The sequence below is a fragment of the Oncorhynchus masou genome, chromosome 32, assembly GCF_036934945.1.
Source record: "Oncorhynchus masou masou isolate Uvic2021 chromosome 32, UVic_Omas_1.1, whole genome shotgun sequence".
In the NCBI taxonomy this organism is placed as follows: Eukaryota; Metazoa; Chordata; class Actinopteri; order Salmoniformes; family Salmonidae; genus Oncorhynchus; species Oncorhynchus masou.
Window position 1 is genome coordinate 32,912,749 of NC_088243.1, and position 71,788 is coordinate 32,984,536.

Here is a 71,788-nt window from a genome sequence, read left to right on the forward strand (position 1 = left end):
CACGCTGGTTGGAGAAGCTTCAGCCGTATGACTTCGCAGTGGTGCACAGGGCAGGGGCACTCCACTCCAACGCCATGTCCCGTCGGCCCTGTGCTGCAGATGGCTGCCGCCACTGAGCGGAGAGAGGGACGGGAGAGAGAGCTGTGTGCAGAGGGGGTCTGTGTCACAGTGTGTCGGGCAAGCGGGCCTGTCTGCTGTGAGCTGCAGACTGTCGACGTGGCTGAATGGGGGCAGCAGCAGGGACGGGACACAGACCTACAGCCAGTACTACAGTGGGTAGAGGTGACAGCGCACTCACTCGCGACTAAAGGGTTGTGGTCAAAGTTTGAGAGACTGCGGCTGGCTGATGGCGTGCTACAGCGGGCATGGAAGGAGTCAGCTACAGGAGAGGAGAGGTGGCAGGTGGTGGTCCCAAAAGCATTGCGGGAGGCTGTGCTCCAGACTACTCATGGGGGGGTGGGGACTGGACACTTTGGGGTCACAAAAAATCCTCCGCCGCCACCGTCAGGGCTTTTACTGGGGGCAGCCCAAGAGGGATGTGGAGGACTTTTGTCGCCGCTGTGACAACTGCACAACGAGAAAGGGCCCCCCAGGCCACTCTCATGCTCAGCTCCAACAGTTCCCAGTGGGGGCTCCCATAGAGAGGGTGGGAGTGGATGTAGTTGGGCCGTTCCCCACCACAGACAGTGGAAACCGCTGGGTGCTCACGGCCATGGACTATTTCACAAAATGGCCTGAGGCCTATGCTCTGCCTGACCAGGAGGCAGAGACCATCGTCGACACCCTGACAGCGGGGATGTTCAGCAGGTTTGGAGCTGCAGAGTCCATCCACAGCGACCAAGTCAGAAACTTTGAGTCCTGTGTGTTCGCCACCATGTGTGAGAGGCTGGGTATTCACAAGACCCGCACTACTCCTCTCCATCCTCAAAGTGATGGCCTTGTGGAGCGCTTCAACAAAGCGCTTGGACAGCAGCTGGCCGTCGTCTCGTCCAAACACCAGCGTGACTGGGACAAGCACCTGCCTATGGTCCTCATGGCATGCCGCTCCGCTGTCCAAGACTCCACCTCCTGCATGCCTGACCTCCTCATGCTGGGAAGAGAGATCCGCTCCCCTGCGAAGATGGCGTTTGGTCGGCCCCTGGATAGACCTCATGTTCCCCCGGGGCCGGAGACTCCAGGACCGCCCGGAGACAGCCGACTCCTTCGCCAGAGAGCAGCTGGTGAATGCAGGTGCGGCAGAAGAGGAACTATGACATGCACACCCGGGAAAGGCACTTTGTGGCTGGGGAGCTGGTCTGGGTCTACAGCCCCCTAAGGAAAAAAGGCAGATGCCACAAGTTGGACAGTCACTGGGTGGGAGCCTGCAGTGTCCTGGAGAGGGTAGGGGAGGTTGTTTACCGGGTGCAGCTTCCTCCCAGGGGGAGAAAGGTGACACTGCACCGGGACAGGTTAGCCCCATACAGAGGGGCATCTTCTCCCCAAACCCCAGGAACCGCCACAATTCCACTCTCTGGGGATAACATTCTCCAGGCACCCACCCCCAGGTGCCGCAGACAAGGCTACAGACAGCCCACTCCCCCTGTGTCACCTCGTGGTTCCCCAGAGCCACGGACTGTATTACCCGTTCCCGCTTCCTTGTCCCCCCATATCCCTGCCTTCATCCCCTGGTTCCCAGAGGGGCACTCTGCGACCATCACGGCCACGCAGGCAAAGGACACCTCCGGGTCGCTTCAGAGACCTAGTTTGTTCCCTCGGGGACGAGGGACTTTGTGGTGGGGGGGGATGTGTAGCGACCCGCACAGACAGCTGTGAGTTATGTGTTAGGCTAGTAGGTGGTTGTGTTGTACTTACCAGTACCCAGTGTTCGCAGGGTCCGACATGCCAATCAACCTGCTATCTGCCAATCACGGGAATGCCTGGAATGTTCTGATGCCAGGCATCCTGCTGCTTGGCAGAGTGGCGTGGAGGGGGGTTGGGTAGGGGGATGGAGCATTGGAAGTTAAGACCAGGTTTAGCCTTTGTTCTCTCTCTTACCTCTGGGCTTCACAAGAGAAGATCACGATTGGCTTGTGGGTTATCTTTCATTTATTTTGGCGTGGGCTACGGCCAAACAGTAGCCTGTGTAAAGTTGGTTTAATAAACCGACATTTCGTAAACTCATTACAATACGTATATGGCAGTGCAGTTATTTAATTTTTGCTCCATTTGACAGTTACATTATTTACTTGCCGTCACATCGTATTTCTTTCTGGCAGCTCCAACTTTATTACTGAGAACTCAACATGATCCAGCTATAAAATTATGTAAATATGACATATCCGAAGCTTGATAGCACCAGGGGCCTGTTGCACAAAACTAGGATAAGGGATTAAGCCAGGATATCTTGGTGATCCTGGCTCAATTGATCCGTAATCCGGTTGCACTAAAGATGGATAGGGGGCAGGAGGATATGTTATGGTATAAATTACCATGGAGATTTATTCTGTGGAGCTAGCCTGCTCCAGACCAGGCTAAATTCCAGGATCTATTTAATCTCATCCCTAATGTCAGTCAGCAGTCACCACAAATGGAAACCAATAGTTATTTCACTGCTCACTATACATTGTTATCACATATAACTAGACCCACTGTTATTATTTAAACGTTTGTGATCATTAATTTCAATGATTTTGGATAAAAAATGATTTTTAGATGATGTTGCTATCATTAGATAATTTACAGTTTCCCATAGACTATAAGGCTATATATAAAATGATAGAATATTAGGGCCACAGAGGGGAAAAAACACAAGTCATAATATTGTAACCAGTTGTTTTAAAGGAGGACAGTTGTTAAAATGACAGATGTGGGGCATTTCGTGAAATTGTACTTCAGTATGGTTTCATAAACAAAGACATGCTGATGTGCCAGAATATTAAGTATCACATTGTCATAAGTATCAAAACTGTAAAAACAATATGTAGCTTTTCTGCAGAAAGAACCAGCCTCATAAATGTATGACTTTATCCTTTTTCTTCAGTGTGGCCTTAGTACTCTGTCATATAAACAAATACACATTCCATATGAATATAAAAACACAATGTGTAACATTATGTTCCTTTATTGAATAAGGACAAAACAAAGCAGGTAAACCATCAGCTCCTTTCGAAACTGAAGTCACAGTGACTCTACAAGATGGAAAGCACAGAATCCAAGCATATTATACAAAATGATACATACACATTCAAAGGTCTGTATATAACACACCCTGCATGTCTGCACACTAAAATAAATGCAGGACAAATCCATACACATCAACTGAACAGACAAATGAATGGATGCAGTAGCCTCCCTGCAGCCTTGTATTACACACAGTATACCGCACAAACATCATAAGAGGCCAAATTCGTCAAAAAACGAACCCAAAAAAACCCAAATTCCTCTGCCACCGCAGGACATATTTAACCAAAATTGAAAGCACACATACTAACTAAAATAATTCAACACATATTGGTCCCTCAGCAGCCGACCACTGTCGTCATCAGGGAAGATTGCCGGATTGTCCCAGTCCATGGCTGGTGGCACTCTGGGGGCCCTCTCCTTCCTCAGGCAGGCCACATTGTGGAGGACAGCACAAGCCACAGTAATATCACATGCCCTAACAGGGCTGACCCTTAATTTGTGAAGGCAGTGAAAGCGTGCCTTCAGGAGGCCAAAGGTCATTTCAACTCTGGCCCTGGTCCTGGCATGGGCATGGTTGTAGGCCTGCTGTGCTTCCTGGGGTCTGTGAAAGGTGTCAGGAGAAAAGGCTGGCAGCCATACCCCTGTCTCCCAGCAACACACCAGAGAATTCACCTGTCAACACAAAATCTCATCATTACTACCTCATAAACACAGTGATATTCTTGACACAGCCATGATGGTTATAAATAGGGGTTGTGTGGCTTACCTTGTGATAGATTTCAGAGGCCCGAAAGATTCTGGAGTCATGGACTGAGCCAGGCCATTTTGCCACAACATTGCTGATCACACAGTCAGCATTGCAGACCATCTGAAATCATAAGATGAGGAATATTACACCAATCAATGCACATCACTGGCAATGCAGAGTGTTCGTCAATGGACAATAATGGACAATATGGACAAAAAGTTATGTTCACCTGAACATTAATGCTGTGAAAGGATTTCCTATTCACAAAATCGGCCTCATGGGCACCTGAGGGGCTTTTATCCTTATGTGTGTGCAGTCCACTGCACCAATGACATTGGGGAAACCTGTCACACAAAGTAATGAGTATCCTACTATGTGTTAACAGTTGTCCTGTAATTTGTAGATCCTCTTACCTGCAATCCTATAGAACTCCTCTTTGATGTCACAGAGTCTTCTGTGGCCAGGGAAGGAGATGAAGACATCTGCTAATGCTTTGATAGCCAGACACACTCCTTATTGTGCGGCAAATTGTGGCCTTGTTCAGCTGTTCTGCATCCCCCACTGAGTACAGGAAGGCTCCACTAGCAAAAAAGCGCAAGGCCACACAAACCATTTGCTCCACACTCAGTGCATGGCTCCGTGCAGTGCGGTGCTTAATCCTGGGACCCAGTAGTCTGCATAGATACCTGATGCCATCTGCAGAAAACCTGTATCTTTCATATAGATGGTCATCAGGGAAGGCCAGTGGGTCCAACCGGTCCCTGAAGACCCTTTCTCGCCTGAAGGCTCTCCTCAGCACAAGTGCTTCTTCATCCACCACATCTCGCACGAATGGGCATGCCATTGTCAGAGCAGAAAGGAACACACAATTTTGGGCCTTCATATAGGCTAGTGGCCACACCTGGTGCTGGGGGGTGGGCAAAAGAGGGCGATGCCTTATAACGATGACTTGGTTGTACTGATTGCTGGGAAGATAAAAAAAACCTTAGAAAGATGCCACCGTCCTGTGTGCTCACAATAAGAGCTCATATGTCATGGCTCACTTGACTTTACGAGAATATACCTAATTTTTATTTTGAGCTGTGTCATCTTCTTGGAGCTGGGGGAGGAAAGAAAAATAATGATTAATACATTTGTGTTACAGTTAGCATACAGTGTACATTGAAGGCATCTCACCTCCCTCTCAAGTTTTTTTATTTCAAGGTCCAGTTTCCTAATTGTCCTCTTTTTTATTTCGGACTCCAGTGCAAGATTTTCCATCTTTTTCTTCTTGTACTGAATGTCTATGTCTGCCAGTTCTATTTGGCACCGGAGGTGGTTGCCATACAACTTTCTGATAGCTTGTGAGCTCTGTGAACACAATACAATTAGCGCAGCTGGAATTTGGCAGGATGTGGTGTCCTTTTATTAATACGCACTATGTTGCCAGGCTGGTTTTCCCACTGTATAGCATCTGGGTCCTGTAAAATAAATTAGATTTTTTGATTTTGATGAGGACTCCTCACCATTGTAGAGTAAATAGTACTTTCACAGTCTTAACATGATACCTCATGCCTTCTGGAATCCAGAGAGATGGTCTCCTCCTCATCATCGTCTCCATCATGTGCTGTTGCTGCTGCACTGGGGCCTTCACCCTATCACATTTAATCGGATTCATATTGAAGCTAGTAGACAAGACATGCCAGGCCTACAGTGTGCCTTTGATGGAGTACTCACTGGATCAGCATCGTCTGGTGCTTGTGCTGGTGGCTCTAACAGGAACACAGTGCTGCCAGACACTGCAAGGCAATAGGTAAACCAAAGTCAGACAGTCCAAATTGATTCAATATGAATGTGGTTGTATCCCATGTAGAGATGGAAGGACATACCTTGAATGAAGCGGGTGGCATCTTGGGAGGAACCTATGCTCGTCTCTTTCCCCCAGGGATCCCCTCTTAGACGGGCCTGCCTTTATTTAGCTCCAAGGCCATGTCCTCTGCTGGGGTAAGGTCAGCCTTTGGTGACCCACCACCCGTGCCTTGTCTGTGGGTATTCTTTTTCACTGCTAAAACAGTACAGACAATGTGTGAGCAGGCACCTTCTGGGTACAATATATGCTTGTGCTTTGTTAAATATTAGTCAGGGACCATACCATTCTGCAGAATGTTCTTGTATTTGATTTTGACCTGCTGCCATGTCCGTTTTGGCCCGTTCATGTTTAATCCACACACACACACACACACACACACACACACACACACACATGGAGTCACACTGCAAAAAATTACTTGGTATTTTTGTCTTGTTTTCAGTAAAAATATATCATAGCTTTATACAGTGTGATGGAGTTACTTTACACAATTTCACTCATATCTGCAGTGCATTTCAATTAAAAATTTAACCGTTTCATAATTACAGTACAACTGCATTTTTGTAGATGTGAATTAAATATTTGAATTGTAATTGTGATGTTTCAGCGGAGCGGTGAGTGTGTAATTGTGCACTACTTACGCATTCAGGCGGTCTGCAATACTTTGCCACGCTTTTTCTCTTTGCTTTATCACTGTGGCGGTGTTGCCTTTCTTCTTAATTATATCTTTTACCTCCTCGTATGCCTCCATGAGGATTTGTGCTTCCGACGGGGAAAAGTACGCGGCTCTAGTTGCCATGGTAAATCAGTTAATCTGTGGCGGGGTCTATTTGAGTGAGCCGTGAGCGCGCACCTATCCAGGATTGGTTTCACCTGGCTTAATGAATCCGTGTCTGCTCATCCTGGCTTGGTCTTTGTGCAACCAATTAAGCCTGGACGCACATGTTTTGGCTTCATTGAGCTCAGCTGAGTCATTTATCCCGGATGTCTTAATTCTACTTTTGTGCAACAGGCCCCAGCTCTAGAATTTCCATTACAAAAGAATAAAGGAAAATCCCAACTAACCCTCCATGTGTAAACTGCGTTTGAGTGCTAGTCGGAACTACAGTACTCAAATGTCCGACTTGTTAACTGGTTTAACGCGACACGTGTATAACTACAACCGGACATTTAGCAAGTCGGACATTTCCGAATGTCCTAGTTCCGACTAGTATGTAAACACACATTTTTTATTTAACTAGGCAAATCCGTTAAGAACAAATTCTTATTTACAAAGACAACCCACTGTTCCTAGGCTAACTTCCTTGTTCAGATTTTTAACTTGTCATCTCGGGGATTTCATCTAGCAACCTTTCTAACCTCTAGGCTACCTGCTGCCCTGCTTATGCTGAGGCTAAATAAAGGTTGAATAAAAATAAATACATCAAAATGGTACATAGTATGCTGTTTTCTCGCGATACATTATTTTCTCGTTGTGTTTAGTATGCTCCATATGTTTTATACAGTCTACTGATCTATACTGCCATATGGTTTGCTTGCCAGTAAACATAGTCAAAATAATGTTTTACTGCAACTCCAGTGTATTGAAGGTTTACAAAATCACCTGTTCAGCTCACTTCGCCGTCCTGTGGAAAGAGCGTAGACTATGCGCAGTACCCGCAGTGCCTCGTGAACAAGCGGAACTTTTTAAACTGGGTGGAATTTTCCACAGCGACACTCGATGACGTAGAGATTTTGTGTGGCTAGTTGTTTGGTCAAGCAACAGACAGATTTATTTCAGCCGTTGATACTTAGCTAGCTCGTTTAAAACTCGACGTTTTCATCTTCATTTAATTCTATATTTAACCATTTGCTAGGTTTCTCTACGAAAATTGCATTGAAACATTTAAATGTTATGTCGAAATTGATTGAATTTCATTACATAATCTAGTTTAAGAGCAGAATAGGATTCCTAGCGCCGAGTGTACTGAATTCAACAGAAATTCGCATTACGGTAAGTCGCATGCGGGTAAGCTATAATTAGACTATGAAATACTGTAAAGACCATACAGGTAATTATTTGATAAAACGTTATATCCTGTCCAACCACATTCAGAAATTGACATAATAGGAAGTTTACAACAACGTATAGCTAACTACTAGCAAGACAACAGCTACAGTTGTAAATTACAGTATCTATAGCTAACGTTAGTTCTTCCAATATGGAATTTTCCAGTTGTTCTAACTAATCCTACTCCCAACAGTTGTCAGTATAGTTACTCAATTTTGTCGGAGGTATCAAATCATTGTTATGCAATTTCAGGCAGACCCTATTTAAAAACATTGATGAGAAGTTACACAAGACGCATGTTTATGGTAATTAACGTTAGATATCTAACAATTGTACACACTTGTTTAATAGGCTAACTTCTTCCAATAACATGAATTTGATAGTCATTTGCTTTTATTTTATGTTTTTATTATAGATGCACACCAAGAAGACCGACAGGAAGGATTCACATGTTCAAATGTCCCAGGCCCCTCTGAGTGAAGGGCTAAATTTGATCTTTGATCAGGATGCCCAATCCAGCTCTTCCTGTTCTCGTTACCCATCTAGAAGTAGTCATACCAGTAGCCAGTCCTCTGGCTCTAGACGACAACTTAGGCGAAATAATGCTCGTAGGGGACGTCACAGGTCCTCCACCAGTTCTTCGTCCTCCAGATCATCCCACTCCTCCAACAGCAGCCCTCGGACCCGTCCCAGGTCCCGGTCACACCCGCGCTGCCACAGAGCCTCCTCCAGCTCACGCTGCTGCCGTCAACATCAACAGGCCCGTGGACATAGGCGCCACCGCTCACCATCACGCAGTTACAGGGCTCACTCACGCTCCTACAGCCCTTCCTCTTCCCCAGACAGGCCAAACCGCCACAGTTCCCGCTCCAGGTCAGCCAGCTGGAGCAGGGTTCATAGGGGGTTTGTGGGCAGGTACAAGTGCAGGTTTTCTGGATCACCCAACAGAAGCCACAAGACCAACACGAGCCGCTCCACATCTTCAGGACGCTCATTTGTCAGCCTCCGTATAGAGAGTAAGGCTTATGTTTATACACTGCTCAAAAAAATAAAGGGAACACTAAAATAACACATCCTAGATCTGAATGAATGAAATATTCTTATTAAATACTTTTTTCTTTACATAGTTGAATGTGCTGACAACAAAATCACACACAAATTATCAATGGAAATCAAATTTATCAACCCATGGAGGTCTGGATTTGGAGTCGCACTCAAAATTAAAGTGGAAAACCACACTAGAGGCTGATCCAACTTTGATGTAATGTCCTTAAAACAAGTCAAAATGAGGTTCAGTAGTGTGTGTGGCCTCCACGTGCCTGTATGACCTCCCTACAACGCCTGGGCATGCTCCTGATGAGGTGGCGGATGGTCTCCTGAGGGATCTCCTCCCAGACCTGGACTAAAGCATCCGCCAACTCCTGGACAGTCTGTGGTGCAACGTGGTGGATGGAGCGAGACATGATGTCCCAGATGTGCTGAATTGGATTCAGGTCTGGGGAACGGGTGGGCCAGTCCATAGCATCAATGCCTTCCTCTTGCAGGAACTGCTGACACACTCCAGCCACATGAGGTCGAGCATTGTCTTGCATTAGGAGGAACCCAGGGCCAACCACACCAGCATATGGTCTCCCAAGGGGTCTGAGGATCTCATCTCGGTACCTAATGGCAGTCAGGCTACCTCTGGTGAGCACATGGAGGCCCCCCAAAGAAATGCCACCCCACACCATGACTGACCCACCACCAAACCGGTCATGCTGGAGGATGTTGCCGGCAGCAAAACGTTCTCCACGGCGTCTCCAGACTGTCACGTCTGTCACATGTGCTCAGTGTTTACCTGCTTTCATCTGTGAAAAGCACAGGGCACCAGTGACGAATTTGCCAATCTTGGTGTTCTCTGGCAAATGCCAAACGTCCTGCATGGTGTTGGGCTGTAAGGGCCCTCATACCACCCTCATGGAGTCTGTTTCTGACCATTTGAGCAGACACATTTGTGGCCTGCTGGAGGTCATTTTTGCAGGGCTCTGGCAGTGCTCCTCCTGCTCCTCCTTGCACAAAGGTGGAGGTAGCGGTCCTGCTGCTGGGTTGTTGCCCTCCTACGGCCTCCTCCACGTCTCCTGATGTACTGGCCTGTCTCCTGGTAGCGCCTCCATGCTCTGGACACTACGCTGACAGACACAGCAAACCTTCTTGTCACATCTCGCATTGATGTGCCATCCTGGATGAGCTGCACTACCTGAGCCAGTTGTGTGGGTTGTAGACTCTGGCTCATGCTACCACTAGAGTGAAAGCACCGCCAGCATTCAAAAGTGACCAAAACATCAGCCAGGAAGCATAGGAACTGAGAAGTGGTCTGTGGTCCCCACCTGCAGAACCACTCCTTTATTGGGGGTGTCTTGCTAAATGCCTATAATTTCCACCTGTTGTCTATTCCATTTGCACAACAGCATGTGAAATGTATTGTCAATCAGTGTTGCTTCCTAAGTGGACAGTTTGATTTCACAGAAGTGTGATTGACTTGGAGTTACATTGTGTTGTTTAAGTGTTCCCTTTATTTTTTTGAGCAGTGTGTTTTATATATATATATATATATATATTTTTTATTTGTATTTTTTTTTGCTAGAAGTTAATAGAATTATAATCAGCAGTAGACCTCTTTGTGTTGATGTAAATATGTCCTGTTTTCTTTCCTCAGAAAAGGGGGGACTCAGGACTACGAATGCCACCCAGGCACTGGGGATGGAGCAACTGGACCTTCCTGGGAGTGTGACTCCCATCCTGGAGGAGCAGCAACTGAAAACCGGACTAGCCACACCAGAACCAGAGGAACGGGTGAGACCAGAGCCACTCCCTCAAAAGAGTCTATCACAGGTGGGTGTTCAGGGAGATTTGATCATGTTGAACATACCGTCTATGAACATGACACACACAGAAGAAGCCTAGCAATTGAAATTGCTCAAAGTTCAGTTGTTGACGTCATAACCGCACCACCTAGGCCATTTTAAAACACAGTCTGGAGATCTTTCCCTACCATGTAGTCTGAACTTCAGGACTTCTGATTCTGTCTTCTGTGAAACTGCTTGTCTGTTAACCTTGCACCTGTCAGAGAACACACTTGCTCTGTTTGTATTTATTCCTGTTTTTGTAGATCTCATGAGTTGTCTTCTCTCCACGGCCCCTCGGATTAGGAGAATAAGAGGGCAGTCATGTGACTTGGGTGATGTCATTGCGTTTGCGTGAAAAGGTTATCTGATTAATCTTATCATGCTCACAGTGCCAATGCAAGTCCAGTAGCAGGAATGGATTGTTTTGTCCAGCAATGGTACACTTAAATTATCTCACTGACTTCATGGCTTACCAATTCAGTTTGTAATGTCCCAATTCCTCACCTATGCTATTTTCTCACACAGATGGATAGATGCAATTAAAACATACTGACAATACTCCACATTGATAGAAATACATTTTTAGAACTCTGAATATGTGTGTTTACTTACAGTTGAAATGGGAAAATTGTTATTTAGCAGAGTCTCCCTCCTACTCTCTGAAGAAGCGCAGGCGTTTGGACTGCGTTATTGTGACTATTCCTGACAAGAGAACTTTAAACAGATGGCCAACTCCCTCCGTCCGTATGCCAAAGATAAGTTGGTAATACACAAGTGGTGTTCTTGATGGGGTTTGGAAAACTGCACCATCATGCCACTCAAAGGATTTTTCTTTCTATAGTGTTTTGTTTGTTCTTAAAGCTACCCCTGTAAAAAAAAAAAAATCACATAATGAACAGATGCCTAGCTTTGACTTCAATGAAGCACGGGTGCATGGGAACTGCAGTTTGTTGAAACTATAGACAAGTGAGCTATTGCTCATCTAGGAGAATGTATTTGTGTTGATGGGGAGACCTGAAATCAGCTGATCTGATTTTTACTCAACTGTTTTCTCTTTGCAGCAGAACAGTGACATAGAGCCTGAGGATGCACCAAGCCCTAATATGTCTCCCAAGAAAAAGATGATCTCATTCAGTATTCATGTAAGTGATGCAAGTATTTAGTTTAGCAGAAAACATGTATTTGACCATGCCTAGAATTTTCCTTGAATTATTTGGGCGCCACACTTAAATTCTATTCGATTCTGTGTTTCTCTTTCATTTGTTCACACAGAATTCAGTGGCCAAGCCCACATCCATTGTTGCTTCCACCACATCAAAGGTAGCACACAGAGTGGAGAACTACACAGCGAGCAGGAACCCCTTTGGTCACTGGGTCCCAGTCAGAAAAACGGTCCAATCCTCCTTTTCTCGCATTTTGCTCAAACACTAACTTGCCACATCACGCTAATGTGTCAAGAGTACATGGACAATGTAAATACTGTATAATTTCTACAGGGGAGGTTTTGGTGATCTGATCTTATGGTAGATGTTTTCTTTCAGATTTGAGTTAAGTGGGAATAACAGAATATTTCAGATGGGGTTACTTTTTTGGTGTCTAATGCTGGTTAGTGATTCAATAAAGACACTTGAAATTAAATTCCTTGTTCATTGTCTTTACTGTGTCTTCTCAGTCATTACCAATACGGGAATTACTTAATGTTTGACATTGGTCCCACAGGTAAAACATTTTAGTGATCCCCTTGGCGGTGGAGAGAAATTTGCAGCTTTGAAGCACATTTTCTGCAATTCTACACATTTTCCCATGGGGCAGAGAACATTTTGCAGTTTAAATGCAATTTCATGCGATTCAACTAATTTTGCTGTGGGGTGGTGAGAACTTGGCAGTTTTAAAGATAATTCCCTGCAGTTCTACAGTCGTGGCCAAATGTTTTAAGAATGACACAAATATTAATTTTCAGTCTGCTGTCAGTTTGTATAATGGCAATTTGAATATACTCCAGAATGTTATGAAGAGTGATCAGATGAATTGCAATTAATTGCAAAGTCCCTCTATGCCATGCAAATGAACTGAATCCCCTAAAAACATTTCCACTGCATTTCAGCCCTGCCACAAAAGGACCAGCTGACATGTCAGTGACTCTCGTCAACAGGTGTGAGTGTTGACGAGGACAAGGCTGGAGATCACTCTGTCATGCTGATTGGGTTTGAATAACAGACTGGAACCTTCAAAAGGAGGGTGGTGCTTGGAATCGTTGTTCTTCCTCTGTCAACCATGGTTTCCTGCAAGGAAACACGTACCGTCATCATTGCTTTGCACAAAAGGCTTCACAGGCAAGGATATTGCTGCCATTAAGATTGCACCTAAGTCAACCATTTATCGGATCAAGAAGAACTTAAAGGAGAGCAGTTCCATTGTTGTGAAGAAGGCTTCAGGGCGCCCAAGAAAGTCCAGGAAGCGCCAGGACCGTCTCCTAAAGTTCATTCAGCTGCGGGATCGGTGCAGCACCAGTACAGAGCTTGCTCAGGAATGACAGCAGGCAGGTGTGAGTGCATCTGCATGCACAGTGAGGTGAAGACTTGGAGGATGGCCTGGTGTCAAGAAGGGAGACAAAGAAGCCACTTCTCTCCTGAAAAACATCAGGGACAGACTGATATTCTGCAAAAGGTACAGGGATTGGACTGCTGAGGCCTGGGGTAAAGTCATTTTCTCTGAATCCCCTTTCCGATTGTTTGGGGCATCTGGAAAAAAAGCTTGTCCGGAGAAGACAAGGTGAGCACTACCATCAGTCCTGTGTCATGCCAACAGTAAAGCAGCCTGGGACCGTTCATGTGTGGGGTTGCTTCACAGCCAAGGGAGTGGGCTCACAATTTTTCCTAAGAACACAGCCATGAATAAAGAATGGTTCCAACACATCCTCCGAGAGCAACTTCTCCCAACCATCCAGGAACAGTTTGGCGACAAACAATGCCTTTTCCAGCATGATGGAGCACCTTGCCATAAGGCAAAAGTGAAAGCTAAGTAGCTCGGAACAAAACATCGATATTTTGGGTCCATGGCCAGGATACTCACGACTTTAATCCCATTGAGAACTTGTGGACATTCCTCAAGAGGTGAGTGGACAGACCAAAAAAACAAATTCTGACAAACTCCAAGCATTGATTATGCAAGAATGGGCTGCCATCAGTTAGGATGTGGTCCAGAAGTTAATTGACATCATGCCAGGGTGGATTGCAGAGGTCTTGAAAAAGAAGGGTGAACACTGCAAATCAACTTCATGTAATTGTCAAAAGCCTTTGGCATTTAAATGCTTGTAATTATACTTCAGTATTCCATAGTAACATCTGACAAAAATATCTAGACACTGAAGCAGCAAACTTTGTGGAAATTAATATTTGTCATTCTCAAAACTTTTGGCCACGACTACACATTTTGCAATGGGATGGTGAACATTTTCCAGTAAAATTGCATGACTTCAGCAAAAACCTCAGCAAAAACGTCAACTAATTACAGATGTTGAGTTCTTCGATTCATTCGGACTTCTAAGGAAGTGATACTGGCTTTGTTCCTATGGTGTCTCATGGGAGACAAACATCGGTAACTGCAACCGAACCACACTCTCAAGACTGAATCTTGTTTTTCATAACGAGTAACATGGAAATAGATTTGGTGCGTTCAGTTTCTCTTGAAAATGAATTTCCTTCAATTCTACACATGCCGTGTTCATATATGGAGTAAATAACAAAAACAAAGGGTCCCCTGGATGTCAGGGCCCCTGGGCATGTGCCCAGTCTGTAATTCGGCCATGATTACCGCAGGATGAAGATAGCTGGCTATACTAACCTAGCAGTCAATAGAATGGGGCAATTGAGTCTGTCACTGACTGAAATAATCTGGATAAAGCACTAAATAAACTTCAGTTAGTGCTAAATACGGCTGCTAGAATCCTGACTAGAACCAAAAAATGTGATCATATTTCCCCGGTGCTAGCCTCCCTACATTGGCTTCCTGTCGAGGCAAGGGCTGATTTCAAGGTTTTACTGCTAACCTACAAAGCATTACATGGGCTTGCTCCTACCTATCTCTCTGATTTGGTCATGCGGTACATACCTACACGTACGCTACGGTCACAAGACGCAGGCCTCCTAATTGTCCCTAGAATTTCTAAGCAAATAGCTAGAGGCATGGCTTTCTCCTATAGAGCTCCATTTTTATGGAATGGTCTGCCTACCCATGTGAGAGACGCAAACTCGGTCTCAACATTTAAGTCTTTACTCAAGACTCATCTCTTCAGTGGGTCATGTGATTGAGTGTAGTCTGGCCCAGGAGTGTGAAGGTGAACGGAAAGGCTCTGGAGCAACGAACCGCCCTTGCTGTCTCTGCCTGGCCGGTTCCCCTCTTTCCACTGGGATTCTCTGCCTCTAACCCTATTACAGGGGCTGTGTCACTGGCTTACTGGTGCTCTTTCATGCCGTCCCTGGGAGGGGTGTGTCACTTGGGTGGGTTGAGTCACTGATGTGATCTTCCTGTCTGGGTTGGCGCCCCCCCTTGGGTTGTGCCGTGGCGGAAATCTTTGTGGGATATACTCGGCCTTGTCGCAGGATGGTAAGTTGGTGGTTGAAGATATCCCTCTAGTGGTGTGGGGGCTGTGCTTTGGCAAAGTGGGTGGGGTTATATACTTCCTGTTTGGCCCTGTCCTGGGGTATCATCGGATGGGGCCACAGTGTCTCCTGACCCCTCCTGTCTCAGCCTCCAGTATTTATGATGCAGTAGTTTATGTGTCGGGGGCTAGGGTCAGTTTGTTATATCTGGAGTACTTCTCCTGTCCTATCCAGTGTCCTGTGTGAATTTAAGTGTGCTCTCTCTAATTCTCTCTTTCGTTCTCTCTCTCGGAGGACCTGAGCCCTAGGACCATGCCTCAGGACTACCTGGCATGATGACTCCTTGCTGTCCCCAGTCCACCTGGCTGTGCTGCTGCTCCAGTTTCAACTGTTCGGTCTGTGATTATTATTATTTGACCATGCTGGTCATTTATGAACATTTGAACATCTTGGCCATGTTCTGTTATAATCTCCACCCGGCACAGCCAGAAGAGAACTGGCCACCCCACATAGCCTGGTTCCTCTCTAGGTTTCTTCCTAGGTTTTGGCCTTTCTAGGGAGTTTTTCCTAGCCACCGTGCTTCTACACCTGCATTGCTTGCTGTTTGGGGTTTTAGGCTGGGTTTCTGTACAGCACTTTGAGATATCAGCTGATGTACGAAGGGCTAGATAAATAAATTTGATTTGAAATAACGAGGACACTGCTGATGCACTACCAAATGTTTTAATTGCACATTGTGTATTCTACTGTCCTAACTGTAAGGTGAGACCAATGGTGTATTTTAACCATGGATTGCTGATGCTATGTATTGGCCAATGAGAGGCTTTGAAGCCACCGGTGTGCCATACTGGTACTCAGAAAAGCAGTCCTCCACACAGGAATCAATGGAATTCTACGGTATTTCATTTAATTGTTTCATGTAATTACTGTACATGTATTTTTGTTTCAGTAGAGATGGTAATATTAGTAAATTAAAACAATTATACTTGTATACATTTTTATATATTTTCATTTGTAAGTTTAGGTAACATAACATTCCATGGACTGCCTTGTTTTTGTTTTTTCCTTTCAATTAAGAACCAGGTGAGGGGAGTTCTTTACTAATTAGTGACCTTAATTAATCAAGTACAAGGGAGGAGCGAAAACCTGCAGAAACTCAGCGCTCCGTGGAATGAGTTTGACACATGTGCATTAAGGTGTCTAAGAGAATAAATGTGTCAAAAAGAAATATAGGCCTTAATAAATGCTTTTCTATAGCTTCCTAAATGGTTTTTACAATGGTGGGACAGTGCCAAGGAGGTGCTGTGGCTTCAAAACAGTGCCCCCTGTAAGTCATTTAGTGTTTATATAAATCATTGGTTGAGACCCTGTCTGACTTCCTTAGGGTTGGGGGCCCTAAGCGACTTATGCCTAGAAACGGCACTGGTTGTGTGCATACTGCAATATGACATAATTTTAAAGTATAGCAGAAACAAATCAAGGTTTCCTCCAGTATGAATAGTGTTGATGTGCTCCTGCTGTTATATTAGTCAGCGGTACTGCAAACATTGACCACATAGTGTCATAGTTTCACCACTGAAGAATGCTGCAGAACTTGTGAATCCCAAACACTAAGAAATGAGTGACACTGACAAAGCTAGTTTAGCAGTGGAATGGTTTTTCTAAAGATGAGTGACACTGACAACTAGTTTAGTGATGGAATTGCTTTTGGTGGTTAAAGCTGCAATCAGCAGTAGAAACAATAACTAAGTGTTTTCCCCGCCTCCGTTTCGGTAAAAAACAGGGATGGGGCTGGAGAAATCTATCACCCTCAAATGAATACACAGCTGTAAGGACTGACCATCCATGATATCAAAATTATAGTTTTAACCAAGCTTATATTTTGGGCTCTGATGGAGCATGACAGTTGAACTAAGCTCATGAGGCATTTATAAGTTATATCTGTCAAGAATCAATGGGGACATATTATTCATTTATAAGTTTTAAAAAATTAATGTAGCAACTGCCGATTGCCCCTTTAAAGCCAAGCTAGTTTAAGTAATTGATTGCGGGACAATTGTTATGTTAGTGATGTGAGGTCTGAATTAGACCCCCTGTACAAAAACAACTGCATAGCTTAGCTTGTCATATCACCTACCTGCATCCCCTCAGCAGTTGAGCAACATGGCCACCTCATGTTCAGTGGTTTTAATTAATGATTTACTCAGGCTCAGATTTCATAGTGTAAAAAACTTACATCATCCAGAAGTCACAGCCACACACATAGAGCAGTGTTTGTGAAGGTGGTTTTGGCAACGGAGCTGAAAACTCTTTGTTCAAGTAGAGAACTCAGACTTGCGCTAAATGTCTGCTTTTTTGAACATGTTCTCTCCTGAGTTACCTGAGCTAACCTAAAGTGTCATTATGGCTTGTGAAACTGTCTTGTAGTCAGATACTGATACTGATACTCAGTAAGCCTATTATTATGACAAGATCTTGGCGTATGTGTAAAATTAACTTATTAATTTACCATCAACTGTGATTTTCAAAGTTTATCAATAAATGGGGGAGTAATACATTAATCCACATTAATCCACAATCCCATGGCTTGAGGTTTAAATCTGATATTCCCATGTCATGCCACACAAAGATTCCACACTTGAATAGAGTACATCCTTAGCAACAGTCTTCCTGTCTCTATGAAATGCAAGTATGATCACATTCACCGCACCTTCGATGTCAATATCAATGGCACTGAGAATTGTCGCAAACAGATGGAGAGGAGGAAAGGCAGGTCTGCTTTGTCATCCTTGTGTGTCTAGAAGATTCATCACACAATGATTTTCTTATATCATTACTTTTATAAGCATTCATTTCTGCATCACTAGCAAGTACTCAGACAGGAGTAATGTAATCAGTCACACCTCAGGACAACTGTTCTCCCTCCTGTCTTCTTACATGACAGAGTATTTTTCTCTCTCCTCTGCTTGTATGATCTGGCCACAAGGGAGCTGCACTCTCTAAATCAGGAACATTCTGGCAATAACACAAGAGTCTTGACACATCTTTAGGAGAGAAAAAAACCTAGTGTTTACAGAGGGCATAAAGGATTCCATTGTGTGTGGAACACAGAATGCCTTTTCAGTTTGGCCTGAGAAAAATGCTACAAGTCATCCCTCGCAGGCAAACTTTATTTGATGTTTAATTTATCCTAATACCAGGGATACCAAGCATCTATTTGGGTGAATCACATGAATTAGATTGTCATTAACAATTGAGTTATCGCTGTGAAACAGGTTTCCAATTTATACACGCTCTCATCTAATTCATCTCCAAAGAGAATAATTTCCAACAACAGCCATTTGGCTAACCTGTCACACTCTCTTCTCATTGTACTGAGGGAAAAGTTATTTAATGTGGTCTCTCTGATGAAGACATGAAACGGTAGCACTGTTGGTCAACGCCTACCCATCAGGCACATGATTGTGGATACTCCCAACAGGGAGAGGAAATATCTATACATTAATGTTGTTGCCCATTTAGGAACACTAAAGATACCTGCCAAAGTTGTCCCTCCACGAAGCAAAATGTCAAAGCACCATCATCATCATATAATCTAAACTAATCGTTAATGTTTTGTAGTGTTTCTTTCCTTTACATCATCTTCAGCCAATATCATCAGGCTGATCAGCCAATCCAAAAGAAACAACCCTCACCTTAGAGCCAAACCAGACTGGGTCCCTACAACTCTACAAAGGAGAGAAATGTCAAAGATGTGATTTGTATACCCCCCCTCCCCACACACACACCATCCTCATCTACCAGGAAATCATAAACAACTTGTCACTATTTTCTTGCATGCTAGCCTTTGCAACCCCCATTCCCCATCTTATTTACATACCCCATGAGGCTCATTCAGAACACATTCATTAATGCAGATGAAACATTACTCAATGTCTGATTCAAATTAGGAGGATCAAATCCCTTTCAATATGTTTGTAGGACCCCCACATCGTGTTTTCTATTAACCCATAGAGGGCACATTGATTCAGAATATGGGAGAAAATTAAATCAGGGGATGGGTGAGGATAGCATGGGAATCTGTTTAAGGTCTTTGATCTCATCTTAGGTCACAAGCCTCTCCTAGCTCATATCATTCTGCTTGGGGGCAGTCGGCTTAACAGAGATGTGGTCGATAACGATTAAATTGAATTGCTTAATTGTTTATCTCCTCATGCACTTACTAACACATTCTTCTGCTGGCATAACAAACACTATAGCCTTAAGGAGAATAATAGTGTTCTATTCTCACGCTCATGACAAGCCCCCTCCAGCCAGCCCAGACCGCACGCAACAAACCAAGGCCAACACTTACACATCTGCTAGATAACAAAAAAACATTTAAGATGTTTTATTTAAAGAAAATGCATGGTCATACATCCGATACAAACACTGACAGAAAGGCAGGAATAGCATTATAAGATCATTCAGGTTGCACTTAACCATTCCCACTAAGCAACAGTATTATAGTAACAATACAGAAACACAGATTTAAACATAAAATGCCTCTAAAGAAATGTCAGCGTCAAAATACAAACTTGATCCTAGAGACGTAAGCATAGGGACAACAATTTGGGTTTCTACGTACATGACCAGTCCTGTAACCAGTGAGTAATTTTGGGCTTCTGTTACAACAAAGCAGAGGAAATGGAAGTGTCCATTACAATGACCAGTCCAGTTAGACTGCTGTGCCTCTCTCCAGATTCTGCTTGATCTCAGCTGTGTATTTGCCATAGAACCGCTCTGCCTTCTTGTTGAACTTGGCGTTCCTCTCGTTGATGTAGTCAATGTCTGCGTCATCGTTGTAGGCCCTACGCCGGCTGTATTTGGCCCGCTTCTCGATCCTGTGAAGAACAGCAAAGGATCCGTGTCAAGAGACGAAAAGGACAACAACTTACAAACCAAAAGGACAATCATAGTAGAAAAACCTCATTCAGTTACTTAAAATCCAATCTCTCCAGAATGACTCACCATCACACAAAAGCAACAATACCTAAACAAAGACGGTACACGTTCATATGCCAAAGCACCAATGAACAACCTTACTCGTCTACTCGAACACACAGGCACATACAGAGTCAATTCGCTAACTCACAGCCTTTAGTTAGTGTCTTCTAAGCAGAGATGTGAGTCATGCCCTGGCAGCCCAGTCTCATCTCTCACAGGAGCATCACTAACACAAGGCCACCCTAAATATAGCTGGGTGCTGAGAGAGGAGAGAATGAAGTCTAATGTAACCCAGGGACACTAGGGCAAGGAATATGCTGGTCAAGTGTGTGGGACTTGAGCCCAGAGGTTAAAGTAACAAAACCAAAAAAATAATAACTGAAACTTAAGTCAATTTCAGATTGACTGGGGCCTCTCATTTCATGTCAGAAAGTAATGACCATTATGCTTTTAGGGAAAGAGGATAATTTTGTACAGTACGACTTCGACCAGTTAAAACATATTGGAACAGGCATATAGCCAATAAGCATCATCACCTGTATCCCGACTGATGCAGTATAGTGGCTATAAAATGTACATAGGGGTTTGTCCATCTGAAGTTATCACATTGCAGTGGTGTGAAGTACTACTTAAGTAGTTTTTTGGGGTATCTGTACTATTTATATTTTTGACAACTTTTACTTCACTACATTCCAAAAGAAAACAATGTACTTTAACTTCATACATTTTCTGACACCCAAAAGTACATTTTGAATGCTTAGCAGGACAGGATAAAGGTCAAATTATTGCACTTATCAAGAGAACATCCCTGGTCATCCCTACTGCCTCTGGTCTAATGGACTCACTAAAACAGAACATCCCTGGTCATCCCTACTGCCTCTGGTCTAACGGACTCACTAAACAGAACATCCCTGGTCATCCCTACTGCCTCGGATCTGGCAGACTCACTAAACACACATGCTTTGTTTGTAAATTATGTCTGAGTGTTGGAGTGTGCGTAATATAGGGAGAATTATATTATTAGGGAATTTTTTATTATTTATACTTTTACTTTCAATACTTAAGTATATTTTAGTAATCACATTAACTTTTGATACTTAAGTATATTTCAAACCAAATACTTTTACTCAAGTAGTATTTTACTGGGTGACTTTCACTTGAGTCATTTTCTATACTGTCACTCAAGTATGAGAATTGGGTACCTTCTCCCACCGCTGCCACATTGGACATAACATTCTGATTATTATGAATAATTATTTTATTGACCTTATAAGATGCCATTGCCCCTGTAAGAGCTCTGCTGCACAGCTGCACCTAAACCATGCTTGAAACTCGGGTAGTAACTGCATTTGTAAAAAAAAAAAAAAAAAAAAAAAAAAAAAAAAAAAAAAAAAAAAGCTTCTCGCGCAATAGACGGAGTAGATGACAACGCACGCTTTCAATGGGGCAGAAGGCCGTGTGGCCAGATAGCTAGCAACAATGACAAGACACTGCCATCTGGGGAATCGTAGGTGGCTCGTTCCAGCTAGTTTTATATTTTTCTTGATACCATGTCTTGTTTTGAGGTGTTTTGACTGATGTCATGTCTGTGCTAAAATGGTTCAAATTCACAAGCTAAACAACAACTGTTACAATGTAGTTTGGAGACAAAAAGTGCTCATTGTGCAAATGTATTTATGTTTTCAATAAATATGTCAACAATTCAAGCCAACCCCATCTGTTTTTCCCCAGAGTTGCACACGCGTCAGTTTTGTTGCTAAACCAACCAGTCTATCGAAAGAGTAAAGAAATAAAACTGGGAACCCCCCTCTTTTAACAAAAGCCAAAACTGCTTTCAAAAGTGTTTTGCTGTAATTGCATTAAGAATAGTTGTACATTGACTGCTTGTCAGAAAACATTTTCCTCCCTATGGCTCTTCGCAACTTCAATGCGCCTCGAAAGGAATATTTATCTCATATAGAACACGCAACAAGCCGACTAGGTAAATAGGTCAACTATTCTACTATGGGGTTGTTTGATTTTGTTTTGATAACATTACAGGGCAAAAACAGTAGCACTGGAGAGTTCCATCCTGAGTGATAGAGGCTTTGAATGACTTTGCCAGCAGTTACAGTAGTAGACTAGACACCGCCGTTTAAGTTGGGCTCTGTGGTGGTGCATCTGAACATCGGAGTGTCTGCAACAATCATGCATGTCAGTTCAGCAGACATATTTTGTAGAACAGAAATGCTTCTGTATTAGGCTGGGTCATTTCTAATGCGATTACTGCTTTTTGAGGTCGGTTCGATTTTTTTTTTTTTAAAGGAATCACAGTTTTCGATAAAACAGAAGTCCCATGATGGTAGTGACTGCCCATTAATGCTCGTCACTTATTAACCATCATTTATTCACATGGCTTTATTATTTATCATCTCTATAGAGCTGCTGCCTATTCTGTCTGACAAAAATCACTATTTTAGTAGTTCTTCAAAGTAAACAACGCATACTTTTGACTGCTGAATAACAACTATCAATCGCTTAGATCATGTATTCTCTCATTCTCAGACTACTTGTCTAAGCCCCACAGACCCGGACAAGTTTAAGCGGGTGCGCAATGAATTATGGTCATTGTTGTTAACTACCACGTTTACTGCGCTAAACTATGTAGAATATTGGCCTTTTGGAAACTACAGCTCCCTACTCCATTTCAGTTGATTGCAATCAGTTGTACAACTGACTAGGTATCCCCCTTTCCCTTACATCGCACAGTTCAGGTTTGTTTCATCTCTACAGAAACTGCACATCGAGCACTCAGAAAAAAAAAAGCGAATTAAATGGTATTCCATTTTCTTTACCGACACCGGACAATTTGTTGTTTAAAAAATTGAAAATAACTACCATTTTGGTTCATCGCTCAGCACTAGTCATTTCCAAACTATGACAGAAATCCATTGCATTGACGGAGAACTTTAACCCCTGTGACCTTAGCTGGTATGGAAGGTCCAGTGTGCAGCTTGACCGGTCTATTCCATGGCCATTCTTTCAAAAGGCACGCCATGCATTATTGAATTGGGCCAATGCATTCTTCTGACAGCCTATCCAACTGAAAATCAGAGACGAGAGCTCATTAACTAGGACACACTCCCAGTCCCCCACTAAGATAGAAAGTGAGAGAGACAAGAGTTTTCCAGCACCTTTCCAGCAGGAGATACCGTAAGAGCCCTATCCGCCAGCCCCATCAGGATTAACACTGGGGCTCATTCAGTAGGTATTAGATATGCCGCAGGTTTCATGGTCTGCCTGCCCTATTCACGAAGGGCTCTCATTCTTGTTTTGGACTCCAGTGCGTTGAATGCAAGGTCAGAAGGGGATAGGATCTCAGTCTCTGTTACGCTTACTGTTTCTCCACATCCTCCACCATGCGGTCGATGCCCTCCTTGGAAGGGACGTGGGTCCCATGGATCAGACTGTTGGATGTGGGGTGGAAATCCTCGCCGCTGTGAGACAGAACAGGAGAGTCAGTTAACATAATAGGCATTATAATGATCCTCCTCACTCCAAACTGAATACCAGTCATCTCTATGACTGGGAACATTATGCTGTTGTGTACTTCACCCTTCACAGCTCCACATGTGGCAGCCATTAAGGGGAAAAACCTGTGGGTACTGAACTCATCTTTGGCTGATCAAGAAAGCCCACCATAACTATAACCATACCATTCCTCTCGAGTGTTTGCCTCACATTGACGCTTTCAAGACATGAAATGACTGAGTCTGTGGCTATGTCAAAACGAACCCAGGAGCAGGAGAGGGGCACGCTGATCTGTGAAGACTGTGATGGCAGCATCGATTATCTAAAATAACTGAAAACTTAAGGCTGGCGGGGGAAAAAAATGTCATGCTACTCATTTTATGGGGGAAATTCGGTCTTCTCTGAAACACTCAGTAATGGAAAAGGAAGAGAGGCGTTTTATGAGGAGGCTCCAACTCACCACTGCTCTCGCTGCCTCTCGTAGCCGTCCATGTCTGGTTTGATCTGCTTGGTGAGGCGCTGGTACTGTCGCAGCTGGGCCTCTGCGTAACCTGCGGGCCAATGGCAGCAAACAAGAGGGGTTATAATTACCGGAACTAACTTCAAGCAGGCGCAAATCCCTGCGACAAAACCTGCGTCTGGTTAAGGGAGATGAGGCCCTTTCAAGCCCCTCTGGTGATAATTCTCTCCCCAGAGGTTTAATTCAGAGATGTTTTGATGCAACAGATGGCAGCCATATTTGGGGAACGCAGCGATCCTTTTTGGCAAATTAAATTGGAGGCAGTTAAAAATTATTTATCCCAAGGGGTCTTTACACGCACCCAGAATTCCTCTTACAGGGCTGCACTGCGGTGGAGTGACTGTACCACGTCCAGTAGCCCTATCCCGCAATCTCATTTCTGCTGCCTTAACTTCTTTGATATAGGGGGCGCTCTTTTAATTTTTGGATTAAAAAAACGTTCCCGTTTTAATCAAGATATTTTGTCACGAAAAGATGCTCGACTATGCATATAATTGACAGCTTTGGAAAGAAAACACTGACGTTTCCAAAACTGCAAAGATATTATCTGTGAGTGCCACAGAACTGATGCTACAGGCGAAACCAAGATGAAATTTCAAACAGGAAATGGCCCAGATTCTGAAGGTGCTGTGTTCCAATGTCTCCTTATATGGCTGTGAATGCGCCAGGAATGAGCCTACACTTTCTTTCGTTTCCCCAAGGTGTCTGCAGCATTGTGACGTATTTGTAGGTATATCATTGGAAGATTGACCATAAGAGACTACATTTACCAGGTGCCCGCTTGGTGTCCGCCGTCGAAATTATTGCGTAATCTCCAGCTGCGTGCATTTCTCCATTTTCTTCAGAGGAGAAACACAACTGCCACGAATGATTTATCATCGAATAGATATGTGAAAAACACCTTGAGGATTGATTCTAAACAACGTTTGCCATGTTTCTGTCGATATTATGGAGTTAATTTGGAAAAAAGTTTGACGTTGTTATGACTGAATTCACATTTTTTTTTTCTTAGCCAAACGTGAACAAAACGGAGCGATTTCTCCTACACAAATAATCTTTTTGGAAAAACTGAACATTTGCTATCTAACAGAGTCTCCTCATTGAAAACATCCAAAGTTCTTCAAAGGTAAATTATTTTATTTGAATGCTATTCTTGTTTTTGTGAAAATGTTGCCTGCTGAATGCTAGGCTAATGCTATGCTAGCTATCAATACCTCTTACACAAATGCTTGTGTAGCGATGGTTGAAAAGCATATTTTGAAAATCTGAGATGAGAGTGTTGTTAACAAAAGGCTAAGCTTGTGAGTGAATATATTTCTTTCATTTCATTTGCAATTTTCATGGTTAACGTTGCGTTATGCTAATGAGCTTGAGGCTATGATTACGCTCCCGGATACGGGATTGCTCGACGCTAGAGGTTAAAGGCTGGTCTTTGTGGAGCTGAGGTCTTTACAAACAACAAGGCTCTACAGAACAACATTAAAAAGTCACTCTTTCCCACTTGCTTCCCCAGGAGTAACTCTTATTTTAGGTGATAGCTTGATTAAAAATAAAAAAAATAAAAAAAACAGATTGAGGATGTATAGCACAACATACTGGTAAGTGTTCTCCAAGCACGCGATTGAATGGCCCTCAAAACATCTGTGTCATTGTGTTGTGTGACAAAACTGCACATTTTAAAGTGGCCTGTTATTGTCCCCTTTTAAGGTGCAGCTGTGTAATGATCATGATGTTTAATCAGCATCTTGATATGCCACACCTGTCAGGTGGTTGGATTATCTTGGCAAAGGACAAAAACTCACTAACAGTGAAGTAAACAAATATGTGCTCAACATTTTTGAGAAATAAGCTTTTTATGCGTATGGAAAATGTCTGCAATTTTTTTTTTGCTCATGAAACCAACACTTGTTGTCAACACAGTTGACCTTACATTACGTTTATATTTTTGTTCAGTATTATATATATATATTTTTGTTCAGTATTATATATTTTTGTTCAGTATTATATATTTTTGTTCAGTATTATATATTTTTGTTCAGTATTATTTATATATATATATATATATATATATAATAGCCTATAACTAGGGACCAGAGTTTTTCTTGTTCAGGAAAAGTGACCAGCTGAGGGATGGAAGTCCTGTTCGCTCAGTAAAGGAGTCCCATCACTCACCTGAGAATCCTGGGTCAGGGTTCTTCTTCTTCTTCTTTCTCTCCCACCGCTCAGCATCCTCAGCACTGATCTCTAGCAGTTTCACCCTGTCATAGTCCTCCCCTTTGGCCGCACACTCCTGAAATCACACAGAAACACACCAAGTCACTAAACAGCAGAGTACATACAATTACTAGATAAACTTAGAACATGACTAATCTATTATCCTAAGGTACATCATTTGCAGCTGACTTGACATTTTTGACCAGCCAACAAAAAAACATCTTACACGTGACTGTTCATCCAACAAGCAGTGTCTGATAATTATTTCACCTTAGCTCTGCCACTGTATATAGTCATTACTACATTAACAATATTACATTGTGTCATAAAAATCAAAAATCTCCCCGCAAGATAAAACACGCATCTTCAATTCACAGGTAGAATCGGGAAGTTTCAACTTCCCGTGTATTTGTCTGCTCATAGTGAACCACATGGTCCAGCATTCATAGTGAATGCACAATGGGGCCAGAGCAGTCAGCTCCGCCTCACACCGAGCTGTAGTCTTTTAGAAGCTGGAAATAAATGTGTCACCTTGTATATCTAGTAATGAATCTGCCGATCAGAACGTCGCTGAAAGACATCCCATGGCTCTATCGAACAAGGACAACCATATCTACATGCAGACAAACGTATAGTATGATTGGTATAACAGAGGCTTCACGAAATGCCACAAAGCAGGACTACATTCATTCGGCGCGCAAATCCCAGACCTGCCTTCTTTGTGGCCAATTGTGTGTGAAACTTCACAGATCTCGAAATGCCTCAGACACGATCAAAACAAACCCAAAAATCAACCTCTGTGATATTTCCCTTTATGCATAGCAGTCAACTATCTATGTTGATAAAGAGCTACCTTTTTCTTTTCATCGGTCATGAGTTCCCACTCCAGACGGGCTTTCTTAGCCTCCCAGTTAGTTGGCAGCTTCAGCCTCTTGTCCTCCTCCACAACCTCCTTGTGATTGAGCTTGCGTGCTTCATTCTGAAACAGATACCACAAAATACATCAATTCCAGAACTTGAAAACAAAGAACACAGATCCAAGCTGTACCATATAAACTCAAGCTACTTGTGAGCTCAAATGAGGGTAGGCTACTAAGATGTTACTAACCCATTCATGAACGCTAACTACATTTAGTATCCATTGACAATAGTATGTTCTGGCCGGGGAAGTTGTGATGAGCACCGATGCCCGTTCTGAACATTCAAACTCATTGCTTGCGGTACGGTTTTGGAATGTTGACGAGCTCAGGGCGAGGATTTCCTTCCAAAGAGACATCAGGGATTGTAATTTACTCTATACTATATTTCACGGAAGCATGGCTCTATTGGGATATACTTTGGGTCCGTACAGCCAGTTGGGTTCTCAGTTCATTGCGCAGACAGGAATAAATATATCTCTGGGAAGAAGGGCGGGGGTGTATGTTTCATGATTAACTACTCATGATGTGATTGTGATAACATACAGAAACGCAAGTCTTTTTGTTCACCCGACCTAGAATACCTCAATCAAATGCCGACCGTATTACCTCCAAGGGTTAATTCTCTTCAGTTAGTCACAGCCGTGTATATCATCCCCCCCCCCCAAGTAAAGAGGTTGACCAATTATGATTTTTCAATGCCGATACCGATTAATATATAAAAAGTATTTAGTCAGCCACCAATTGTGCAAGTTCTCCCCCTTAAAAAGATGAGGCCTGTAATTTTCATCATAGGTACACTTAAACTATGTCAGACAAAATGCAAAACAAAATCCAGAAAATCACACTGTAGGATTTTTTTATGAATTTATTTGCAAATTATGGTGGAAAATAAGTATTTGGTCACCTACAAACAAGATTTCTGGCCCTCACAGACCTGTAACTTATTTAAGAGTCTCCTCTGTCCTCCACTCGTTACCTGTATTAATTGCACCTGTTTTAACTTGTTATCAGTATAAAAGACACCTGTCCACAACCTCAAATAGTCCACTCAAACTCATGCTTTGGGTCACACCACTATGGCCAAGACCAAAGAGCTGTCACTATGGCCAAGACCAAAGAGCTGTCAAAGGACACCAGAAACAAAATTGTAGACCTGCACCAGGCTGAGAAGACTGAATCTGCAATAGGTAAGCAGCTTGGTTTAAAGAAATCAACTGTGGGAGCAATTATTAGGAAATGGAAGACATACAAGACCACTGATAATCTCCCTTGATCTGGGGCTCCACGCAAGATCTCACCCCGAGAGGTCAAAATGATCACAAGAACGGTGAGCAAAAATCCCACAACCACACGGGGGGACCTAGTGAATGACCTGCAGAGAGCTGGGACCAAAGTAACAAAGCCTACCATCAGTAACACACTACGCCGCCAAGGACTCAAATCCTGCAGTGCCAGACGTGTCCCCCTGTCTAAGCCAGTACATGTCCAGGCCCGTCTGAAGTTTGCTAGAGAGCATTTGGATGATCCAGAAGAAGATTTCATCTGACCATATGACAACCAAAATATAACTTTTTGGTAAAAACTCAACTCGTTGTGTTTGGAGGACAAAGAATGCTGAGTTGCATCCAAAGAACACCATACCTACTGTGAAGCATGGGGGTGGAAACATCATGCTTTGGGGCTGTTTTTCTGCAAAGGGACCAGGACGACTGATCCGTGTAAAGGAAAGAATGGGGCCATGTATCATGAGATTTAGTGAAAACCTCCTTCCATCAGCAAGGGCATTGAAGATGAAACGTGGCTGGGTCTTTCAGCATGACAATGATCCCAAGCAAGGAAGGAGTGGCTTCGTAAGAAGCATTTCAAGGTCCTGGAGTGGCCTAGCCAGTCTCCAGATCTCAACCCATAGAAAATCTTCGGAGGGAGTTAAAAGTCCGTGTTGCCCAGCAACAGCCACAAAACCTTGACTATCTCTCTATACCATTTGTATTTCATATACCTTTGACTATTGGATGTTCTTATAGGCACTTTAGTATTGCCAGCCTAATCTCAGGAGTTGATAGGCTCGAAGTCATAAACACCGCTGTGCTTCAAGCATTGCTAAGATCTGCTGGCAAATGCAGTAAAGTGCGGTTTGAATAAATGCTTACGAGCCTGCTGCTGCCTACCACCGCTCAGTCAGACTGCTCTATCAAATCATAGACTTAATTATAATCTAATAAACACACAGAAATACAAGCCTTTGGTCATTAATATGGTCAAATCCAGAAACTAGAATTTTGAAATCAAAACGTTTATTCTTTCAGTGAAATACAGAACCTTTCCGTATTTTATCGAACGGGTGGCAACCCTAAGTCTACATATTGCACAACCTTCAATGTTATGTCATAATTATGTAAAATTCTGGCAAATTAATTACTGTCTTGATAGGAAGAAAAGGTCTCCACAGTTCACAATGAGCCAGGCAGCCCAAACTGCTGCATATACCCTGACTCTGAAAAAACAATCAATCTTCACAAGATAAGTTTAATGTTAGCTAGCAACTTACATTGGCTCCTTGCAGCCACAAGGTCCTTTTGATGCTGCACTCCATAACAGGTGCCACGCAGTCTCCTCATGGACTGCAATGTAATCAGCCATAGTCGGCATCCAAAAAGGCTGATAACCGATTGTTATGAAAACTTGAAATCGCCCCTAATTAAAATTTGCCATGCCGATTAAAATCGGTCGACCTCTACCCTCAAGCTGATACCACCACGGCCCTCAAAGAACTTCACTGGACTTGATGCAAATAGGCAGTGGCTGGGACTGAGATGTCACAGGAAGACCAAAAAAGATCATCAAGGACAACAACCACCTGAGCCACTGCCTGTTCACCCCGCTATCATCCAGAATGCGAGGACAGTACAGGTACATCAAAGCTGGGACTGAGAGACTGAAAAACAGCTTATCTCAAGGCCATCAGACTGTTCAATAGCACATCAGAGGCAGCTGCCCTATATACATACTTTAAATCACTGGCCACTAATAATAAAACACTAGTCACTTGAATAATGTTTACATATTTTGCATATACCATCTTCTATTCTACTGTATCTTAGTCTATGCTGCTGACCAAATATTTATATATTCTTAATTAATTCCTTTACTTTAGATGTATGTATTGTTGTGGAATTGTTAGATATTACCTGTTAGATATTACTGCACTGTTGGAGCTAGAAACACAAGTTATTCCAGGTGTAGCAAAATACATCTGCTAAACAAGTGTATGTGACCAATAACATTTGATTTGCATAGATCCCCTTTGGCTTTTGCGTTGGACGGTAAGATTAATTAAATCAATATAGCCAGCTGCTGGCTTTTTGGATAGATTTTTGGTCTATAAGGAGAAACGTTAGGCTCCTTTAGTCCATTAAATGGGCCAAGACGTTACTAGAAGGTGTCTGAAATAGGAGAATCTTTGAACAAACTCACCCTTTTGAAATGCAGTTCCCGGAATTTTCGGAGTCTCTCCTCTCTCTTCTGAGATGCAGTACTTTCGGTCGGCTCATAACTGACCGAAGCAGATCCCTAATAAATCGCATAAACATTAGCTAGCTAACATAAGTACTAACTCGAATGTTGGAACCATGCTGTACAATGGCAAGACACAGCAAGGTAACGTTAGCTAAGTTATCATGCTAATCCATACCACAAACACATCAGTGGTTTAAAGCAAATCGAAAAACATCTAGCTAAGAGGTATAAAGGGAAGGGTCTGAAAAGCTAGCAAGTTAGCTAGCTACGGCTGTTAGCGCTAGCCATGAGACTGTAAACAGACATTAGAAGTACTGATATGGGTTCTCCACTGGGTACACTAATATTTCAAATGTCAGTTTGATTTTCAGTAACTGTATATCTTAGTCAAAACTAATGAACCCACCCTTTTTATTATTTCAGGTTATAATTCGTCAAAACACCAACCTCAGCGCAGGACGCCATCGTTGAGCTGGCAGTCAGGAAGTCTTCGCCCTGAATGTCGGATGTTACGCAATGAACAAAACAGGACCGTGATCATAGATATATTGTAAAATCAATCAAAGATCTCATATTATTTTGCTTATTTAGATTTATTTAATGAGATTCAAGGGGGGTCAATGGGCTACTATATTGTCATGGTGTCAATAACATATTCAGGAATTCATTGATAGGTAGATACAAAAATGTCAACATGTTTTCAAGTGATCCTTTCCCTCAATTGAATAGCCCACAACTTCAACCACAGATGTGCACATATTTTTTGATAGGTTTACTAATGAATTATTTCCGGTAAGATACTACCACTAACCTAAGCTTTTTTTTAAATGTTCTGTAAGAACTGAGGATCAAAGAACATTGACTCATTGGATATGTCAAGGAGACATGAACCAGAATCCGTACTAACAGGAGACGTTTGATATTGCGAATATCCTTTAAACCCACGAAGCAGACATTCAACTTTGTATTCACCAGCTTGTCAAGTTTAATCATGTCAAAATAAGTTTGCTACTCACAAAATATGGAGTTTAGATTAGCACCTATCGTCCTTTCCTGTCGTCACGTTACGGTCAGTAAGTACTTCCAAAAAAGGTCTAAATTAAATAGTTACATACAACCGGGAAAAAAATCCTCTTCGGCCTTGTCAATGTATTCAGCTATTGTAGACTTAAGACCTGTGCATGGCAGTAAGGTTAGTGCTATGCTATCCGGGATCATTGGAATGTGAGCTATTGGAAGTGCCGAATAGTCTTCTTTTTTTTCAGTTGATTGTACATTTTTATTTAGACTTTTTTTGTAAGTACATACCGGCCGTGACGGCAGTAAATGACGACAGATGCTAATCGAAACTCCATACTTGGAGAGTAAGGAACATATTTTGACATTAATTAAGCTTGAAAAGTTGGTGAACGGCAAGTTGAATAGCTGCTTCCTGGGCTCAAATGAGATTCCCCATATCAAAGTCTCATTTAAGGCCAGATTCTGGTTCAAGGGAGACATAGCCATTATGACAAAAACCTGTAAAATTATGAACAGATAGACAGCTATCTGATTATTAATCTGAGCCTAGAGGAAAGTCTTTGTCTTCAGGCCTAGAGGAAATCCAAAGTCATTCTACTACCCAAGAGTGGTAAACTGTTGGAAAAAGTTATGTTTGGCCAAATACAATGCTATTTTTCTAGAAACACATGAACAACTTACTTTCAGCATGCGTATAGAGAAGGGCACTCAACATGTACTGCACTGAGACAAATGTCTGATTATTGTTTGAAATAAATTCATAATTAGAAGATTGTGGGAGCTGTACTGTTAGATTTCAATGAAGCCTTTGAAATTATTGACCATAACCTGTTGTTGAGAACTTATGTGTTATGACTTTTCAACGTCTGTCATATCGTGAATTTGGAACTATCTATCGAAGGGTTTTCTTTAATGGAAGCTTCTCTAATATCAAACATGTAAAGTGTGGTGTACCGCAAGGCAGTTCTGTAGGCCCTCTACTCTTTTCTATTTTTACCAATGACCTGCCACTGGCATTAAACAAAGCATGTGTGTCCATGTATGCTGGATCTGGTAATGAGTGCTGTGGCTGTTGAACAAGTTGCGGAGACTAAATTACTTGGTGTTACCTTTGATTGTAAACTGTCATGGTCAAAACATATAGATTCAATGGTTGTACAGATGGGGAGAGATCTGTCCGTAGTTAAGAGTTGCTCTGCTTTTATGACACCACACTCCAGAAAGCAAGTCCTGCAGCCTCTAATTTTGTCTTGTCTTGAGCATTGTCTAACCGTGTGGTCAAGTGCTGCAAGGAAAGAACAGAGTGGCAGGTCTTGCTCTTTACTGTAATCAGAGGTCTAATATAAATACTATGCATGCCAGTCTCGCTTGGCTAATAGCTGAGGAAAAACTGACTGCATCACTTCTTATTTTTATAAAAAATATGAATGTGTTGAAAATTCCAAATTGTTTGCATAGTTAACTTACACAGAGCTTTGACACTCACACTTACCCCAACAGTCATGCCACCAGGGATCTTTTCACAGTCCCCAAATGCAGAACAAATTCAAGAAAGCGTACAGTATTATATAGAGCCATTATTGCATGGAACTCCTTTACATCTCATATTTCTCAAATGAACAGCAAACCTGGTTTCAAAAAACAGATTAAGCAACACCTCACAGTACAGCTCCTCTCCCCTATTTGACCTAGATAGTTTGTGTGTGTATTGATATGTAGGCTATGTGTGCCTTTTTAAAATGAATGTAGTTCAGTCCTTGTCTATTAATGTTCTGTATTATGTAATGTTTCATGTTTTGTGTGGACCCTAGGAAGAGTAGCTGCTGCTTTCTCAACAGCTAATGGGGACCCTAATAAAATACCAAATACCACTATAGCAAATTGTGTCTTTCTGTGCGAGCCAAATCTTTTATTATGGCACCATGAAAAAAGCAATTGCTTTGCATCTTGCATTTCATATCATCTGTGTTGAAATTATAATCAGATGTTTACTTTTTTCTTTTAATGTTTAATCAAACAAAATATTGGAAATAACCGTGACGCATATTGTGATTACAGATATGACTGGAAGCAATAGAGTAGAAAGTATGAAAGGTCAGACATCAGTTTCATGTAGCGTCAGATGTCAGATTTCCACACTGACAGAGACCAGAGACCATGGCAGTGACTGTTGATTTGTTTGAAGTCTCAGTTGTTATGCTCTTTCACTAAACAGAAATGGAAACTCATGACAATTAACAATGCATCTATTTCTTTGCTAATTCAACACAGTATACATTAGGCTTAGGTCTGAATATATGTATTAAATATGATTTTAAGATCTGATCGTACGACAGAAGTAAAACCTTTTCAACTGCAACTTTAGCATGTTTGACTTGCCAGAATGGATGTATTCCCTATTTGATTGCATTATACTAATATAGCTCCACTTAATTAGGATGTAATTAAGTGTAGTTTATAGTCTTAGATTAAAGCATCCTAGATCACAGGCAATGTTAATGGAGTGATGCATTTTCACTGGGAACCAGATGGGAGCACATCACAGCAAAGCAAAACAACACTAATGTAATGGGCAGGGCCCTGCCATTGCAGGAAATAAAAAAGAGGGTAAAGTGCCTGAAAAAAGAAATAGCAATGGAACACAAAATGGTGGCTTAGAGAACATTTATTTTTGATATAGTGAAGGAGACAGTAACCTGACTCAGGCTAGTAGGATTTGCTCTTTTGACTCCATGTTTTCCTCATACTTTGGCAAATGATGATATGCATCTGAGCATCTGCGCATTTGAATGAGCGTGTAGCATGTCCTCTTTGTTGTTACTCAAAAGCAATACATCTCTCCAGCGCCATTAATCTTTCCAGATTTTGACATATACAGTACCGGTCAAAAGTTTGGATACATCAACTCATTCCAGGGTTTTTCTTTTTTTTAAACTATTTTCTACATTGCAGAATAATAGTGAATACATCAAAACTATGAAATAACCCATATGGAATCATGCAGTAACCAAAAAAGGGATAAACAAATCAGAATATATTTTATTTTTGAGATTCTTCAAAGTAGCAACCCTTTGCCTTGATGACAGCTTTGCACACTCTTGGCATTGTCTCAACCAGCTACATGAGGTAGTCACCTGGAATGCATTTTAATTAAAAGGTGTACCTTGTTAAAAGTTCATTTGTGAAATTTCATTCCTTCTTAATGTGTTACAGCCAATCAGTTGTGTTGTGACAAGGTAGGGGTGGTATACAGAAGATAGCCCTATTTGGTAAAAGACCAAGTCCATATTATGGCAAGAACAGCTCATATAAGCAAAGAGAAACAACAGTCCATCATTACTTTAAGACATGAAGGTCAGTCAATCTGAAAGTTTCTTGAAGTGCAGTCGCAAAAACCATCAAGCTCTCTCATGAGGAGCGCCACAGGAAATGAAGACCCAGAGTTACCTCTGCTGCAGAGGATAAGATCATTAGAGTTAACTGCACCTCAGATTGCAGCTCAAATAAATGCTTCACAGAGTTCAAGTAACAAACACATCTCAACATCAACTGTTCAAAGGAGACTGCTTGATTCAGGCCTTCATGTTTGAATTGCTTCAAAGAAACCACTATTAAAGGACACCAATAATAAGAAGAAACTTGCTTGGGCCAAGAAACACGAGCAATTGACATTAGACCGGTGGAAATCTGGTTACTACATGATTCCAAATGTGTTATTTCATAGTTTTGATGTCTTCACTATTATTCTACAATGTAGAAAAGAGTTAAAAAAATAAAGACAAACCCTTGAATGAGTAGGTGTGTCAAAACTTTTGACTGGTACTGGATATATTCTCAGTTGTACATCATCCACATACTCACACAGGCACACACACTCACACTCACGACAGTTTAACCAATAACTTCCTTCAAGAGTTCACCATTACAAATAACCTGAAGTAGTGAACTGTCACGTCTGCTCCTGCTCCTCCCCTCCGGCGTACGACGTCTCCAGAGTACTAACCTCAAATCCTGGGATTCCTCATTACGTACACCTGGCACTCATCATTACGTGGACCTGTGAATCATTATTATTCACACATGGACTCCATTACCCTCATCATTTTCTCCCATTTATATGTCACTCTCCCAGGTTCACTCACCAGTTGGTATTGTTCTTGTGTATTGGTGTCCTGCCTTATGTTAGTGCCGTGTTCTTGGTTTTGTTGTTTTATTGAAACGTTTCACCTGCACCTGCTTCCAACTCACCGCCCCATCATTACAGAATACCAAGTCAAAATATGGAAGCAGCAGGAAAACCGTACATCTCCGAGACGATCAATGAACAAGGTGACCTTCTTCGCCAACACCATGATCAGCTGGCTCAACTGGGGACGGCCATGGAAGAGGTTCTCCTCAGTCTACAATGTCTCAACATCGGAGGATATTCTGGAGCCTGTCTACCCAACGAGTCAGCATACCAGCCAATTCAGCAACCCACTCAGGTCAGCGATGCCCATCTATCTCTCCCGGAGAAATATGACGGGACACCATCCAAATGCCGTGGCTTCCTCCTTCAGTGCTCCCTCTATTTCGCACAGCAGATGGGAGCTCCCGCCACCGAGAGGTCTAAGGTTGTCATGGTAATTTCTCTGCTGACTGGACGAGGATTGGAATGGGCTACGGCCGTCTGGGAGAGAGGAGGAGATGAGTCTTATGGGGGTTCATGGCTCTGTTTAAATGTATTTTTGATTATCCCGGGGAGGTCAGAGAGGGAGATGAGCGTCTGCTTCAGCTCCAGCAGTGGAATCAGACGGCTGCTGAGTATGCACTTACCTTCCGGGAAAATAGCAGCTTCCAGTGGATGGAATGAGCCGGCACATTATTTAGAAGAGGTCTGCACAAGGAGATCCAGAGGGAACTGGCCTGCCAAGATGACAACCTCACCCTGGACGCACTCATTGCAATGGCCATCCATCTGGATAACCTCCTCCTGGAGTGTCGGCATCTACATCGCTTCTCTCCCTTCTTCGGCGAGTGTTTGGGATCAGAGCCTAAACCCTGGGTCACACGCTTTCCCGCGGCGGAAAAACGCAGATGGATGCAGCTGGGGCTCTGTCTATACTGTGGCCAGGGAGGGCACAAGCGCCAGTGGTGTCCGTTACTTCAGAATCCGGGATCCACTAGAGCAGATTGGATCCCGGATCATGCTACTTGATGAAATTGCTGTACAATATGATCTTGTTGCCATCTGGTGCACATTCAGATGTCATAAATCAGCACTGCAGAGCTCTCCTAAAATGGATCAATTGGAAGTGTGGTTTCAGAGCTCCAATCCAGATGTGTTGGTCATTACTGAGATGTGGTTAAGGAAGAGTGTTTTGAATACTGATGTTAACCTTTCTGGTTATAACCTTTTTATGACAAGACAGATCTTCCAAAGGTGGGGGAGTGGCAATCTCTACCAAGGATCACCTTCAGTGCTCGGTTGTCTCCACCAAGTCTGCCCCCAAACAATTTGATTTGCTGGTTTTAAACTTTAAAATAGCTCTTTGTTGACTGTTGCTGGGTGCTATCGTCCTCCATCAGCACCGGCCTATACCCTACCTGTCCTAAGCTCTCTACTGTCCCCTCACACCAAGTCTTAATTTGTCCTGCTAGGTGACCTAAACTGGGACATGCTTAAACCACCTGACCAAGTCCTAAAGCAATGGGACTCCCTAAATCTTTCTTAGCTTATTACCAATCCCACTATGTATGACTCCAAACACCCAGAAAAGGCTACTCTTCTTGATGTTATCCTCACAAATAATCCTGATAGGTATCAGTCTGGTGTTTTCTGTAATGACCTCAGTGATCACTGTTTTACAGCCTGTGTTCGTAATGGCTGCTCAGTGAAACGACCTTTCCTGATTTGTCATAGACGCTTGCTAAAAAACTTTAATGAGCAGGCCTTCCTTCATGAACTAGCCTCTCTAAAATGGTATAGAATCAGCTCGATCCCCTCTGTCGAAGACACTTGGACCTTCTTTTTTTCCATTTTTTTTCAGTGGTATTGTTAACAAACACTCCCCCATAAAGAAAATGAGAATTAAAAACAGGTTCAGCCCCATGGTTCGACAGTGATCTTGCAGAGTTACTCCACCTCAAGAATTGCATTTGGTGAAAGGCTCGGGACATGCATACTCAGGATGACTGGCTCTCGTTCAGGCAAATGGGAAACGAGTGCACTCAGGCTATCCAGAAGGCCTAAGGTAGCTCCCTTAAGGAGCAGTTCTCTCTCTGTGGGTCTAACCCAAAGAAGTTCTGGAAAACGATTAAAGACCTGGAGAATAAACCCTCCTCCTCACAGCTGCTCATGTCCCTTAAAGTTGATGATGTGGTTGTTACTGACAAGAAGCACATGGCTGAGCTCTTTAATCTCTACTTCGTTAAGTCAAGATTCCTATTTGACTCAGCCATGCCTCCTTGCCTGTCAAACATTTTCTCATCTACCACCAGTTTGAATGCGACTAACACTGATGCTTCTCCCCCTTTTTCACCTGCCCTGCTACAAAGTTTCTCCCTGTAGGCAGTCACTGAGTCCGAGGTGCTAGAGGAGCTCCTGAAACTTGACCCCAAAAAACCATCTGGGTCAGATGGTTTAGACCCCTTCTTCTTTAAGGTTGCTGCCCCTATTATCGCCAAGGCTATCTCTGACCTTTTTAACCTGTCTCTCCTTTCTGGGGAGGTTCCCAGTGCTTGCAAGGCAGCCACGGTTTGTCCTTTATTTAAAGGGGGAGATCAAGCTGATCCTAACTGTTATAGGCCTATTTCTATTTTGCCCTGTTTATCAAAAGTGTTGGAAAAACTTGTCAATAATCAACTGACTGGCAATCTTGAGGTCTATAGTATTCTCTCTGGTATGCAATCTGGTTTCCACTCAGGTTATGGATGTGTCACTGCAACCTTAAAGGTCCTCAATGATGTCACCACTGCCCTTGATTCTAAGCAGTGTTGTGCTGCTATTTTTATTGACTTGGCCAAAGATTTTGATACGGTAGACAATTCCATTCTTGTGGGCCGGCTGAGGAGTATTGGTGTCTCTGAGGGGTCTTTGGCCTGTTTTGCTAACTACCTCTCTCAAAGAGTGCAGTGTATAAAGTCAGAAAATCTGCTCTCAGCCACTGCCTGTCACCAAGGGAGTACCCCAAGACTCAATCCTAGGCCCCACGCTCTTCTCAATTTACATCAACAACATAGCTCAGGCAGTAGGAAGCTCTCTCATCCATTTATATGCAGATGATACAGTCTTGTACTCAGCTGCCCCCTCCCCGGATTTTGTGTTAAATGCTCTACAACAAAGCTTTCTTAGTGTCCAACAAGATTTCTCTACCCTTAACCTTGGTCTGAACACCTCCAAAACAAAGGTCATGTGGTTTGGTAAGAATAATTCCCCTCTCCCCACAGGTGTTATTATTACCTCTGAGGGTTTAGAGCTTGAGGTAGTCCCCACATGCAAGTACTTGGGAGTATGGCTAGACATTACACTGTCCGTCTCTCAGCACATATCAAAGCTGCAGGCTAAAGTTAAATTTAGACTTGATTCCCTCTATCGTAATCGCTCCTATTCCACCCCAACTGCCAAACTAACCCTGATTCAGATCACCATCCTACCCATGCTAGATTACCGAGACAGAATTTATAAATCAGTAGGTAAGGGTGCTCTCGAGCGGCGAGATGTTCTTTACAGTTCGCCCATCAGATTTGCCACCAATGCTCCTTATAGGACACATCACATCACATCACTGCACTCTATACTCTTCTGTAAACTGGTCATCTCTGTATACCCATTGCAAGACTCATTGGTTGATGCTTATTTATAAAACCCTCTTAGGCCTCACTCTCCCCTATCTGAGATATCTACTGCAGCCCTCATCCTCCACTTACAACACCCATTCTGCCAGACACATTCTGTTAAAGGTCCACAAAGCACACACATCCCTGGGTTGCCATCTTTTCAGTTTGCTGCAGCTAGCGACTGGAATGAGCTGCAACAAACACTCAAACTGGACAGTTTTATCTCCATCTCTTCATTCAAAGACTCAATCATGGACACTCTTACTGACAGTTGTGGCTGCTTTGCGTGATGTATTGTTGTCTCTACCTTATTGTCATTTGTGCTGTTGTCTGTGCCCAATAATGTTTGTACCTTGTTTTGTGCTGCTACCATGTTGTGTTGCTACCATGTTGTTGTTATGTTGTGTTGCTACCATGCTGTGTTGTCATGTGCTGTTTCCTTGCTATGTTGTTGTCTTAGGCCTCTCTTTATGTAGTGTTGTTTCTCTTGTCGTGATGTGTGTTTTGTCCTATATTTCTGTTATTTTTTTATTTTGTTTTTAATCCCAGCCCTCGAGGTCTTTTCCTTTTGGTAGGCCGTCATTGTAAATAAGAATTTGTTCTTAACTGACTTGCCTAGTTAAATAAAGGTTAAATAAATAATAAAAAATAAAAGGAGGGATGGTCACGTGATGTTACATCCCCTGGACCAGGAATGAGTTTTCAATCTCAATCTCTTCCTGTTAGACTCTTTTTAGTACTCATCACTCTGCCTCATGCTCTGCACATCTTTAGTGGATTCTGGCGCCGCGGGGAACTTTATGGATCAGATCCTTGCCTCCTCTCTCAATATTACTACCTACCCCCTCTCCTCTCCTTTTCCTGTTCAAGGTCTCGACTCTCGGCCTCTAGGATCCAGAACCATCACACACATCACCCAACCACTCACCCTCACCGTCGAGCACAATCACCAGGAAAACATCCCCTTCTTCATCACCAGTGCTCCAGTTCACAAGATCATTCTCGGCCTACCTTGGCTTCAGCGCCATAACCCTACCATCTCATTGTCGAGGATGAGAATCACCGACTGGTCACCTGAATGCCGGAAGACCTGCTTCCTGTCCCCTGTGGTTCCACGTCGGTTGAGAGTCCTGTGGTTGACCTCCAGCCCAACATCCAGGAGGAATATCAGGATCTAAGGGAGGTATTCTCCAAGACCCATGCTACCTGTCTCCCTTCACAGGCCGGTGGTTCCTGGTCCCCTAGCGGATGCTGTCCCCCACGACACACCTCCAGCCCCCCCTGGACATCGAGGGGAGCCCGGCGTACTCTGTCAGATCCCTACTGGACTCCTGACGTCGTGGGGGTTGGCTCCAGTATCTGGTAGACTGGGATGGTTATGGCCCAGAGGAGCGGTGTTGGGTTCCGGTGGAGGACATTCTGGACCCCAACATCATCTGTGATATCCACCTTCGCCACTCGGACCGACCCGCTCCACGTCCTCCTGGTAGGCGTCGTCCTGCAGCTGGAGCCGCACGTCGGGGGGGGGGGGTCCTGTCACGTCTGCTCCTGCTCCTCCCCTCCGACGTACTACGTCGACAGAGTACTAACCACCGGTCCTTGGATTCATCATTGCACACACCTGGCACTCATCATTACGCACACCTGTGAATCATTATGATTCGCACCTGGACTCCATTACCCTCATCATTTCCTCCCCTTTATGTCACTCTCCCAGGTTCACTCACCAGTTGGTATTGTTCTTGTGTCTCGGCGTTCTGCCTTATGTTAGTGTTGTGTTCTTGGTTTTGTTGTTTTATTAAAAAGTTTCACCTTCACCTGCTTCTGACTCACCACCCCATCATTACATGAACACATGAAAAAATCAATGGAAGAAAGGAATGGGAGTCCTTAGATGTTCCAATGTTTTGGACTGCTTCTCCTCCAGCCCTTCTTGAATAAATCACTGTCTCTTCCAGAGCTGTAAAGGCTGATTAAAGCAGCACATTCAGGACCATTACTCTAATCACACTGTTTGGAGATCAGCTTTAGAAAAAACATATCAGACACAATTACTCCAGGAGCCAGGAGGACACCCATATTGTGTTTACTCCAAGTATCCATCTGGACAAAAGGCATGTTGACGCATATTGGGTGTTGCAGTTACCAGGCACACCACCTCCAATAGGCCTGGGTTAGGGTGGACAAAGATGGCTTATTCTAGAACCAACAGTGTCAGTCATTTCTATGGCCTTATAGGAGAATAGGGCCCAGTAGGGTTCAAATTTGATGGGTTTTAAATTAGGAACCCTGACTGGCCCTGTACCCCACAGCCCACCAATAGTAAGTTCTGTCACTGCCTGTTATGGGATTTTGAGCACCCATAACTGTAGGAGATGGGACAACCATGGGTTTGGGCCACCCAAAAAAAGCTGAACCAACACTCTTCAATATGAACTTTTCCAGTGAGGCAAATCAGGCCTGAAATAGGGTAATGTGATATGTGCAAATACATTATGCTACCGGGGCACGTTTATGAATATGTCATATGGCTTCAGAGTACTTTAGAATCTTTCCTCATTCATCAAAATGCACTTGATATTGGTCCAATTTGCTATCCACCACTGTTATACAGTACATTTGGGAAATTATTAACACCCCTTCTTCCACATTTTGTTTCATTACAGTTAAATCCTCATTAATCTACACACAATACCCCATAACTGCAAAGTGAAAGCAGGTATTTAGAAATGGTTGCAAATGTACAAAAAAACAAAAACAGAACTACCTTATTCACATAAGTATTCGAAATTGAGCTCAGGTGCATACTGTTTCCATTGATCGTCCTTGAGCTGTTTCTACAACTCTATTGGTGTCCACCTGTGGTAAATTCAATTGATTGGACATGATTTGGAAAGGCACACACCTGTCTATATAAGGTCCCACAGTTAACAGTGCATGTCAGAGCAAAATCCAAAAGCTGTGAGGTTGATGGAATTGTCCGTAGAGTGCAGAGACAGGATTGTGTCGAGGCACATATCTGGGGAAGGGTACCAAGAAATATATCTGCAGTATTTAAGGTCCCCGAGAACACAGTGGCCTCCATCATTCTTAAATGTAAAAAGTTTGGAACGACCAAGACTCTTCCTAGAGCTGGCCACACAGCCAAACTGAGCAATCGGTGGTAGATGGGTCTTGGTCAGGGAGGTGACCAAGAATTCGATGGTCACTCTGACAGAGCTCCAGAATTTCTCTGTGGAGATGGGAGAACCTTCCAGATGGACAACCATTTTTGCAGCATTTCACCAATCAGGCCCTTATGGTAGAGTGGCCTGATGGAAGCCACTCCTCAGTAAAAGGTACATGACAGGCAGCTTGGAGTTTGCCAAAATGCAAGTAAAGAACTCTCAGACCATGAGAAGCAAGATTATCTGGTAAGATCTATCCAAGATTGAACTCTTTGGCCAGAATGCCAAGCGTCACGTCTGGAGGAAACCTGGCACAATCCCTACGGTGAAGCATGGTGGTGGCAGCATCATGCCGTGGGGATGTTTTTCTGCTGCAAGGACTGGGAGACTAGTTAGGGTCGAGGCAAAGATGAACAGAGCAAAGTACAGAGAGATCCTTGATGAAAACCTGCTCCAGAGTGCTCAGAACCTCAGACTGAGGCAAAGGTTCACCTTCCAACAGGACAGCGACCCTAAACACACAGCCAAGACAATGCAGGAGTGGCTTCGGGACAAGTCTCTGAACGTACTTGAGTGGCCCAGCCAGAGCCCGGACTTGAACCTGATTGAACATCTCTGGACAGACCTTAAAATAGCTGTGCAGCAACACTCCCCATCCAACCTGACAGATCTTGACGGGATCTGCAGAGAAGAATGGGAGAAACTACCCAAATACAGGTGTGTCAAGCTTGTAGCGTCATACCCAAGAAGACTCAAGGCTGTAATCACTGCCAAAGGTGCTTCAACAAAGTACTGAGTAAAGGGTCTGAAAACTCATGTAAACAAAGTTTTCTTTGTTTATGAACTGCAAAAATGTATAAAAACATGTTTTTGCTTTGTCATTATGGGGTATTGTGTGCAGATTGATCATGATTTTTTAAAATCCATTTTATAATAAGGCTGTAACGTAACAAAATGTGAAAAAAAGTCAAGGGGTCTGAATACTTTCCGAATGCACTGTATGTTTTTTACATGGGGAAATGCATTTGGCTTGTCTTATCTTTATTTAATAACCCACCCCCTGTTCCTCTACCCCAGTGATATCGCTCTGTGGGCAGGCCCTCTCTGTATGAGCAGCTGCCTCACATCTGGAATTTAATATAAACATCATGTCCAATAAAATCATTCCATTTCCTTAATTACTATTCCTGTCATTTCCGCACTAAATGAAAAGTTATTAATTCTGGGCCAACACAAACACACTCCTCCAATATGAGGAGCTACTCCTGAAGCTGCACCACCCCAACTACAGGGCGTTGTCACTGGGCTGGAAACCCCACATGTAGGGGTACACAAGGTTTCTGCCCGCCACCACGTGTGTATGTGTGTTTGTGTGTGTGTGTATGTCGGGGGGGGGGTGGGGGGCATAGTGCCTCATATTTTAATAGAACACGAAATGGCGTCTTGTTTTCCATCCCCTCCAAATCGACCACTGAAGCCAGTAAAACCATGACAGGCGCAACCGCTCGTTTTGTCTCTCTCTCTCTCTCTCTCTCTCTCTCTCTCTCTCTCTCGCTCTCTTTCTTTCACTGCTTCTCAGTACATTCAACACATGCCTTTAATGACTGTCCTGACGTTTTTCTCTCTCCAGCCCAGTACCTCTCTCTTTTCTTCAATACATTTTTTTCACTCATTTCTTTCACACACTCTGACTGTCTGTGTTTCTCCCATGCCTGAGATTCTATGTGTTGATGACAGCCAGGGCCCTGCTGGTGACCCACCTGTTGGCATCCTGCCTGGAGTCGTGACCTTTGGCCAGCCATGGTGGCATCCTGCCTGGAGTCCTGCCTGGTGGCCAGCCTGGTGGCCAAAGGAATCGTATGATAGTGTGAGGGTATGCAATGTTCTCACAGCACATACCCTCACACTATCATATAGTGCCTTCGGAAAGTATTCAGACCCCTTGACTTTCTCCACATGTTGTTAGGTGACAGCCTTATTCTAAAATGTATTCATCTACACACAATACCCCATAATCTACACACAACACCCCATAATGACAAAGCAAAAAAGGGTTAGAAGAAATTGATTAAAAATACAAAACTTAAATATTAAATATTTAGTGCTTTATCCGGGAAGCCGGAAATTGGGGCATTGCAGTAGTCTAACCTAGAAGTGACAAAAACATGGATGAATTTTTCTGCATCATTTCTGATCTTTGCAATGTTATGTAGATGGCAAAAAGCTGTCCTTGAAACAGTCTTGATATGTTCGTCAAAAGAGAGATCAGGGTCCAGAGTAACGCCAAGGTCCTTCACAGTTTTATTTGAGATGACTGTACAACCATCAAGATTAATGGTCAGATTCAACGGAAGATCTCATTGTTTCTTGGGACCTAGAACAGGCATCTCTGTTTTGTCTGAGTTTAAAAGTAGAACATTTATGTCTGAAACACAGGCTTCCAGCGAGGGCATTTTTGGGCTTCACCATGTTTCATCGAAATGTACAGCTGTGTGTCATCCGCATAACAGTGAAAGTTAACATTATGTTTTCGAATGACATCCCCAAGAGCTAAAATATATAGTGAAAACAATAGTGGTCCTAAAACAGAACCTTGAGGAACCCCGAAATTTACAGTTGATTTGTCAGAGAACAAACCATCCACAGAGACCAACTGATATCTTTCCAACAGATAAGATCTAAACCAGGCCAGAACTTGTCCATGTAGACCAATTTGGGTTTCCAATCTCTCCAAAAGAATGTGGTGATCGATGGTATCAAAAGCAGCACTAAGGTCTTGGAGCACGGGTATGAGGCTACAAGCTTGGCACACCTGTATTTAGGGAGTTTCTCCCATTTTCCCTGCAGATCCTCTCAAGCTCTGTCAGGTTGGATAGGGAGAGTTGCTGCAAAGCTGTTTTAAGGTCTCCCCAGAGATGTTCGATCGGGTTCAAGTCCGCGCTTTGGCTGGGCCACTCTAGGACATTCAGAGACTTGTCCCGAAGCCACTGCTGCATTGTCTTGTCGGTTGGAAGGTGAACCTTCGCTCCCAGTCTGAGGTTTAGAGCACTCTGGAGTAGGTTTTCATCAAGGATCTCTCAGTACTTTGCTCTGTTCATCTTTGCCTCAATCCTGACTAGTCTCCCAGTCCCTGCCACTGAAAAACATCCCCACATCCTGGTGCTGCCACCACAATGCTTCACCGTAGGGATGGAGCCAGGTTTCCTCCAGATGTGATGCTTGGCATTCCCAGCCAATCTTGGTTTCATCAAATCAAATCAAATTTAATTTGTCACATACACATGGTTAGCAGATGTTAATGCTTGTGTGTTGAGAAATGCTTGTGCTTCTAGTTCCGACAATGCAGTAATAACCAATGAGTAATCTAACCTAACAATTCCACAACTACTACCTTATACACTCAAGTGTAAAGGGATAAAGAATATGTACATAAAGATATATGAATGAGTGATGGTACGGAACGGCATAGGCAAGATGCAGTAGATGGTATAGAGTACAGTATATACATATACATATGAGATGAGTAATGTAGGATATGTAAACATTATATTAAGTGGCATTGTTTAAAGTGGCTAGTGATTCATTTTTACATCAAGACCAGAGAATCTTGTTTCTCATGTTTTGAGAGTCTTTAACTACCTTTTGGCAAACTCCAAGTAGGCTGTCATGCGTCTTTTACTGAGGAGTGGCTTCCGTCTGGCCACACTACCATAAAGGCCTAATTGTTGGAGTGCTGCAGAGATGGTTGTCCTTCTGGAAGGTTCTCCCATCTCCACAGAGGACCTCTGTAGCTCTTTTAGAGTGACCATCGGCTTCTCCCCCGATTTCTCTGTTTGGCTGGGCGGTCAGCTCTAGAAAGAACCTTGGTGGTTCCAAACAGGAGGCCACTGTATTCTTGGGGACATTTAATGCTGCAGACATTTTTTGGTACCCTTCCCCAGATCTGTGACTCGACACAATCCTGTCTTGGAGCGCTACGTACACTTCCTTCGACCTCATGGCTTTGGTTTTTGCTCTGATATGCACTGTCAACTGTGGGACCTTATATAGACAGGTGTGTGCCTTTCCAAATCATGTCCAATCAATTGAATTTACCACAGGTGGACTCCAATGAAGTTGTAGAAACATCTCAAGGATCAGTGGAAACAGGATGCTCCGGAGCTCAATTTCAAGTCTCATAGCTAATGGTCTGAATACTTATGGAAATAAGGTATTTCTGTATTTTGTTTTTAATAAATGTGCTAAAATAAAAACAATAAAAACTTTTTTTGCTTTGTCATTATGGGGTATTGTGTGTAGCTGAGGAAATTGTTTTATTTAATCCATTTTAGAATAAGGCTTTCACGTACCAAAATGTGGAAAAAGTCAAGGGGTCTGAATACTTACAGAAGGCACTGTACGTCACAAACAGAATTATCAACTGAAATGAGCTCTTACAGGACGTTATTATCAACTCTAGCAGTCCCATTGATTTCACGGCTCCCACTGCCTTCAGACATATTCAAAGGGCACCGATGAATGGAGGCTGCACATGAATACGTAGCTTACTCTCCTTGTAAAATGTGTCACAAGTTTGTATCTTTGTATCTGCATACGCACATGGTGATGAATGCTTGACACAACTTAATTTCAGCCAAACCTACACTAACCCTCACATTATGTATTGTATGATTTGACATGGAAATGACTGTTCTGATTCTTCTTGAAGCATTTTATTATCCACGAGTGGAAAAGGATTTAGTGTGCGATATAAGAGGATTTAGAGAGTAATACATACACAAAGATGAATGTATACTCTCAAATACCACTGGTTTTGTAATCAATGCTCTTTCTACACCACACACAATTAAACTACCAATTAAGGCCCATTATGGGCGTTCCACTAGAAACGACCACAAGCAGCACCACAGGCTCATCATTGTGTGTAAACAGATGTCTCCTGTGCTGTTATCCAAAGAAACTCAGACTAATCCACAAACTTTATGAACATAATTACTGATCAAAATTAAAGTAAGAGAGCAGCTTATATTGAGGACAGCAATAAAGTTAGAGTATTTCCAGTAAATGGACTTTAAGAGCTAAGTGTTCGGGAGATATATCCTTCCGAAGGATGGAATTATGGGTACTGTGCTCACTGTAATTGTTGTCCTCAGAGAATGGGGATTTGTTTTTTCTGTTGGGAAGTTGTCATATTGGCCTCGGTGGGTAGGGGGATGCCTATGACCACAAGAGGGTGACAAATAACACAATTTATGAGTAACAATTTGTAATGGGATAAAAACCTGTACAGAGTTGATATCACACAAGGTGAAAAACAATGCCTATCGAGACTCCCTTGTAAAGAGCAATTGTCAATAAATATAAGCATACCATAAATATGACATGTAGTGGGGCTCCATAGAAATAAGCCCCCCAAATCCACTTTTATGTTTCAAACTCATCAAAGCTTAATCACGGATAAATCTGAAGGCTCTGCATTGCTAAAAGGAATAAACAAAATCATAAACACACAAGTTCAATAAGGGTGTACACCGTTGGCGTGGCCAAAAGTGTCATGCGCTTCCACATCTCAGTTCCCATTCTACTTCCCCACAACTTTAATTAGATAGTAGAGTTCTCACCTGGCCACACAATACTCTGTTGTGGATGGCTGCATAGGGACCTGGCCTTGCCAACAGCCCCTGGATATACAGATTTGTGGGGAAAAGTCCTTCCTATCTGTCCCTTGGTCAATGCAGCAAATCAGGCCCAACATCAAACCAACAGACCGCAGCACATACACAAACCAGCTTTCTTCCATCAGATCTTTTGGAGCACTAACAAACCTCTCTACACGTAAAAAACATATGGGTCCTTTTATCTCCAGTTCACACCACCACCAATGATCTAATATCATTGCCAGGGTTACTGCCAGGGTGCTTCTTTGATGTTTAAGTGGCAAATTAGATCTTTCTTTGAGAAGAACGGTATCAATTATTGACTGAGTTTTTCACACGTTGAGGAGGCTCATGACCACTTGTTTAATGTGCAACAAGCAGCTGCCCCTCTGAACTCTTGTCTTTGATGACTACCAAATGTTACCATTCATGTGGCGCAGGACAGGGGGAACAATGACTGACATCCCAGAGTAACTGACCTGGTCTGTTGGACTGTCTCACCTCTCTGAGCACTCCCATGATGTAGGGGTTGTTGGTTCAGTGTGTGCATGTATGAGGTGTTTCCTCTACAGTGGGTTACAACCCAGCCCTTTAGGGAGAGCTCAAGGAGCGCTACGTAAAGCAGTCTGTGTGAATTCATTCTTAACCGCTGATACATGAGGGGAAAGCGCCATCAAAGAATGTGTGAGAGAGAGAGAGAGAGAGAAAGAGAATGAGAGAGAAGGAGAGAGAGAACTGTGTAAACAGGGCATAGAAACCAGATATCCCCCCAATCACAAGGTAATATAGGAAGAGAATGTGTTTAGCAGAGTCCTTTAAAGCCGAAGGCCTCAGAGGGAGAGGCTTGTGTTGGTCATGCGGGTATTCTATACTATGGAGGTGCGTGCTTCATGTTCTAACTAGCGGGGGGCTGGCTAGACTCTCTCCAGGCCAGACTGGGAGTGAATAATAGGCTGGGGTGTTTCCAGACTCACATCCCCTTGTGAGCCCAGTCCAGCTCTTATGATGAAGTTACAGGGAGAGTAAGTGAACTAAAGAGAGAGAGGTGCTCGTCTCCTCTTGCTGCTGGAGGTAATTTCAGATTATATTGCAGCGGAAGCTAAACTGACAGAGGAAGAATTTATAGGATTCAGCTCAGAGATCACAATATTATTGAGCCTTGTTTATAAACATACATTCAGGATGTTTGTGAGTGTAATCGATGTACACGTGTCAGCTTTCTGTGCAGAGCATCAGTGTTCTGAAAACAGGGCCTAAAGCGGGCCCATCTATCTTTTTAACAAGCAATATGTATAGTACATAGTGTGAGGTTGTACGCCACAGTGACCCCCAAAATCTCACTACATCCTGCACAGTGATGGTTGTATGGACTGAATCAGTCGGGTCTGTGTCCTTATCTGGACGAACAAACTGCAGAGTACTATAATGTTGCGGTAGGGGATTTTGCTATAGGACAGTTAAGGTTCCCCCGTCGAGAGTGATACAAGTCGTCTCACTCAAGTTCTTATGTCACCCGGCTAACAGGTGACTCACAGGCCCACCGGACTGACCTGGTTATGTATCCTGACCTTTTTTCGGAGATTAGCCTTGTGTGATGCCGTTAGTCTTGTTTCGGGATCTTGGATAATATTAATTAGACTTAGAGTACCTCTTGTTTTACTTTCACTTTCCCTTTGTATGTTGTTATCTAGACTCACGCAAGCTTTACCTTGGTTACGATTTACAGTCTATGTCCGTCGACTAATACTACTTGAGTATTAATATAGAGGATACCTGTTACAATACAATGATTATTCTGTCCAAACCGTTTTATTGTCTTTAGTGTAGAAACTAGACTTGTTTCCCTAGATTGGGAGTGTCAGAGGTGTTCTCTCACCTAGGGTTTTGGGTCTAGTTTCTACTTTTTATTCAATGTTTGCAATTCACACAGTTGTACACGTTATTACAGTTTATTTTTGGTCCTTAATCTATAACATCAAACATCATCAAAACACTTACTACTATTAATGCCTCATGTATGTATTACAACAAGCGGTTAATTACCTTAGCATAGGCTGACCTGGTTGGTCCCCAAAGAGTATGTTCTTCCACTCACAATTGCTTATCCAATCACTCAGTATCTGTTCCTCCTACTAGAAGTTTGTACTATGATTTACTGATTAGTGAAGAGAACGGTTTGAGATCAAGTCCATTTGTAACACCCCTGATGCTATTTATCTACTCCGTTAGGTGGTGGATATATTCAGCACGAGGAGTGTATTGGGTAGTTGTCTCAGTATGTCTCGTTCAGAGATCAGAAGTCAAGAGATACAATTGTTCTAGAGTATGAAAGTCAGATATGTATCTGTTTCACCTTCATTTGTAGGATCTTTCGTATCTCCACTAATGCTGTATATCTACTCCAGTTAGGGGGTGGATTATGTAGGCAATAGGAGTGTACAAGGTAGTTGTCTCTGTTCGTCTCTTTACAAGATCCAGAAATCAAAAGTTGCAATTGTTCTAGAGTATGAATGTCAGATAGTATCACGAGCTGCCTGTCAGTGATAAGTCAAGTAGCACTATCATGTTTTTCCATTGAAAGCATGCTTCTTATATACTCTTTCTTCAGGACCAAGTCAGCCTTCGCGCTGAGGCACATTCTAATCTTGCGGCTAACTACTCCTGTAAAGGGTCAGTTTGACATGTTGCACTGGCACATCACACCGACACATTTTTAGATGCGACCTCCTGTCACTGTGAAAATGTCACTGTGAAATGCCACTGTGAAACTATCACCAGTGACAGTGCCCAAATTTTGCATCAGGTTAACCCAGTCACATTCTACTGTTGGTTTAGCTTTTTCTTGTTTGGTCGATGACTCGCCCTCTTCCTCATCTGGGGGCGGTACTGGAACGTAAGGTACCTCATCGAACCAGGTTTTTGGCTCCCACTTAAGAGGCAGCGCTAGTGGTGAAGGTGTGGGCGGATCCAGTAAAGGAGGTGTCATCAGAGCCCTTTTTTGTGCTACCGCATCAATACTATTTATCCTGCTGGGGGTGGGGATGTGGAGATGGATACAAATTAGATTATCTCTCTGGCACACACCTCGACAGAAAAGAGCAATCTGCCCTTCCCTCTCTTGTCATGTAGTACACTCCCATGGCTTTCCCCCTGTGGTTAACCGGCTCTTGACTCTCTCCTCCTCTGCTACACCATCCCCATTATAAGACCATCACCACTGCTTACCAAGCCATGGTGCATGATGTCACTTCCTCCCGTTCATGGTGGTTTCGGCTTTGCCAGCGATGGCTGTGACAATTTGTGCCCTTCTGGCAAGCCTGGTTTCTGCCAACCTGGCATCCAGCCACAACAGCCCAGGCATCTATACCCCAACCCCACCCACCACCCTGCCCACTGCAGAAACTACTACAGTCCACAAAGGAACCCAAGTCCCAATGATTTCCGTTTCATAGGGCAGCTTTATACCGTATGTCCGGAATTATGTATGCCCAGGTTCAGTTAATTGCTGTTCCTCCTCCTCTCTCTCCTCCTACCTTTCATCCTACGTCTCCACCTCCTTCCCTATAATTTAGACCAGGACTTTATCGTTGTGTTGCGAGGCGGAGCGGGGCAGGGCAGGCGCTCCGTGGGCCTGTGGCGGGTGATGGATGGCTTCTGGAGAGGAAATGCATCGCTGGCGATGAGAGAATGTGGAAATGTACAGGTGGCACGCGGCCCACTTGGCCCAGCTCACTCTGGGTTCTGTTAAGACAGCCTTTCTTCCTGTGCCGGGGGTGGGTGGACACAGGGCTGGGATCAAACAGTGCAGAGGCAATGAGGGGTGCTGCTGGTGGTGGTGGTGGTGGTGGTGGGGGGGAGGGGGCTTTAAATTGAGTGGACAGTTTTAAATCAGATCAGATTAATCATGCCAGAAACCCCCTCCATTCCATTCCCCTGTGCTGTCCTCTCTTTTTATGGGTATTTCCACCCACTGCCACTGTGGGCTGCTCAGTGCTCAGTTCTCTGCCTGGCAGGGTTATTGAAGTCATTCATGTTTGATTTCTGAAGCTGTTAACTGCTGTGTTTCATTTCCTCCCATGATATGAATCTCATTAATGACATACGCTTTGATCGTCATTAAACACCACCCTACACAACATGCTCCTGTGAGCCTACAGATGATATAGTGAGTGCAGGTGGGATTCAGAAATAATGTTTTCAATATCTAAAGTTGGGGGTTTTCGCTTGCGGCCATTGTTGGTACACAATGCACATCTCTGGGATGGAGAGAGGATGCAGATGCCCCTGTTGTCTTCAGTAGTGTGTGATTATACAGGCTTTCCAGCCATGGCTGTGGCTTCTGGGTTGGAAACCAAACCCCAGAAAGGTGGTCAAACTGGGAGAAACTGCCAGCCTCTCAGTGGGTCAGATACCGGAAGCAGGAGAACAAAGGTGATGATTTGGAGTTTAGAGTCCGATCGTTTCCTTATGTGACGATCTCACTCTGAACACCGTCCCCTTCCACCCACGCCTGGAGAGAGAGTGAGGAATGTAGAGGGAGGGAGGAGTGAGGGAAGTGTGGGGGGGGGGGGGGGGGCAGAGGGAGGGACAGAGAGAAAGAGGGAGAGAATTGAGTCGAGAGGATAAGATGGGAGAGAGAATGCACATCTCACTTTTACAGAGGCCACTGTCCCAAAATGTTGGCATGGCAAAAAATTGAATGGCATGAAATACATTTTTATGAAATGGCTTTAACGTAATTTCAGTTATGAAGAGTTGAGTCACACGAGAATGGGTATCACTATATCTTTATAAGTATGACATACAGTTGGATAAGGGAGGAACTAGAAAGGAAAAGGAATAATTGTGTATTGAGTATTTATCCTCTCTTGTGTATAATCAAGGATCTTGAAAGTACATACAGTATTTTAGGAGTACACGGTGAATTTCAAATTGGATTGTAATATTATTCAATTGAGCTACAACATTTTCAGAACATTAATTCACAGTTTTTTGCCTCCCTCCTTCATTAAACATTCTAGGTTCTACATTTCTAAACATTTAGACAGAAAAAAAGAGACGTCAAAGTACAGTTCTGCAGTAAATAACATTCTTGCATGACAGAAATGTCAGTGTCTGTCAATGATCTAAACCAGACATTGTTTAGGAGATTTTTGACTTTACCGCTGAAATTCAACCATGTTTAAAAACCTACCGTATTTCCAAGATAAATACATAGATATATAATCAATGTAATTTTTGTCTTATTCTACTATGCTGCTCTTTTCCTCCTCTTTTTTTCATTCTTCTTTACAGTTGAATGCAGTTGTTTTATTGGCTCAGCCTTCACTGTTCTGTGGCAGTGGGGCCTTGCCAGTAGTCGTGGTTACTATAAAAACTAATCATTTTAATTTCCTTGTATCTTATTTCATTCATTTACTTTAATCACAGTCTATGGGAGGCACCAATGTTTCCCCATGAGTGGCGTCTGTTAAAGAGAGCAGAAATGGAGAGAGGTCCTTTTGAGTTTGCACCAGGGTGAGACACGCATACTATACTGCATTTAATGACTGCACTGGAGCTCAGGCGATTAGGGCTCATCTCAAAAGATCTCAATACCCTTTTGATGTTCAGATCCTACAAATGAAATAAGGAGGAAGAAAAATAAATCACATCTGGTTTAGAATTTATTTTTATAACGACTGGCTTTCAAAACTGATAGGGGGTGAAAATGGCTTGATCTAAGATGTACCCTCCCTGCGAACTGAGTGAGTGAGAGAGATGAGAGAGGGCATTAAGAAGTGGTGGAGTGGCAAACCAAAGTCATGACTAGTAGTCTTGTAGGATGGCTGAGTGGAGGCAGCAGCAGGCCAGTGAATGATTATGAGCTCTGTCTGGGAAATGAATTATCAACGATTCAGACAGGAAACTAGAACCAGAGCTCAGGACTGCTTTCATGTCTCATTTCATTTTCCAAGAGAAACCTCATTTTTCTTTATTTACTATCTTCATAAAAGCTAACTAACTTCATCAATATTGTGTCCATCGTAGAAGAGTAAAAGCCCATCCATCATCAGATATTTTGGAATGATCTTTAAAGATGTGACAATATTTTGTTGAAATTTTGTTTATATATATTATGTATTGTTGGTGATTGAGGTGAGTGAAAACAACCTTTTCCCCTGTCATGCAGAATGACAGAGAAGCATGTCCTGTTGCTCACACTAATCACCTGAGGGACTAGGAGAGAGGGGGAGAAGTGGACACAAGTGTTTTATGATCTGGTACCACAGTGAACAAAGCAAGTAATCGGCAGACACAGAGGAGCAGGTAGTTTCACTTAACCCCCGTTCAGGATCGACTGCTGCCTTAACTGGTAGCACATGGCCCAGTGTACATTAGAGAGGCCGCTTCGCCTGCTGCCGCCGACTCCACCCTCAGCAGATCCATCTCTCTCAGAGCCGACAGGGGGCCTCCGGCCACACCACCACAGAGACAGAGAAGGGGGGTGGGGGCCGGGCAAATTTTCATACAGCCTAATGGAAGATGACAGGTTGGCCAACCCTAAAACTCACTCTGTTGCCCCAATGCATCATGGTAGAGAGGTGTTACAGAGAAGCCAGGTTAATGTCACTGTGTTATCATCCTACAGTAGCTAATGCTCTCCTCCTGAATGCTCTGTAGACACTCAAGTTACAGCAGCCAGCCAGCCAGCCACACAGCCAGTAACACACAAAGACTTGAGAAAGTCACAACCCTGGTTTGTGTGAGGGGTACCTGTCCTATCAAATGGAGCAGGAAGCATTTACTGAATATCTGTGGGTTGTGGCTTTCGCTTTTTCCCATTAGTGTTTGGTGTTGTTAGCATGCCGATTGGCCTACGGTAAATGCTTGTCGTTGGTCGGCCACTCTGGAAGGCACTGTGGCCACAGAAACCCCTGAGATGTGTGTGTGTGTGTGTGTGTGTGTGTGTGTGTGTGTGTGTGTGTATGCGTAGGGTTAGGATCAGTGGCGGTAATCACCATCCATATAAGGCCAATAGCTGGCCGGCCAGGTTAACTCCTTCTCTGGTCCAGTGTCACCAGTATCGGTTTCCTCCATGTGGTTCCACTTATACCGCCAGGGCTTCAGCTACAATCTGTCTACTGTTGGCTGGGCCACAGACGGGCAGACAGGCCACAGCTGGGATGAGTAGGACCTAGACCAGGGTTGATGGGGCTGCAATAGTCTCACTAAGCGCAAACCAGATGGGATGTCATATCGCTGCAGAATGCTGTGGTAGCCATGCTAGTTAAGTGTGCCTTGAATTCCAAATCAAATAAAAAATAAATTGTATTTTTCACATGCGTCGAATACAACAGGTGTAGACCTTACAGTGAAATGCTTACTTACACGTCCTTAACCAACAATGCAGATTTAAGATAAAATAAGTGTTAAGTAAAAAAATAGATAAGAAAAAAAATGAAGTAATAAATCATTAAAGAGCATCAGTAAAATAACAATAGTGAGCCTGTATACAGGGGGTATTGGTACAAAGTCAATGTGTGGGGGTACCGGTTAGTCGAGGTACTACAGTCCCTGGTTCAAATCTAGGTTGTATCACATCGGGACGGGATTTGGAGTCCCATAGGGCGGTGCACAATTGGTCCAGCATCGTCCTGGTTTGGTCGGGGTAGGCTGTCATTGTAAAAAATAATTTGTTGACTTGCCTAGTTAAATAAAGGATATGTATATATTATTTTTTTAAATACCTTGTCACAACACAACTGATTGGCTCAAACGTATTAAGAAAGACATTCCACAAATGAACTTTTAACAAGGCACACCTGTTAATTGAAATTCATTCCAAGTGACTATCTCATGAAGCTGGTTGAGAGAATGCCAAGTGTGCAAAGCTGTCATTAAGGCAAAGGGTGGCTACTTTGAAGAATATATTTTGATTTGTTTAACACTTTTTTGGTTACTACATGATTCCATATGTGTTATTTCATAGTTTTTATGTATTCACTATTATTAGAAAATGTAGAAAATATTACAAATAAATACAAAAAAACTTGTATTCAAACTTATGACTGGTACTGTAGTAAAACAAAAAAATGCTCCTTTATTATTTTTACCCAAACTCTACCACCACTTCCCTAATTGGAAAAAATTAATTGAAAACAACACTTAATATGTACAATCTCATTGTTAACGACAAGGCAAAATAAAATTCAAATGGGCTCAGGAGAAACAACTCTGAATGAGAGCAAGTCAACATAGCAGCAAATTATATTAAAAAGTTCATAGCTTTCGTAGAGTCACAAATATGCACAGCACATGACTTCTGTTTTCGTCCGTTTGAAACGGAAGGCCCACTCCCTCTGGCCTCCAGGTCCCTCCTGCACCACTTACTGTGGGCCTGTATCACTGTATTCTTATTGATGAGTCCTGAGAGCTATTCTCCAATATAGCAGGAGAAATCTGATCCCTGCACGTCACCCTTCACAGAAATGAAAATACAACAACTAAAAGAATATTGTTTATATCCTGGATCGTTTTCTTTAATGCACAGATTGTTCTTGGCTATAAAGTTATTTTTTAAACATAAAATAAGTGAAATCATATGTATCCATCTCTGTTCACTCTGTGATTGTGTGTCATCCTGTTACCATTCTGTAAACCCCTTAAACCACAAAATTACTACCGATCAATTCCTTGCCTCAGTGGTGTGTATTCATGGATGCCAAGGGAAGCCAGGCTTCCCCAAAAATGGACAACCCCCCCCCCCCCAAAATACATAAATGATTTTATCTGTCCTCTCTCTGTTTTCATAATTTTCCTTCAATTCGCAAGAGGCTGAATGTATCTCACCAGAGAAGGCATCCGAGCGAGTGAAACAGCGCCCCTCTGTCTCTGTATGGTCTCTGAATGTGTAGTCCATCTATCTGATGCTTTCTGGTCCAAAAGAGCTTGACATTGTTGCCACCCGTAGCATTGAATGCAAGGGAAGCCAGCAAAAAAATAACTAAATAATATCCAATCAGCGTTGAGCTAACCTGAGTGAGCTCAACTACGAATGGTCCTGAGGCACCAAAAAAAAGCGTCAATGGAAAGCAGTGTCAAGCAGCGCCAAGGGAAAGCACCAACATTGTTAGGATGAAACAGTCAGAGGTCACCAAGCGCAACATAGCTTCAGCATGTGTAAATCAGCTAGAAAGATGTGTCGGCATCGAGTAATTGTCTCTGGCCCCCTCCCAGCTAGGGGGAGTGATGAGCTCTACAGCAGTCTCACAACTCAATAGCTGGTTGAAAACTGTTTGGCCCTCTTTCTGGGACTCACCCACAAACAGGACCAAGCCTGGACTGCTGAGGAGTGACGGACTCCATCCTAGCTGGAGGGCTCTAAATCCCCTAGATCCACAATGAGATAGGGTGCATGCCAGGCAGCAGGCTGTTAGCCAGACTGCCAGCATAGTGGAGTCTGCCACAAGCAGTCAGTATAGTCAGCTCAGCTATCCCCATTGAGACCGTGTCTGTGTCTCGATCTAGGTTGGGCAAAACTAAACACGGCGGTGTTCGCCTTAGCAATCTCACTGGAATAAAGACCTCCTCCATTCCTGTCATTATTGAAAGAGATTGTGATATCTCACATCTCAAAATAGGGCTACTTAATGTTAGATCCATCACTTCCAATGCAGTTATAGTCAATGAACTAATCACTGATCACAATCTTGATATGATTGGCCTTGATATGATCGGACCTTGTAGTCATGGCAGATAATATTCACATTTTTGATGACTTTAATATTCTCATGGAAAAGTCCACAGACCCACTCCAAAAGGCTTTTCGGAGCCATCATCATTGTCCAACATGTCTCCGGACCAACTCACTGCCACAGTCATACTCTGGACCTAGTTTTGTCCCTTGGAATAAATATTGTGGATCTTAATGTTTTTCCTCATAATCCTGGACTATCAGACCACCATTTTATTACGTTTGCAATCGCAACAAATAATCTGCTCAGAATCCAACCAAGGATCATCAAAAGCTGTTCTATAAATTCTTGGACAACACAAAGATTCCTAGATGCCCTTCCAGACTCCCTCCACCTACCCAAGGACGTCAGAGTACAGTTAACCACCTAACTGAGGAACTCAATATCACCTTGAGCAATACCCTAGATGCAGTCGCACCCCTAAAACCGAAAACATTTGTCACAAGAAACTAGCTACCTGGTATACAGAAAATACTAGAGCTCTGAAGCAGGCTACCAGAAAATTGGAACGGAAATGGCGCTACACCTAACTGGATGTCTTCCGACTAGTTTGGAAAGACAGTACCGTCCAGTATCGAAGAGCCCTCACTGCTGCTCGATCATCCTATTTTTCCAACTTAATTGAGGAAAAGAAGAATGATCCAAAATGTATTTTTGATACTGTCGCAAGACTGACTAAAAAGCAGCATTCCCCAAGAGAGGATGGCTTTCACTTCAGCAGCAATAAATTCATCAACTTCTTTGACGAAAGATCATGATTATTAGAAAGCAAATTACAGACTCCTCTTTAAATCTGCTTAATACTATAGCCCTTGACACATTGCTGACAATAATCATGGCCTCAAAACCTTCAAGCTGCATACTGGACCCAATTCCAACTAAACTATTGAAAGAGCTGCTTCTTGTGCTTGGCCCTCCAATGTATAACATAATAAACTCTGTCCACCAGATGTGTACGAAACTCGCTAAAAGTGGCAGTAATAAAGCCTCTCTTGAAAAAGCCAAAACTTGACCCAGAAAATATAAAAAACTATCGGCCTAATCGAATCTCCCATTCCTCTCAACAATTTTAGAACAAGCTGTTGCACAGCAACTCACTGCCTTCCTGAAGACAAACAATGTACAGTTGAAGTTCGGAAGTTTACATACACCTTAGCCAAATACATTTAAACTCAGTTTTTCGCAATTCCTGACATTTAATCCTAGTAAAAATTCCCTCTTAGGTCAGTTAGGATCACCACTTTGTTTTAAGAATGTTAAATGTCAGAATAATATTTCTTTCATCACATTCCCAGTGGGTCAGAAGTCCCCCTGCAGCAAAGAACCCCCACAGCATGATGCTGCCACCCTCATGCTTCACGGTTGGGATGGTGTTCTTCGTCTTGCAAGCCTCCCCCTTTTTCCTCCAAACATAACGATGGTCTTTGGGGCCATTTTTGTTTCATCAGACCAGAGGACATTATTCCAAAAAGTACGATCTTTGTCCCCATATGCAGTTGGAAAGTGTAGTCTGGCATTTCTATCGCGAATTTGGAGCAATGGCTTCTTCCTTGCTGAGCTGCCTTTCAGGTTATGTTGATATAGGACTTGATTTATTGTGGATATAGATACCTTTGTACCTGTTTCCTCAGGTATCTTCACAAGGTCCTTTGCTGTTGTTCTGGGATAGATTTGCACTTTTCACACCAAGTATGTTCATCTCCAGGAGACAGAACGCATCTCCTTTCTGAGCGGTATGACGGCTGCGTGGTCCCATGATGTTTATACTTGTGTACTATTGTTTGTACAGATGAACGTGGTACCTTCAGGTGTTTGGAAATTGCTTCCAAGGATGAACCAGACCTGTGGAGGTCTACAATTTTTTACGGTCTTAGCTGATTTCTCTGATTTCCCCATGATGTCAAGCAAAGAGGCACTGAGTTTGAAGGTAGGCCTTGAAATACATCCACAGGTACACCTCCAATTGACTCAAATTATGTCAATTAGCCTATCAGAAGCTTCTAAAGCCATGACATCATTTTCTGGAATTTTCTGAGCTGATTAAATGCACAGCCAACTTAGTGTATGTAAACTTCTGAACCACTGGAATTGTGATACCGTGAATTATAAGTGAAATAATCTGTCTGTAAACAATTGTTGGAAAAATTACTTGTGTCATGCACAAAGTAGATGTCCTAACCAACTTGCAACAACTACAGTTTGTTAACAGGAAATTTGTGGAGTGGTTGAAAAAGCAAGTTTTATTGACTCCATCCAAAGCGTTTGTAAACTTCCGACTTAAACTGTACATGAAACGCTTCAGTCTGGTTTTAGACCCCATCAAAACACTGAGACTGCCCTTGTGAAGGTGGTAAATTACCTTTTAATGGTGTCAGACCGAGGCTCTGCATCTGTGCTCGTGCTCCTAGACCTTAGTGCTGCTTTTGATATCATCGATCACCACATTCTTTTGGAGAGATTAGAATCCCAAATTGGTCTACACGGACAAGTTCTGGCCTGGTTTCGATCTTATCAGTCGGAAAGATATCAGTTAGTCTCTGTAGATGGTTTGTCCTCTGACAAATCAACCGTAACTTTCGGTGTTCCTTAAGGCTCCGTTTTAGGACCACTATTTTCACTATATATTTTACCTCTTGGTGATGTCATTCGGAAACATAATGTTAACTTTCACTGCTATGTGGATGACACACAGCTGTACATTTCGATGAAACATGTTGAAGCCCTAAAATTGCCCTCCCTGGAAGCCTGTGTTTCAGACATAAGGAAGTGGATGGCGGCAAATGTTCTACTTTTAAACTTGGACAAAACAGAGATGCAAGTTCTAGGTCCCAAGAAACAATGAGATCTTCTGTTGAATCTGACAATTAATATTGATAGTTGTGCAGTAGTCTCAAAAAAAACTGTGAAGGACCTCAGCATTACTCTGGTCCCTGATCTCTCTTTTGATGAACATATCAAGACTGTTTCAAGGACAGCTTTTTTCTATCTACGTAGCATTGCAAAAAGGCAGGGCTTTCTCCTACAGCGCTCCATTTTTACGCAACGGTCTGCCTATCCATGTGAGAGACGCAGACTCGGTCTCAACCTTTAAGTCTTTATTGAAGACTCATCTCTTCAGTAGGTCCTAGGATTTACTGTAGTCTGGCCCAGGAGTGTGAAGGTGAACGGAAAGGCACTCGAGCAACGAACACCCTTGCTGTCTCTACCTGGCCGGTTCCCTTCTCTCCACTGGGATTCTCTACCTCAAACCCTATTACAGGGGTTGAGTCACTGGCTTACTTGTGCTCTTCCATGCCGTCCTTAGGAGGGGTGCGTCGCTTGAGTGGGTTGGGTCACTGACGTGTTCTTCCTGTCCGGGTTCGGCGCCCCCCCGCTGGTTTTGTGCTGTGGGGGAGATCTTCGTGGGCTATACTCGGCCTTGTCTCTGGATGGTAAGTCGGTGGTTGAAGATGTACCTCTAGTGGTGTGGGGGCTGTGCTTTGGCGAAGTGGGTGGGGTTATATCCTGCCTGTTTGGCCCTGTCTGGGGGTATCGTCGGACAGGGCCACAGTGTCTCTTGACCCCTCCTGTCTCAGCCTCCAGTATTTATGTTGCAATAGTTTATGTGTCGGGGGGGGCTAGGTCAGACTGTTATATCTGGAGTATTTATCCTGTCTTATCCTTATCCTGTGTGAATTTAAGTATGCTCTGTCTTTGTCTCTCTCTCTTTGTCTCTCTCTCTCTCTTTGTCTCTCTCTCTCTCTTTGTCTCTCTCTCTCTCTCTCTCTCTCTTTGTCTCTCTCTCTCTCTCTCTCTCTCTCTCTCTCTCTCTCTCTCTCTCTCTCTCTCTCTCTCTCTCTCTCTCTCTCTCATAGGACCTGAGCCCTAGGACCATAACTCAGGACTACCTGGCCTGATGACTCCTTGCTGTCCCCAGTCCACCTCATCGTGCTGCTGCTCCAGTTTCAACTGTTCTGCCTGCGGATATGGAACTCTGACCTGTTCACCGGACGTGCTACCTGTCCCAGAACTGCTGTTTTCAACTTTCTAGAAACAGCGGGAGCGGTAAAGATACTCTGAGTGATCGGCTATGAAAAGCCAACTGACATTTACTCCTGAGGTGCTGACCTGTTGCACCCTCTACAACCACTGTGATTATTATTATTTGACCCTGCTGATCTTCTATGAATATTTGAACATCTTGGCCATGTTCTGTTATAATCTCCCCCTGGCACAGCCAGAAGAGGACTGGCCACCCCTCCTAGCCTGGTTCCTTTCTAAGTTTCTTCCTAGGTTCCGGCCTTTCCAGGGTGTTTTTCCTAGCCACCGTGCTTCTACACCTGCATTGCTTGTTTTAGGCTGGTTTTCTGTACAACACTTTGTGACATCAGCTGATGTAATAAGGGCTTTATATAGACATTTGATTGATTTTGCATTACTCCAATCATATCACATCGAGAGCCAAACGTCACTGACATAAATTGGTTGTGTTGTTGTCCTCTGGTGGCTAGCTAGCTAAAATGATCCCTTTCCTAAATTGGCCCTGGTGGAGATAGGGATTTGGACGAGTGGTTTTAATTAATCCTCCATGCTAGCCAATGATTATAATGGCAATTCTGATCCAACCACAAATTCATACAATGTGCCCCTGGCCTGATAGAACGGGATTTCAATACATAGCTAGATGTAGAGATTTAATGTTAACTTGCTATAGTTGCCCATGAAAGGAAGTTAGGCTAGCGCGCAAGATTTTTTGTCAAGTAGCCTAGGACAGCAAAACATGAACGTGTGTACTGTATGTCAGAGTGATAGATCGTTTCTTCTACATGAAAGAGAGGACGATGGCATTGGAGTTTCTCTACAGGTAGGGTGAGTCAACATGGTTTTTCTACTTGCACAAACGCCACACACCCACAGAAATCCGAATCAAGCATTAACAGACACATCATATTTGGCTTACGTTGATTGTAATAAATAGTTTTTGGTATCTTTTAGTTGTCACTGTATTAAACTAAGCATAGATGATTTGATGTTGTTGAAGTTGAAATGGTGCTGGAACAGTGGAGGCAGCTCCTGTTTTCTTTGCTACTTGTAGTAACTCTCCGTGGTTCTAAATCAATAGTTGTTTAGTGAAAATGTTGTAAACATTAACTTGCTTGACCATTCTGTAGGTCATGTAAGCATTTGTTACATGCAATATGCATTGTGGACTTCCCCAGACAGAGGTTGCTCTCCGGTTTTGTGATGAAACAAAGGTGTGGTTGAATTTACTATGCCACTGTGTATTCTCATTGTCTGGGATTTAGGCCTATATAGCATGGTCAGAAGGCATATGAACTAACAGGTTATAGAGCAAACACAATTATCACAACACATAGGTTGTAATATGAATATTTTTTAACCCACGCACCGCTACTGGCTTTCAGCCAAAACACTACAATCCTGCTAGACTTTGTACATACAAAGAGGCAAAGAATATTCCAGGATTCACTCAAGGAGATCTGGAGATCTGAGAACACCTTTTATTTGGAGTACATCATTTGTTTACTCACTATTCAATGAATTATCTTTATTGATTTCTTCCATTATCCATCCTCGGTACTTGCAAACATCCATGAAGGTGATTGGAACTTTACACTCTGTTTTACTAGCCCGTGAGGTCACACCATACAGGAGGCCATCTTTGTTCATCAGACTTCCTCCAGAGTCCCCCTGTGTGAGGTACAGAAGAATAAACACAAATATTATCTATTTAATGCGATGGGCCTACATTAAGAAGTACAACAAATCGTTTGTATGCCAACAGCCCTAATCACATTATTCAGTAGTCAACTCTTCATTTGATAAAGTAATGATAAAAGATTATGAAGGTTGTTCGATTGACTTTTACTGTAAATAAAATTTGATAAGTTAGCCACCCACCACTGTTATTTTCGGGGCAGAAATGATATGTAACTAGGCAGGGAATTGTAAGCATGTGAATTGAAATCATTCTTACATGGCAGGCGTCCATCTTCCCTGGAGCTGCTGCGCAGAATCGCATTTGAATTTTGTATTGAGCATCTTCTGTGGGGTAACACTCAGTGACTTGGAGGTCTCCTGATTTTGAACACTGTAGTTTCTCTGGCTTTCTACCACCTGTGGAGTTAGATTAGAGAAAATGATATAAATCCTGCAAGTAGGTTCTTGTGCATCACTCAACTCTGTGTGTTATTCACCTTCTGTGTAACTCCAGCCTGCAATTCTCACATTCTCCTTCAACTCAGGTGTCTGGCATGTAGAGGGAGGAAGCTGAATAGTAGTGAACTGAGGGTATGCCTTAGGCAGCTTCAGCAGCATGATGTCATGACTGACTTGTCTTTCTATATAACGGCGTATGTTTTCTTCAGGAATCTGGACCTCTTCTGGTTTAGGTGTTCCACCTGGATGTGCACCCAGTATCGCTGTTATTGTACTAAAGGGAAGACGTATAAAGAGACAGTTTGTGTATCACTGCTACCTTGGGTTATAAAAGATCAGTTAGAGTTTCTCAATCATGTACAAGCATTTTTTGGAACAATGTTGCCCATTTTCAAAACAGTCACAGAACTCTGTAGCCTTTTGCAAAACAGTAAATGCATATGTAGTTGCCTTCTCAAAAAGCAAATACATCATCAAAACTATACTGCCAAAATGGCAAATACATTCTTCCAAAGAACATGACTGCGTGCAAAAAGATTATCACAACCATATATACCTTTTGCCTCAAGTTGCCTCACATTTAATCAATAGATTTTATTTGCAGTCACGAAATCATGATGGTCAAAATACTATTAAATGATGCATAATTATGGGCAAATACTCACCTTTTATGCATTTTTTACCAAACAATTTCATACAAATCAAATTATATATCCTTCCTGAATCAAAATAACATGTAAAATAAGTACATTTTTTTGCAGCATTCATTCATTGGTATGATCACAATCCAATGTATTCAATACGTAGGCTGTTCTGCTGACAGGTTTGTAGACTTTCCACCACCAAGCAGAAAGCCAATCCCCAGTAGAAAGAAGGACAGGTGAGTACAGTGGAGAACTGCTGATATGAATGGATAGGCCTCAGCCAACACCAAAGCAAAGCTCGTAATGGAAGGTCACAATGTCGAAGATGATGAGTTACAGTTTTTCTCAATGGCGTACAAGCATTTCTTGGAACAATGTTGATTTTCAAAACCATGTTCTAAAGACACAGAAATTTTAAAAATGTTGGTGCTTTCTCAAAACATAAATATATTCATCAAAAGATGCAGCATTATAGGATATTAGAAATTACTCTGCTTTTAAGCTTATTTCACCAAACAATTGAACACACATCAAAACAAATATAATTCCTGATCAAAAAGAAAATGGAAAAGAAGGCACATTGTGCGCAGGATTCATTCATCAGTATCATCACAATCAAATTCCGTTACATGTATTCAGTACAAAGTCTGTTCGTAGGTTTGAAGACTTTCCATCTGCAAGCTGAAACCACAATCCAATATAGAAATAAGGAAAGGTGAATACACTGGAAGAACACATCTGATATGAATGTAGATCTCAATCCACACTAAAACAAAGCTCTGTAATGGATGCTCACAATGTTGGAGAGGATGACATAGGAGCTCCCAAAGTTACTTAGAAGTAGAGGTAACCCAAATTCATTCTCTGCATGTGCACAATATTGTAGAAAATCGTAATACTTTGATAGTCCTCTTTACCTAGATCGTTCCCTATATTGTACCTGATGTCACACTGATAGAGCCATTTAAAATGTTGTGCTCCAGTATTTACTGATCGTCGGAAACAGTGAACACATCTGTAACCATTTCTCTTCTGATGAAAACAATGTGTTCTGGGAACAAAACACCTTACAGTGAATTTTCTACTCATTTATGACATTTTTTTAAGGAGTCTGAGGTATTCAATCAAGGTACAACTGCAATAAATGATCAGATGTTCTGCAAATGTATTTACGCTTTTAATTATTGTCGTACTGAAATAGGGACGTTCCAAAAAACGCTTTTAAGCGATTGAGAGAAACAAATGAATTAAGGAATCCATAAACAGCTTGTAAGGTAATCAGCAGAATACCAAATCAAAACTAGTTGCCATACAAACAAATGACATAAAAATGACATAATTAACCCATATCACCCTGTGCCAATATAAAACATTCATCTTCCTATAAATAAAGTTTAGCCATCACCTACCTCCCATAGCTAGTGCAGTGTTCAGCTGTAAGGACCCATTTCTCGTGAATAAGAGAGCCACCACATTCTTGTGACTCCATTTTTTTTAAAGCTTCTATCAATCTAGTGGCCTTGAGTTTCACATAGTGCTGAGCATAATTGTCATTGCAAGGTTCCCCTTCAAGGATTCTCTTGTGAGAAACACCCGAGGTAAGGCCTGGGAGAGAAGAAGAGAATGGAAGGAGGGGTAAAGAATGTGCAGTATGTGGTGGAAAGGCAAAGGTTCTTTGACATACAACTACAATAACGCAAAACATTTCAAATAAGTAAATCCTTACCATCCAAGAGTAAAATGAACAGAGAAACGCAACCTCTCATAATGACTTGACGTCCTGATGGCACTCTTCTTCCTTTTTGCTCTTGTCATTCCTTGACACCTCAACAGTTATTCAAAACATATCTCATCTTCAAATCACACACTGACCAATGAGCTTTAAGTATTTTAATCAATTCAACTCTATTGGCTGCTTATTTTGTGTAAGTAGATCAGGTCCTTTGAAATCTGATGTAAGTAAGTATATTTGCATTATATTTGAGTACAACTTCGGATATGAAGTTATGTCCTTTTCCGTATGAGTATGGGTTGAGTGGCTCAAAAGGATCCCAAGGCATGAATATAATGTAGTGAATCATTGCAGATAGAAATATTTCTTGATGTAATTGGAAAATTGTAGCCTACAGCAACTTCAACTTAAATTCTGATTAAAAACTGTAAGCACTTTACATTGCCACACTGAATAAAGTGGTAATAACATGGTAATAATATGGTAAGAAGTTATAGTTACTCCCATGAGGACATTACTTTTGCCCAGATACACCTTCATGTCTGTAATTATAGTATTATTTTGTCAGTGTAATGCGAGGATGAAAATGAGATCCCTATTACCATTACTGCTCTCCAGTGGGGTGGCAGCTGTTACCATTACTGTTCTCCAGTGGGGTGGCAGCTGTTACCATTAATGTTCTCCAGTGGGGTGGCAGCTGTTACCATTACTGTTCTCCAGTGGCATGGCGGCTGGCTTTTACCATTACTGTTCTCCAGTGGGGTGGCAACTGTTACCATTACTGTTCTCCAGTGGCATGGCAGCTGGCTGTTACCATTACTGTTCTCCAGTGGCATGGCAGCTGTTAACATTACTGTTCTCCAGTGGCGTGGCAGCTGTTACCATTACTGTTCTCCAGTGGTGTGTCAGCTGTTACCATTACTGTTCTCCAGTGGTGTGGCGGCTGGCTATTACCATTACTGTTCTCCAGTGGCGTGGCGGCTGGCTGTTACCATTACTGTTCTCCAGTGGCATGGCAGCTGTTAACATTACTGTTCTCCAGTGGCGTAGCGGCTGGCTGTTGCCATTACTGTTCTCCAGTGGCGTGGCAGCTGTTACCATTACTGTTCTCCAGTGGCGATGCGGCTGTTACCATTACTGTTCTCCAGTGGCGTGGCGGCTGGCTGTTACCATTACTGTTCTCCAGTGGCGTGGCGGCTGTTACCATTACTGTTCTCCAGTGGCGTGGCGGCTGGCTGTTACCATTACTGTTCTCCAGTGGGGTGGCAGCTGTTACCATTACTGTTCTCCAGTGGGGTGGCAGCTGTTACCATTACTGTTCTCCAGTGGCATGGCGGCTGGCTGTTACCATTACTGTTCTCCAGTGGGGTGGCAACTGTTACCATTACTGTTCTCCAGTGGCATGGCAGCTGGCTGTTACCATTACTGTTCTCCAGTGGCATGGCAGCTGTTAACATTACTGTTCTCCAGTGGCGTGGCAGCTGTTACCATTACTGTTCTCCAGTGGTGTGTCAGCTGTTACCATTACTGTTCTCCAGTGGCGTGGCGGCTGGCTATTACCATTACTGTTCTCCAGTGGCGTGGCAGCTGGCTGTTACCATTACTGTTCTCCAGTGGCATGGCAGTTCTGTTAACCATTACTGTTCTCCAGTGGCGTGGCGGCTGGCTGTTACCATTACTGTTCTCCAGTGCAGTAAATGGACTTGTTTGCCTAGAAAAGCAGATAAAAGTCCCAGGCTGGCTGTTACCATTACTGTTCTCCAGTGGCGTGGCCATTACCATTACTGTTCTCCAGTGGCGTGGTGAAAATACGCTGTTACCATTACTGTTCTCCAGTGGCGTGGCGGCTGTTACCATTACTGTTCTCCAGTGGCTGTTACCATTACTGTTCTCCAGTGGCGTGGCGGCTGGCTGTTACCATTACTGTTCTCCAGTGGCATGGCAGCTGTTACCATTACTGTTCTCCAGTGGTGTGGCGGCTGGCAGTTACCATTACTGTTCTCCAGTGGCGTGGCGGCTGGCTGTTACCATTACTGTTCTCCAGTGGTGTGGCGGCTGGCTGTTACCATTACTGTTCTCCAGTGGCATGGCAGCTGTTACCATTACTGTTCTCCAGTGGCTTAGCGGCTGTTACCATTACTGTTCTCCAGTGGCGTGGTGGCTGGCTGTTACCATTACTGTTCTCCAGTGGCGTGGTGGCTGGCTGTTCCCATTACTGTTCTCCAGTGGTGTGGCGGTTGGCTGTTACCATTACTGTTCTCCAGTGGCGTGGCGGCTGGCTGTTACCATTACTGTTCTCCAGTGGCGTGGCGGCTGGCTGTTGCCATTACTGTTCTCCAGTGGCGTGGCGGCTGGCTGTTACCATTACTGTTCTCCAGTGGCGTGGCGGCTGGCTGTTACCATTACTGTTCTCCAGTGGCGTGGCGGCTGGCTGAGCCTGATATGAGAGACGGTTGATGAATGGGTTATCCCTTTGTATTGTCTGGTGATTTGGTAATGCCATTTTCACTCAAAAGAACACGCTGAGAAGAATGATCACCACAGCAGGAAAGGTACTGGGAGTCTGACAGACAGGGTTGAATAAGAGCTTTAAGGTTAGGGCCCCCAGCAATGCACAGAAATTATTTTCTAACCCAAGCCATCCACATGAATTTGACCTACTCCCATCAGGGCGAAAGTAGACATCAGCTTGCATGAAAACCTAGACTATCATTTGTGCCATGTATGATATCCTTTCTTTTAATGTCTCTGCCCACTCTTCAAGAAGAGCAGGCTGATCTTCATACTGTATATACTGATGAATTTATATCATCATAAAGAATGCCTTTTCTAATGTGTCTTTTCTTGTCCCTTTCAAACATGGTTGAAACTTACACATGATACTGCAAATAAAGTTTCCCTGCAGGTACAATAAAGTCAGTAAATTACTTGTAAGGTGGTATGACACATTGTAAAAGCTACATAGCCTGCTCTGATTAGCCCAACATCACAGTGACTCATAAATGGACTTGTTTGCCTAGAAAAGCAGATAAAAGTCCCAGCTAAGATATAGCATTCATTGTGAAGAAAACCTGCACTGACCACTAGGTACTATCTCACGCTTTAACGGCAGGCAAAGGGCCAATTCAAATTCAAATAGGCTCTGGAGAAGTATATCTGAATGAGTCAAATGAGCAACAAAAATGATCCTAACTCGCTTATAGAATCATAAATATATTCAGAAAATGGCATGCACTTTTTTATCACTTTGAAACGGAAGGCCCACTCCCTCTGGCCTCCAGGTCCCTCCTGCACCACTTACTGTGGGCCTGTATCACTGTATTCTTATTGATGAGTCCTGAGAGCCATTCTCCAATATAGCAGGAGAAATCTGATCCCTGCACGTTACCCTTCACAGAAATGAAAATACAATAACTACTTCTAGGTTTCACTCCTTGCCTCCTGCCAGTCTTAAGACTCCTGCCAGACTTAATTTCCTCCGTCCAGTCATGCAATATGATAATTTTCTTATTTGCAAGAAATATCAATTCCTCAACTGAGACACATAATCATTGTGGAGGAAGGGAGAAGCTACCTGTGTAATGTGTTTAGCATAAATAAACCTGGTTAGCCGCAGGCACTGTTTGAAAATGAGAGAGTGCTGATGGTCAAAATCAATTTCCCTACGTCCAAATTACTCTCTCTCTGGCTTAGGATTTCGCCTAAATAGCCAACCTTAAAACACTGATACTAATTTCATCATATTAGAGCCCCAATCATATAGTTTGAGTTATTGTTAATGATATTTGCTTTATTTATTGACCTACTGAGATGGCTCTAGGGCTGGGCATTATAGAGATCTGTTACTGCCCCTGTGTGTGTGTGTGTGTGTGTGTGTGTGTGTGTGTGTGTGTGTGTGTGTGTGTGTGTGTGTGTGTGTGTGTGTGTGTGTGTGTGTGTGTGTGTGTGTGTGTGTGTGTCATGTTCATAGATGACAGGAAGCTGATGAGGGGAGGACAGCTCATAATAATGTAAACCATGTGTTTGATAAGTTTAATTTATTCAGTTGCAGCCATTAATAAGAGCCCGTCCTCCGCAATTAAGGTGCCACCAACCTCCTGTGACATACAGTTCCCTCCGTAATTATTGGGACGGGGATTTATTTTTCTTCTTTTGGCTCTATGCTATCCAGAAGTTTGGATTTAAAATCAAACAATGACTGTGAGGTTAAAGTGCAGACTGTCAACTTTTATTTGAGGGTATTTTAATCCATATCGGGTGAACCATTTAGAAATTACTGCACTTTTGTACATAGTCCCCCCATTTAAGGGGAGCAAAATTATTGGGGCAAATTCACTTATGTGTATTGAAGTCGTATTCATAGCACGCAATGACTACTTAAAGGTTTGGATGCATTTGCTGTTCGTTTTGGTTGTGTTTCAGACGCATTTGTGCCCAATAGAAATGAATGGAGTCACTTATTGTAAAAAGGAATAGAATATAATATGTTTCTAAACACTTCTACAGTGTGGATGCCACCATGATGATGGATAATCCTGAATGAATTGTGAATGATGAATGAGAAAGTTACAGATGCACAAATATCATACCCCCAAGACATTGACACACATACAGTATAAGTGAATTTGTCCCAATGCTTTTGCTCCCCTAAAATGGTGGACTATTTACAAAAAGTGTGGTAATTTCTAACCGGTTCACTCAATATCGATGAAAATACCCTGAAATTGAAGCTGACACTATGCACTTTAACCTCATATTCATTGTTTGATTTCAAATCCAAACTTTTGAAGAATAGCACCAAAAGAAGAAAGAAATGCTTTACTGTCCCAATAATTACAAAGAGCACTGAAGATGTCTGTTTTTCTGTTGCGTATACAGAAGAAAACAAGGACT

At 42.9% G+C, this 71,788-nt stretch overlaps 3 protein-coding genes and 1 pseudogene across 9 annotated transcripts; 1 reads left to right on the plus strand and 3 right to left on the minus strand.

The window, feature by feature from the left end:
- Nucleotides 1-3,063: 3,063 nt before the first annotated feature.
- LOC135525966 (putative nuclease HARBI1) lies at nucleotides 3,064-7,399 on the minus strand (annotated as a pseudogene).
- A 112-nt stretch (nucleotides 7,400-7,511) lies between these two features.
- rsrp1 (arginine/serine-rich protein 1) lies at nucleotides 7,512-12,332 on the plus strand. Of its 7 annotated transcripts, XR_010453222.1 has the most exons (7): nucleotides 7,512-7,752; nucleotides 8,225-8,825; nucleotides 10,505-10,680; nucleotides 11,084-11,131; nucleotides 11,309-11,457; nucleotides 11,756-11,836; nucleotides 11,967-12,098. XR_010453222.1 is itself a non-coding variant. In XM_064953952.1 (5 exons), the coding sequence occupies exons 2-5, from the start codon at nucleotides 8,225-8,227 to the stop codon at nucleotides 11,355-11,357; spliced, it is 849 nt and encodes a 282-aa protein (XP_064810024.1). In that variant the 5' UTR covers nucleotides 7,514-7,752; the 3' UTR covers nucleotides 11,358-11,798. The 7 variants fall into 7 exon arrangements, 3 of the variants coding, with proteins under 3 accessions (XP_064810024.1, XP_064810025.1, XP_064810023.1); XM_064953952.1 differs by lacking the exon at nucleotides 11,967-12,098 and having other exon boundaries at nucleotides 7,514-7,752; nucleotides 11,334-11,798; XM_064953953.1 differs by lacking the exon at nucleotides 11,967-12,098 and having other exon boundaries at nucleotides 7,514-7,752; nucleotides 11,337-11,798.
- A 7,338-nt stretch (nucleotides 12,333-19,670) lies between these two features.
- Nucleotides 19,671-31,473, minus strand: LOC135525968 (pre-mRNA-splicing factor syf2-like). The gene is made up of 7 exons (XM_064953954.1): nucleotides 31,409-31,473; nucleotides 30,920-31,015; nucleotides 27,379-27,504; nucleotides 26,484-26,601; nucleotides 24,252-24,342; nucleotides 23,659-23,757; nucleotides 19,671-20,178 (listed from the first exon to the last, which is right to left on the minus strand). The coding sequence occupies exons 1-7, from the start codon at nucleotides 31,424-31,426 to the stop codon at nucleotides 20,013-20,015; spliced, it is 714 nt and encodes a 237-aa protein (XP_064810026.1). The 5' UTR covers nucleotides 31,427-31,473; the 3' UTR covers nucleotides 19,671-20,012.
- A 13,213-nt stretch (nucleotides 31,474-44,686) lies between these two features.
- On the minus strand, nucleotides 44,687-66,962 carry LOC135527197 (trypsin-4-like). Its single transcript, XM_064955813.1, has 6 exons — nucleotides 66,890-66,962; nucleotides 66,573-66,768; nucleotides 64,558-64,793; nucleotides 64,338-64,477; nucleotides 63,892-64,051; nucleotides 44,687-44,805 (listed from the first exon to the last, which is right to left on the minus strand). Exons 1-6 carry the CDS (start codon nucleotides 66,927-66,929, stop codon nucleotides 44,687-44,689), a joined length of 891 nt encoding a protein of 296 aa, XP_064811885.1. The 5' UTR covers nucleotides 66,930-66,962.
- Between the last annotated feature and the right edge of the window lie 4,826 nt (nucleotides 66,963-71,788).

Excerpts from the sequence above, each read along its gene's own strand:
- rsrp1 (XM_064953951.1), top strand. The coding sequence starts at position 8,225 with ATGCACACCAAGAAGACCGACAGGAAGGATTCACATGTTCAAATGTCC. Across the intron at positions 8,826-10,504 it reads TGTCAGCCTCCGTATAGAGA|AAAAGGGGGGACTCAGGACT; the intron begins GTAAGGCTTATG and ends TTCTTTCCTCAG. Across the intron at positions 11,837-11,966 it reads TGATCTCATTCAGTATTCAT|AATTCAGTGGCCAAGCCCAC; the intron begins GTAAGTGATGCA and ends TTGTTCACACAG.
- LOC135525968 (XM_064953954.1), bottom strand. Across the intron at positions 26,602-27,378 it reads TGACCGATGAAAAGAAAAAG|GAGTGTGCGGCCAAAGGGGA; the intron begins GTAGCTCTTTAT and ends GTGTGATTTCAG. Across the intron at positions 23,758-24,251 it reads GAGAGGCAGCGAGAGCAGTG|CGGCGAGGATTTCCACCCCA; the intron begins GTGAGTTGGAGC and ends TCTGTCTCACAG.
- LOC135527197 (XM_064955813.1), bottom strand. The coding sequence starts at position 66,929 with ATGAGAGGTTGCGTTTCTCTGTTCATTTTACTCTTGGATG. Across the intron at positions 64,794-66,572 it reads CACTGCACTAGCTATGGGAG|TACAATAACAGCGATACTGG; the intron begins GTAGGTGATGGC and ends TCTTCCCTTTAG. Across the intron at positions 64,478-64,557 it reads AGGCTGGAGTTACACAGAAG|GTGGTAGAAAGCCAGAGAAA; the intron begins GTGAATAACACA and ends CTAACTCCACAG.